The 72089-nt window shown below is 38.2% G+C and overlaps 1 protein-coding gene and 1 pseudogene across 6 annotated transcripts; both read left to right on the forward strand.

The window, feature by feature from the left end:
• Positions 1-569: 569 nt before the first annotated feature.
• On the forward strand, positions 570-56444 carry LOC149007269 (serine/threonine-protein kinase TIO-like). 6 transcript variants are annotated; one of them, XM_089164516.1, is made up of 24 exons: positions 570-741; positions 1958-2066; positions 4687-4795; positions 4893-4967; positions 8273-8365; positions 8459-8533; positions 8656-8748; positions 16597-16660; positions 25060-25144; positions 31273-31345; positions 31424-31492; positions 31630-31710; positions 31841-31943; positions 32013-32159; positions 38356-38494; positions 39174-39342; positions 39522-39620; positions 39711-40241; positions 52990-54141; positions 54255-54488; positions 54565-54708; positions 54830-54910; positions 55128-55316; positions 55693-56444. In XM_089164516.1, exons 3-24 carry the CDS (start codon positions 4706-4708, stop codon positions 55936-55938), a joined length of 4032 nt encoding a protein of 1343 aa, XP_089020642.1. In that variant the 5' UTR covers positions 570-741; positions 1958-2066; positions 4687-4705; the 3' UTR covers positions 55939-56444. The 6 variants fall into 6 exon arrangements, with proteins under 6 accessions (XP_089020642.1, XP_089020641.1, XP_089020647.1 ...); XM_089164515.1 differs by having other exon boundaries at positions 4697-4795; XM_089164521.1 differs by having other exon boundaries at positions 4697-4795; positions 31841-31898.
• Positions 56439-59374, forward strand: LOC149007270 (heat stress transcription factor C-1-like; annotated as a pseudogene).
• Positions 59375-72089: the final 12715 nt, after the last annotated feature.

A 72089-nucleotide genomic window follows, 5' to 3' on the forward strand; every position in this document is an offset into this window, starting at 1 on the left:
AATGAGAAAGGGATTTGAGAGTTGAGCATGAGGGACCTCATTTTGTAAATTAGTAAACTTTAAACCCTTAAAATGGTAAAATAAAAATTAGTATTTACAAGTAAACCCCCACCATTTGATTATCAACTGTTCGATCATATTTTGCTTACGTGGCATGATCATCAACTGTTCGATCATATTTTGCTTACGTGGCATGATCAACACCGTCGGCAGCAGCCAACAATGACTGTTGCAAATAAAAAAACCAGCACCTATACATAGTGTCATTGTGACAAGAATGTCCATTGAACACATTTATATGGGCAAAATTTCCAATGGTGAGATGGTCCTTTCACATGCCCGTCTCCTATTAAAGAAGAACAATTTAAAGCCTCTCCCCCCAAAAGGGAGATTCAAATTCCTCAAATTTTGATGCAAGATCATCTGATGCGTAGGGATCGTACACCAGCATAATGCGTGTAATATGCTAAATGAAAGGTTGAGATTAAAAGTCTTAGTTCAATTGAAAAAAAACTGATTGTGAAACCCATTTGGCCTATAGCCCCATTTCTAAAAACCCAATTCAAACACTCAACTCTCTCTACTTCCCTCTCACTCCCTTTCCTCCATTTCTCGCTTTCCTTTTCTTCTTCATTGCTGTTCGTCTCATTTGAGAACCGGGGAACCAGAAGAAGATACAGGTAAAGAAGGCGAGAAATTGAAATCTTGCCTCAGGTCTCGTCTCTAGGCAACGACTGCAACGTGAGTCTCCCTCTCACTCGCGCTCTTCCACTAATCATTCTCGATCTAAATTGATTTTTTGAACCCTCTGATTGCTGCTATTGATAAATGGGGGTCCCCTTCCGGGCAATGTGATTTCTGAAAACCCTTACAATTTTGTTACCTGGCATTTGGCTGGTAAGTATTGAATGTTGATGCGAATTTCTGGTAGAACCAAATAGGAAAACACGAAGTCTACTGTGATGGTTTTCGCCATAAATGGGCGGGTAAGTCTACTAGGCTGGTTGATTGAGTGGAGTTTCCTTCCAGCTTGATCGAAATTCGGAGTCCTGTTTTGCTTCTGTTTTCCCAGATTTTCATCATTTATAACGGACTGTAACGGCCTTACAAGCCCCATTGATTGATATGATTGAAGAAGAGCATATTTGTTGTTTCGATCTGTGAACTCAACTCTGGACTGTTGCTGATTCAACAGTTGTTCTCTAATGCAGATCCACTCAAGGTTCTGGTGGATTCAAAATATAAAACAGCTGGATTTCTGGACACTAATCTCTCTTACCTCTTGTCTTCGACCTTTCTTCTTGTTTCCATTTTCTAGTTCTTATCTGTTCTGCTGAGCATTATTCTGTTTGATAAGCATCAGAAGCTAGTATTTTCTACACCGTAAGTTTTAGCATTTTGAATTCAAGTTTCTAATTCGAGTAACGATTTCAAAACCTAGATCTTTTAAAATTCGTTTTCAGAATGCTATTGCTATCTACCTATTAAATTGCTGGGTTTCGAAGTCAATTTTTTTGTTTGTAATCGTGTGGTACAATTTCACTGAATCTGTCACTTCCCCCCCTCATATTCTCTTCCAGCAACAACATGGACTTTATACGCACTTGAATTCCCTACTATTTATTGCTTCTGGTTTTGAGAGGTTGTGAGTTTCCTTTGCCATTCTCCAGTATCTTTTCCGACCATTGGATTGCTATTAGAGGAGTGTTTGAACTGGGTTTCAGAAATGGGCATGTATAAGCTAAATGGGTTTCACAATTAGGATTTTTTTTCACTTAAAATCAGCCTTTTAATTTCATCCTTCTATTTGACATATTCCACGTGCTGTGTTGTGGTGTTGCACTACAGTACACAGCAGAGGATTTTTGGCCTCAAAACTTTTGCATTTTAGGACCTCCTGTCAGCACTTTCTAATGAAGAAATCTGTGGATCTTATCCTTTTCGGAAACAATTGCAGGCTTACAGCGGTGATTTGAGTCTCCGTCCCTCCATTTCAACTTCTCCTCAGTGGATTGCAGAGAAATTTCTCTTCGACTCTCCCGTGATTGTAAGGCCCCTTACTTTCTGTAAGTATTTCTCTTTGCTTTTACTACATTGACATTGCACCTTTCTGTTCTCCAAATTATTCTGAGCTTCGATCTACAGAAAACAAAGAAGCAGAGAAGAATCAAGTACTTAGAAAACTTTAGTACCCTTCAGCCTTAAAATTCACCAGCATGAACTAATGATACTATGATTGATTTGGCTTCAGTGCTGCGAATGGTCCAGATTTAAAGTGGTGGTTGAGATTGAATCTCGAACACCCATATTTTTTTTTTGGGTTTTCAGTGGGGTAGTTCAAAAAGTGAAAAAAAAACGAAAACCAAAATCTCGACCACCAGAATTCATCCACACCATTCGCAGCTCAGTGCTGCGCATTAAAGCAATTTCCTACTATGATAGTACATAAACCTGCTTCAGCTTTCCTTTCCACACCTCACTTTCTTTCTCAATTAGACTCTTCCTTATGAGATGTGGTTCTAGTTTAGAGTTTTACTTAACGAAAGAGCTGTGAAAAAACTTACTATCAAAGTTAAGTCCAGAGTTAACTCATTACCGAGACTATAAATGCGCTCTTTTGATATGCCCAAGCCTTGAATAGGGACCACTAGGCCACTGCCTGGGGTTGCCAAAACTAAGTAATGGGCTAGTTGTCATTATGAGGTGGTTGTTGCTGTTGTAATGTGTCTAGCAAACTCTTTTCCTCTCCCAAATTATAACATAACGCCATTACATAGAGAAGCTAGTAAAATTGTATCAGGTGGCTCAGTGGTGTTGAATCTTCTTTTAAGTTTGACTAATCGATGTCAATGTCACATTTAATGTCAAAATATTTTTTTGTTTCCTGTTAGTTTGCTGATGTCACAACAATGATTAGATTATGATTAATTGATTATACTATTGTTTTTGTTGTTGTTTTAGCTTTTATATCATATGATAATCTTATGGATGTAAGAGGGATCAAGTATTCTGCCACCATATTGTGTTTACTTCAGTTGTGAGGCTTGATTTTGATAAAATTAACATTTATGTTCTGTTGTTTTGTTTATTACGTGGTGTAAATGTTTGTTACATAGTGAATGGATGTCAATATATTTGATTACAAAGCTGGTTGATATAACCAGGGTCAGCAAGCCCAAAATAGGGCTGAAAATTGGGCCCAAACAACCCCCTTGAGCATGCGGCAGCAAAGGCTGGCTGAATGCCCCTAGGGGTATTTTGGTCATTTTCCATGCCCTTCCTTGGGGTGTCCTTAGTCTAGTCAGATTCCTTACCTCTTGAGGAGTCTAAAAATATTTTCTTTTCTTCAATTGGTTGAGTCAAAGTCATGTCAGAGTCCTAGTTCTGTGGGAGTCTTAGTTGCAATCTAGTTACAAGATTCCTTTTATATAATGTCTATTTTATTTTGATATTTTGGCGGTCCTAGTTAGTTGCCAAGTAGTTAGAGTTTTACTAGTAACTTGAATATTCCCTTTTTGTGGTTAAGTCCAATTAGGTTATTAAGTTCTAGTCCAAGTCAAGTTCTTTTTTTGTAAGGCTATATATAGTGCCTACACCTCATTCTACAAATCAGTTGAAGATCAATGAATTGAAGCTTGTCATGGATTTTCAGCATTTTCTCTCCTTCAACTCAAGTACAGTAGCATCTTCCCCTCTCTCCCAAGTAAGTACAACCTCTCCCCACCGCTCCCCAACCCAGCGATCTACCAAGAACCCCTCCCCATCCATTTGCTAGCCTCCCCATTCCCTCTCTTGCCATCGCAACCTTCCCCCACCCTGCGATAGCAAGAAACCCCTACCCCTCCCTCCTATACCCTACAGTGACATCCCCTCCCCTTTCTTGTGGCAGACCTTCCCCTCCCCGTTTTTTTACTTTTTTTCCCCTCTTCCCTGAGTCTTGCGGCAGATCTGAAACAGAAAAAAAGAAAAAAAACAGAAAGAAGAAAGAAGAAGAAAATAAAAAAGGTGGGGAAGGAAATAAAGATAAGAAAATTAAAAAGAAAGAAAGAAGAAGAAGAATCAAGAATCTTGAAGAATTCCAAGATCCAATCAAGAACCAAATCAATAGCATCTTTGACGTGCATGCAAATAAATTTGTATTTTGTGTTTTCCATGTTCCATTGCCCTTGCTGTAAATATTCATTTTATCTCATGGCTCAGATATTAATGATTATAGAGAACTCCATGTTGGATATGATTCTGTAGCCATTAGTGTTAATCTGGAAGCTGTTTTTCCAGAGGCAAATGGGTCATGGGTGTTGCCATGGGTTGTGTCTCAGGGCCAGGTACAATGCATATGCCTCGGTTTAACAGTGGTACAGGTTATCTCAATGGGGTGTAAGCCCAAGAAATCTAGTTCTTTATGAGGCGGCCCCCCAGTCTGCTAGATTCCAGGGTGTATGCATCATCGGTTGCCATCACCTTGAGCAAAATTTTGATCTTCAATGTTATCTATAATTTAAATCTTAAGATTTTTTCTTCATTATTTTTTTAAGTGTTAAGAAGAATGTGGTACAATCTAAAAGAGAAACATGGATATCTCCATTTCTTTCACAAACACACACAGAGCCCTAAGGTTTATGCCTCACCTTTGTTATCAATTGAGAGCTCCAGGTCATGATTAACTTCTAAATAGATTTAATAAAGTCATTTGCAGGTTTAGAATATGGGTGTTGAGAATTACCATGTCATAGAACTGGTAGGTGAAGGTTCTTTTGGCAAAGTATACAAGGGAAGAAGGAAATACACTGGGCAGGTATTGGCTGCAACTTGACCTATTCTTATCATAGGAAAAAATTATGTACGAGGATGATTAGATGATTTTAATGCCATCACGGTGTCTTATCTTGCAGACTGTGGCAATGAAATTCATTCTTAAGCATGGCAAAAGTGAGAAAGATATTCACAATCTAAGACAGGAAATTGAGGTATGTTTCAAACCTCCAAACAGGTCTACATTAGTATCTAACTGATGTTTCTGCTAGAAATCTGGTCATGTTTGGATGTTCAATTTTATTTTGTGTTTTATACTTTATCCAATTGTGTTGGCTGATTTCTGCTTGATCAGAGAGTTGGCACTTTTTCCTTCTCTCTAATCACTGCTTTCACTAGACTTGTTGAAACTGAGAAAGTGATAACAGCTGCCTATTGGCAATTTTGAGGTAAGTCAATTACCTAGTGGTAGTGGATTTCTGTTTTCACTTTAGTGGGTTATGCTAATATCACCAATGTGCATCACAATATGCCTAACTGCCTAAGAGGCATTAGAGATATACTTGGGAGTATTCTTCAGTTATAAAATGAAAACCAAAGTTGATAAATTTGGATCTCTATAACTTTCTTTCTCCATGTTGATATTTCAAATATACAAAAAGACAATGAGCATATGAAGGTCCCATACCCAACTTCTTGCCTAAGCCCCCTGTGGAGTACTTGTTTGGCCAACAAAAGAGAATCTGCTTAGCAGTTTTCAGGGCCCCAGACCTGATGTTTAATGGAGTCCAACTCGTCTGTTGACTCCTCGAGAGAGGATATGTTAACAGCCTTTATGGCATTCAGAACAATTTGATTTATCTAATTTAAAACAACTTTGTTCTTCCTACAATGGGGTATATATTTAAAGGCTAAACAGACATACATAGTGTCCAAAAAGGACTAGAAAACAGAAAGAAAGGAACCTGCATGGGCTGCATAGAGTCCCAAACAAAGTCTACCTACTCCATAACAACCTAGTTGACTCAAAATAGACTTGTACATTTTAAAGGGCTTTTAAACAATTAGGAATTAGCTAATTGAATATTAGCTCTCCAATGTGTGGATGCTATTCTATTGACTCAACCCTAGTTGTATGATCACTAGTAGGTCAAAAATAGTGCTTTGACAAGGATGGGCAGGGCTGGGTTTTCAAAACATGATCTAAGCCATGAATGCTCTTTACGAAGTCCATTTCCGCCTTGACCCTGACGTCGGGGTCTAAAATTCTTGTCCTTGATCCTTAATCTGAATGGACCAAGCTAATCCTTGGCCTGCGCTGATTGTCCTTGATTGGGCTGGGTTGGAATAGGTTGGCCTTGTTTATGTTCCTGTTCGTGTCCCTGAATGGCCCTATCTGCACCCATGATTGGCTTTATCCTGATCTTACCCATGGCCCTAACAAGTCTGATATTGACTAAGTTGAAAATGAGATGCACAATCATGGAACTTCCAAAATCCAAGCTGTTATTGAATTTGATGTAAAAATCAAAGGAAAATAAAACTCTTAAGCTATTATTATCGTTTTTCTGTAAAATTTGATATAGTAATATCTCAACTAGATGCACAACAAAAAAATAAAAGCTCTATAATCTAACCCATCATAAATAATTGGATATAGAAAATAAATAAATCAATATAGCTTCCAAGCTATGGTTAGTTGATTATCATCTAGGTCCTTCTTAAGTATGATATCAATAATATCTCAACTAGATGCACAAATCCGATATAAAAAATAAAAAAAATAGAAAAAAGAAGTGGAGTCTTGGGGTTGAAACAACGTAGGGTTAAAATCAGGGCCTCGATCAAGGTTGATATAAGGGTCAATATTAGGGTTCAATCTAGGGTTAAAGTCAAGGCAGGATTAAGGCCAAAATCAAGGGCGGAATTAGGGTTAAATTCAAGGCCACAATCAGGGCAAAAAAATTAGGGACGGGTCTGGCAGGACAAACACTAATTCCAGGTCCACCCTGGCTTGATTCAGGGCCAGAGTATTTTGGCTCCCACTTGCCCTCAAGGCAAAATCTTGAGCCACTGCCCTATTCTGGTCAGGGCGGTCTGAGCCACAAGAGTGAAGCTTGCAACCTTCATATGAATTGAGCCAACGGCTAGTCCAACTAAGTTAAAACAAAGGCCTAAGGTACGACTAAGCTGGTCCGATCAAATTAAGTCAAAAGAACTAAATAAGAGTTAAGTACAGAAGATTTCCTACTGAACCCATGTATCCCTGTTTTAGGTCTAAGAAATTGGCTGATTAGTGATTACAAGGTCACATAGCCAACAAAGGCCAAACCGTACACCTGTCAACCATAGGCTGTTTTCATAAAAAGGTCTTTGTTGGTGCCGGATCTGCATCATTAGGTTTTGTCGAGTTGATGTCAGGTAGAATATATGTTCGAAGGCACAACTAAATCAGATTGTTAAATATGGAGTTATGGAAGATTCGTAGTAGAAATAGGACTGATTTTGGTCAATGGACTAGATGAATCATATAAAATTTGTATATTAAAATTTAAGTACGTTTTGGTGGTTAGATGTGGCTGGGCAGAATTCATGTAAAAGCACCTTGTATATGACGTCCTAGAAGCGAAGGAGAATAGTTGCACTTCTCCAGGCTTTTCAAAGCAGCAACTTACTTGAATCTGAAACCGTGGGATGAATTTGGATGATTTCTAATGGTGAAATTTTAGAGGATAGGGTTTGTAGAAAACGAGAATTGAAAATACGGGGAGTTAGGGTCTGGGAAATAGAGGATTAGAAGTATGGGACTGGGGATGTGGGTTATGGAAATTAGAAACAGTAATTTAGAAGCAGCAATGCTTGAAACAGAACTTCTATCAATCCAATCGTGGGCTCAGCTGAGCAATCACATGTATATTTATAGCCACTGTAGCTGACATAACATTCAAACTTAAACTAGGACTTCAAAATAATTGTAAGACTCACAACATGACTAGGATTACCATTCAGGTGAAAACTAACTTTAGAATCACTACTTCGGTTAATGACTTAATTAAAGGACTGATTGAAAAACTCAAAACACCCTAACAATGCCATGATTTTGGTGCTGGTGTAAGCAGGTCCTGTATACCTGAAGCTGTTTTTAGGCAGCTGAGCCGTGTTGCCTTCCATAGATCCTCAGTCTCAATTTTTACATCTTGATTGAAGTGGTTCATCACTTACATAGAGAGTGTCTCCTTGAAACAATTCAGTGATCAACACTTCATGGTTCAGATTTTTTGCTTTTGGAAAGTGTCACATTGCAGAAGCTTCTTTACCTTTTCTTCAGCACTCCCCAATGGACTTCTTACTATCAGTAGTTTCTGACACATCTCATTATGTCTGAGAGGATGTTCTACTCCCTCGACCCACTCCTCCAAATAGTTCATTAGGTGCTATGTTTCATTTGAATGTTAAAGCTGTTATACAATGATTACGTTGTCTAGTAATTTACAGCTTGTGCTTTAATTGGAGCATGCAGATTCTAAGGAAGTTGAAGCATGAAAATATAATTGAGATGCTTGACTCCTTTGAAAGCCCACAAGAATTTTGTGTCGTCACTGAATTTGCACAAGTAAGAAACCTTTTCTTCTTTGACCTTATGGATTTTTAATTGTTTTAGATGCACTGTATGCTATTAGTAGTAATGGCCATTTGTGATGTTTAGGGTGAACTCTTTGAGATTCTGGAGGATGACAAGTGCTTACCAGAAGAGCAAGTTCAAGCAATTGCTAAGCAGTTGGTATATTTTTTTTCTTATTGAACTCTTCTCTATCTGAAATGCATATGTGATACTCAAGGTCTTATGATTATCCATTAATGATCTTTATCTTCTCTGTGAAATTCTTTCGTTGGAAAAATCAGGTAAGGGCATTGCATTACTTACACTCCAATCGCATTATACATCGGGATATGAAGCCACAGAACATACTCATTGGTGCTGGATGTGTTGTTAAGGTTGGTTACTTTGAAGAACAATGTGTTCTATTGTTTCCTAATTTACTTGGACACTTAACATAGTGGACACCTGTTTCTGACATTTTTGACTGACAGATATTGAAACTGATATGGCAACTAGTGTGGGCCATTGGACATGCCTTCTACTGTTAAAGTACTTTACCACTACTGATCATACTGCCAGTCTACTACTGCTATGACACAAACCTCTGTGTGTGTGTGTGTGTGTATATATATATATATATGTATGTATGTATATGCAAGTGTATAAAATAATTCCTACTCACCCAGTCACCCAAGCTCACATATTTAAATAATTGGGAAAATTTTAGGGACACCCCAAGATAATTGGTGAAAAGCATACACAACCCAAAAACTATGCCAAATTGGCAGTCGTCCCTTCTTTGTTAGAACCATTAATTAGTGAGGGGAAATGACGAATATACCCTTAGTTGTATTATTGTATATATAAAATGATGAATGGAGGAAGAAGAAGGAATCATGAAAGAAGGTGGAGAAGAAATTTAGGTTCTATTTTACTAGGGACAACATTGTAAAGTCACAAGAGATTAAGGGCAATATAGGAATTATGAAATTATTTAACCATAACTTCACAAAATTTGCTAATGGAGTGTACTATTGTGCAAGTTTAAGAGACATTTTGGGGTTCATTACCAATTTGGCATAGTTTTGAGGTATCCTTGCTTTTTGCCAATTATCTTGTGCTGTCCCTTGAATTTTCCTAAATAATTTGATCTCTAATTTTAGACCATGCTAAATTGGACATGATATGAGAGGCAATACAGAAAAGTTGGTTACCAACTACTGAAATAAATGTATATAAAAAATGGTGTCTTTGTATAAAACTAGTAACCTATTTTATCCATATAATATATAATGAAATCCAAATCTGCAACTATCTTCTTCTTTTTTTCATTTTTTTTTTACTTTTAATAACCAACTCCCTGAATCTTATTTTTGAAGTTCAGCCGATTTGGACACTTGTCATACACTGCCCAAATTGTCCGTTTAAGGCATGATTGGTATGTACAGCGGCACAAATGCACAATTGAAGACCACATAGTTGGAGGGCTAAATCTGACATCTACACTATTGGATCTCAGTACCAATGGCATAAAGAGATATAGGGCAGCAGAAATAAAGATAATAACTAATATTTGATATAAATGATTGAAGGATTCTCGAGCAAAGTAAACAACCATCAGGGTAGAGTCAAATTGACCTATATCTATTTTACTGTTACATCCTCGCTCATTACATGGTATCAAACTAGTAACTACTTCAAAATATGGGTAATTTAAGTTAGAGTACAAAAGTTCTTATTTAATTAGTTTATCTTTAAGTTGTTTTGTTTTACGTTAATTGAACTGGTTCCATGTGGTTCAACTTAAGCTAGCATGACTGGCATATTACTGATTAGTAGAATTTAATTTTGACTTTATGATGTAGTTGAGGGCTAATTACAGGATCAAATAATTGAATAAAAAGGACAAATTAGAGTTTCTAAAATTCTGTGATTGTGGGTTCAGGGGCTGTTTAGGTGTCAAGGGTTTGTTTGGGAGGTTAGGATAGGTGCGGCTAGGGTTTTCAGTTCTAGGGTCTAAGGAATACAAATCTGAACCTAGTTATTTTCAGATTTAGATTTAACTCCTAGGGTTTACAATTGTGGGACTCAGAGTTTCTGAATTTACGGTTTTAAAGGTTGGTTTGGGTGGTAATTTTGGCATCGAAGGCTAGGTTGAGTGAGGGGAGGCTGATTCCAAGAGGGGATGGGATTCTGTGGTGGGAATTGGAAGTTATGGGATTTAGGGCTTTGGATGTAAGAAGATGAATTTCAGGTTTCTAAAGGGTAGTGGAGGCTTAGGGTAGGGATTGAATGCTAAGTGGAGGGGATGGGATTCTATGGTGGGAATTGGAAGCTATGGGATTTAGTGCTTTGGCCATACGAAGATGAATTTCAGGTTTCTAGGGTTTCTAAAGGGGTAGTGGAGCGTTAGGGTATGGCTCAAATGCTAAGTGGAGGGGATGGGTGATGATTCTAGGAGAAGGGGATCTGTGGAAGGGATTAAGAAATATCGGTTTTAGGGAAGGAGACGAAATGCCACAGGGGTAGGGGGAATGATTTGGGTTAGGTCAATGGGGGTAAGAGAGGAAGGTTAGGGAATGGTTGCGTACCAGTTTGAGAGATTGGGGAAGAAGAATTGCATGAATGAGGGCCACAACACCAGACTGCATCAGCACTTGGAAACCCCTAGCTCCACTCGATTCCTCCTTCAATCAGTTTTATTTAACATAAACTGTCTTGGTTTCATGTATTAGGCTGTATTTTTAGCCTACTCTGAAGGACTCATAGTTGGACTTAACCTTGAAATCCAAACAACAAGGAATTCTGTTTTAAAGAGAACTCCTTAACTAGAGAACACTGCAAAAAAGGACTCTTATTTTATGAAGGAATCCTATTTTAGATAGGATTCCAACTTAACTACTCCGAGACTGCAGCAAAAAAAAGTAGGATTAGGTTCATACTAAAATTCTGATTCTAACTAGACCAAACTGGGACTGGACCAGAGCTGTCAGAAATGATCAAAATGCCCTTGTTGATAAAAAAACACTCCAGGCTGCTGGTCTGGGCTTAGGGTGCTGGCAGCAACCTTAGGTCCTATTTCGGCCCTTGAGGCCCTTTTGGGTGGTCATGGAAATTGATGTCACTTTGTTTTGAATCTACTTTAGTTTCCTTGTTCACTTAAATTACCTAGCAGTTTAAGGATTTTTGAAGGCTTTTCCTTTTTACAGGAGTCTATTTTTAAGTCTTTTATATAAGAATTTTACAGGTTCTATTAAGAATGCAAAGTTGACTATAGGAATTGCTGATTGCAAGCTTGGCTGCTAACATCCGTTTTTGTGAGAGAGTGTATTTACGTGTAAAAACTCCAGAGTACTAGTTATTGGTGTCTAAAGTCCAGGTAGCTGATTGTGCTTGGTCTTTAAAGTTCATTCTATAAGCGAAGCGATTTGTTGAGTCCCATTCAAGCAAGTTCGGTCCCCATGAACCGCTTTCTAGTATCCGTGTTTGCCTTCTTTCTTCCTTCCCTTCCACAGGGAAGGATCATGGGGTTCTCCTTAATGTCCAAGTATTAGTTTTTGATGTTTCAAGTCCAAGTTGCTACTGGTTCCTTGGTGTTTGAAGTCTGAGAGAACCATTGGTGTTTGAGTGTTTCAAGTACAAGCTCCTGTTTTGGTTGTATAATCAGCCTGTGTTTGAAGTTATTGCTAATCGGAACCCACTTCCATAAAAGCACTGCTACTACAGTGTGTTAAATTTAAATTTTGGTACTTACTCTCTCTTTATCTTCTTGAAGAACATACATCAGGTGTTTTTTTGCAGATTTCATCTAGCCCAATCCATCTATTGGATCTTCATCCCCTTTGGACCATATCATCCTTGTACACTCCTAACAAAACCATTTGAATCTGGTTGTGATCTGACCAGCTGATTTCTAAAATTACCTTCGACAACTTCAGATTTAATCACGTGATTTAGTTGTAACTTTCAGCACATATTGTCCTTACAGATTAACTTTACAGAACCCTGCCGCTCTAAACTTCAAGGGCCCCCACACTCAGTTTTGGCCTACTTTAATTGGCTGGTTCTGTAAGGACCTTGGTTAGTGGGCTGCTAATTGTTTGTTTTCACTACAGATCTATGTCATACCAACACAGGTCAGAACTCAGAAGTCAACTCCTGTTTTGACTTTCATATTGTAAAATCTGAAAGTGACATTGTGTTTTATTGGCCAAAATAGTCTATGCTTAGGTTTCATGATGAAACAAGTTAAAATCCCATGGAGACCCTCAAACGAGTTCAACAAAAAAAATCCCCAACATGGCAAGATCTGGGTTCCAACTCAATTTTTTGGCTGATGGAGTTGGGGTGCAAAACCAAATGATGGAACCTTGATCATAATGGATTAAAAGAGTAACAAAGGTGGAGTAAATTATAAGGGTATAGAATACATTAATACAAAGGAATCTATATGTTGAGATGGAAATATTGAACCCTGGTGGAATAGAAAGAATATACTTCAAACAAATCGATGTCTGAAAATGTGGCAAAATGTAAATACTTAATGTTGAAATAGTGCACTATTCGGAAGTTCTTTGTCATAAAGTAATCCCATGGTTAAAGTTTGAAGTTGTGATGGAGATGGTCCTACATCAGCTTGTCCTCTATGAGAAATGCAAGTTCACTATTGATATCCTGGGAATAAGTAAAGTCACACGTGCAATTGCATGTGCTTTTATCTACAGATTACATATTTATTTTAATTAAAGTTTGATTCAACTATTAAAAAAGTAAGGTGCTCCTATTTTCAGGGCTTTAGAAAGGGGATTCCATTAAATTAATCATTAATTTATAGATTGGTAGTTCTTAAAAAAACTGATAGTTCGAATTTTTTTTCCGGGTGTAGAAAATGATACATCTTGATTCCAAAAGATAGAACGATAGGAGAGGAAGAGAATGTTATAAATTAATTAGTTTCACTTTGAAATAATATAAATGGGATAAAATGAAATTTAGTGTTTATCCAAAATGAGATTCTATCAAATAATAAATATTATAATTGTATTGAAGAACAATAAAAAATTTGATGCATTTAATATTCGTTAATATTATAAGCATATAAGGTGTGATACAATAATTATATATATTTTTTACATTAATTAGTTATGACTTTGAATTAATGGGTTAGGGAAATGACATATTTCAAGGTTTTCAACTCCATATTATATGCATGTAATGCATAATACAATGATTATATCTTTTTTATATTAATTAATTTGATTTTGAATTAATGAATTAGGGAAATGAGATTTTTGAAGTTTTCAACTGCCTTTTAGAATTAAAAAAAATAAAGTTGTCATAAATCAAAACCTAAAATCAAGGGAGAGGGTTAGGATATGTTAGAATTTTATTTTTCGTGTGTAAAAAGTTATAATATGATTTGAAATGAAAAATTTAGGGAATGAGATTTTTTTTGGGTTGAAAGGGACTTATATTTTAAGGTTTTTTAACATGTATAGAAAATTGAACCTAAAAGTAAGGTGAAAGATTGAAATCTGAAATTAAGATGAGATTTTTGTTCTTTCAATAACCTTAAAATATGAGATTGTGAATTATCATAAAATCTAAATCCTAAAATCAAGGGATAGGATTAAGTAGATTAGAATTTGAAACTAAAATTTTTGGAGATGTGATCTTGATGTGAACCACCAGGGTATCCCCAATGGAGGCCACAAAGAAGACCTTGGGCAGCAGCCCTTCTTCCCACAACCCACTAAGGAGCTGCACCATCAAGGGCATTTTGGTCATTTTCCAGGTGCCCTACCCCATCTAGCTTAGTCTTAAAAGAATCTGAAGCTCACCAGGAGTGGAGATCTACTCTTACCTTGTTGATTGAATCACTCTTTGAAGAGATATGATAGAGTCCTAGTCCACGTAAGAGTCTTTGTTTGAAGAGGACTCTTGCAGTAGTAGTTAGCAATATTTTATCTCTCATTTTGTTTATTTGATTTCAGTTGTGGTAAGTAGTTGATAAGTCTTTTTTGAGTTGGAGTCCCATTCGAGGTGGCACGGTCACGTTCAATGGAGGCCTGTAAATATCCCCATACTGTGAAGCGATTTAGTCCGGATTGAAGGGATTAGAAGAACTAGGGGTAGATCTAATTCAACCTTAATAGAAGTGGTTGGAAAGGATATGCATAGTAAGCCTTGTATCGAGTATGGCATCAAAAGAGAGCTGATTGGAAGGCAAGAATCCATGTAGCCGACCCCATTTAGTTGGGACAAGGCTTGTTGTTGTTCCTATTTAAAGTAGGGATCTTTTAAGTTGTAGGTTTATTTCAAATAGGACTCCCTAGTTATCGAGTTCTACTAGGGGTTCTTTTGTTTTGGCTATAAATTCAAGGCTAGTGAATGTACACAATTTAGATTTGATTATTGAATAAAAAATGCAGAGAATTCATAGCCAAGGAGGATTAGAATGGGCTGAGTAGGGTTTCCAAGAGGAGAAAACCCTGCAGCACCCATAGAGTGACTCTTATACAGCATAATTCGAAGGATTCCAGCTGCAGCATCACTTGATCTCATTCATTGCATAAGCTACAGCAAGTAATACCAATCCCCACCCCAATTCACAACCATTGAGCCTCCACCAGCCCTCCCCATCTTTTCTCTTTCCTGTGGGATTCTTCTAGAAGTGAAAACCTTAAACCCCTTTAACCCCTCTCCCAAACCTTTAATTGCTTATGGAAGTAGCTTCAACCCTAGCCCAGCAACCTTCGACCATAGCAGCAGCCTAGATCCATCCCTCCTAAACCCTAGAAAAGTCTTCTCTTGTTCATACAAAGTCCCAAACCCTAGGTCTAAAACCGAATCTGCAGAAAACTAAAATTCGACCTAATTAGTAAACCCTAGACCCACTGAACCATACTGGCAAAATTAAGCATCATTCCCCTTCAACCCTAGTTGATTCTATACCCTTGAAACACTAGCCATAAGGTGTAAACCCGAGTTCCCTCCAGCTCCAGGCACTAAAAACCCTAATTGGGTCTGCTATTCATCAATAACCCCTGTAACAGTAGCCCCTCCCACCTTGGTTGACATTAGATCTTGTGGTTTCAATGCCTTATAATTTAAAGCTTAAATTCAGTGGAAAATTACTCGTTAAATGACAAATTATAGTCTTGGGCATCCTTATAAGGTCTAATAGTTTGAATGAGCAATAGTTTTTTAGGTAATTGAAATGTAGCCATGTTTTTAGAGTTCATGCTTTTATAATAGTGCAATATGATTTGTCTTGAAAACAATTTCTATAACTCTGATTGATATGTTGCACATTTCATGAATTCTGATCTTCGTTGAAAGTCATTCTAAGTTCTGAATGTTAAGGGGTTTGTGACTTGTTTTCGCTTTCTTTTCCTTCAAGTTGTAGACGGGCCTTGGTGCAATGGTAAGATTGCTCCATTGTGACCAAGTGGTCTTGGGTTCAAGTCTGGAAATGGCCTCTCTGCAAAAGCAGTGTTAAGGCTTCATTCTCTGTGACTCCCCCAGACCCCACAGTTGTGGGAGTCTCATGCACTGGGTATATCTTGTATAAATGCAGGAATCAGTGAGAGGTTTCTAAGCAATCTTAGATAATAGGATAAGAAATTTTGGATAAAGTACTCATCTGTACATAGGAATTGCTCCAATTAGAATAAGATGATGGAGCCACATCTCTTTCAAGTTCTAAATTCTTGGTTAGTCTTTTATTCAATTTACTACTTAAGCTGGATCTTTATCCGTCTTTCTAAAGTAAGGCTCAAGCAATATCTTTTTTCTTTTCCCCCCCTCTCTGTGCATGTTTCAAGAGGGGGGGGGGATGGATCTCAATCCTTGTATACTTCAATAATATTAGTCCGAGGCTATTGGGCTAATTGAGGGTGAAAAATGAAACACTCAAAGCAAATGACTGCTTTTTTCAAGCCAGAATTCAAAAAATGCTTGAAATTTCAAATGCTCTAAATAAAAGAAGAAAAAAAATCTAAATTAGATTTGTTTTGTACAATTAATGACTACAATGTAAGGAGAGAAGTTAATCAATGACCTTTGAGCCTTCCAAGTTCTTGGCCTGTGGGCTTTCAAGACCATGAATTCTTTGTTGTACTCGGAGCTCTTTAAGATTTTCTTATAATCATTCTTCAATATTCTCTGCAGTTTTTGATTATAACTGTTTATTACCACGTTGACAGGTCTAATTTTGTTTATTTGTCTGCCGTATGCCACAGCTTTGTGATTTTGGATTTGCACGAGCAATGTCAACAAATACTGTCGTTTTACGCTCTATAAAAGGTTCTGTACATTTCTCATGTGGGTTATAGTGTTCTCAACTATTTTAGAAGGCTTTATATTTATATTCTTAGCCCTATGGCTGGTACTATTTTCTAGTGGTTTTCCTTGATTATTTTGAAGGCATTTGGGTTACACCTTGTTCTTGTATCTTGACTAATATTAACTTGAATTAAAAGCATATTTCCAAATGTGCCAGTGAGTTTATGATCCTTGATGCTCTTCTAAACCTGGATATGCTTCATTTATTATCGTGAAATATAATTTATGTTCCTTGATCTCACAAAAAAATTGAGATTAGCATTATTATGATAATATCATATAGACTTTCTTACTGCAAACTACATCCATCAGTTGTGCAAACAAAACAAAATAAAACAGTACATTGATTAGTTCATGTTGGCATAGTTGTCAAGGCATTGCCTAAGCATCGCTTAGGCATTCTGGTCATTCTTTGGGTCAAGGTGTCTTTGTGTCGTCTTGGTTTTCGTTGCCTTGCCTCGCCTCGTTGCCTTGACAACTATGCATGTTGGTAATTCGTTAGCTCGTGATTATTCCTTGTAGAAATATGTGTTGGTTCTTTCTGAGTGACCCAGTGATCCTAGTTTCTTTGCAGTGCTGACTTCTATGATTTAACATCTAATTGTGCAACTATGTTCTTTTAATGTCTGAACATATTTCAGTCATGAAGCCTTTTGTTGTTTTATTTATAAATAACAACCTAATTGATAAGAAAAATATGAAGTACAAAATCCAATACATGTAGTCCAAAGGCTTCTGAAACCTTATGGAAACTTAGACAGTTACATATAAGATATGAGAATAAGCTTAGACATTGAAAGGAATGGAATGTCCTGAACTCTAACTTGGTCTATCAGGTTCCAACCCTAGGAAGATAGTTCACTTCCTCACTTGCTGCCTTTGTGATGCAGCCCTAGATTGAGTAGGATCAACTAGGGGCTATTCTTCCAACACTCACTTCAGAACAAGTGAGGTTTTAGGGTTTTAAGTGGGGTATTTTATTAGGATACATAAGAAAATAGGTTATCGTGGTTGGATAGTTTTGGAAAGATTTAGAGTATTGGGGGTTTATGGATGGATGTGGCAGGTTCTTGAGATAAGAGACAAAAAGTTACTGGAATGGGGTGATACTTGGAGAAAACTTAGGTAATGGTATATGTGGGTGATCCCTAAAGTTTGGAACTGTTCTAATTGTTAAATTGGTATAGATCTAAGTTGGAAATTTGGGTTTTTTGAGGAGTACGAAAATTCTACAAAAGGTTTATAACCTTTGATTTTAGATGGTATTTTGATGTATACTTTCATGTGGATGAGGGAGTGATGGATTCTAATGGTTCGTTTGGGCTGGAGATAGGTTTTAATGCCTAGGGTTTAAGAAAAGTGAAAACAGAAAGAAACGGTGATTGGGGATTGGAGTTTAGAGGAGTAGAATAAAAAGAACTCACGGTTATTGAAGAACAGTTTGTGTGATGCTTGAATTAAACTTTGAGAATTTTGTACAGTCTTGAAGCTTCTTCAATGGAAAACAAATGGGACTGTCTAGGGGAATCATAGGAGAGAGATAGGGAATTAGTAACACTAAATCACGAAGCTACAATGCTCAAAATAAACTTTATAAATAAAATTGTCGACTCAAGTGGGCTGTTATATCATATATATAGCCACATTGGCTGACAAAAGACTTAGGCTAAAAACTAGGGCTAAATATAAACTAGGACTTGAATAGGACTAAAGTTACTAATCACAGTTACTGTTCATGTGGTCCCTACTCTAGTTTTCCTAAGCTTTCCAATTGGAATTACAATGCCAAATAAGACCTAATGAAGCAGCTTATTGGCTAATTAAAAATTAAAATAACCTAATCCTGGATTCACAATTTAGCTGCTGGTGTAGGGGATCCCCTACACCTGACCTACCCCTAATGTTGCTGGTGTAGAGAGGAATCCCTACACATGAGGCTTTTTTAGACCAAAACAATTGCATCACTTTGACTTCTGGTGGAATCAAACTTCTTTCATGTGTCTAATAATTGTCACAAATATCCATGGACAATCCTTACTAGTAGACACTAGGTCTATGATAGTTGAAAAAATGACTTCTACAGTTCTACTTTAAGGTTAGTGAAAGTCTTCCTCAGCATGTTCCAAGCCACCTTGAAAATTGGAATCGTGATTCAACTCTAACCCAATGACCTATTTGCAGTTTCCACTGTGATATGGGGAGTCAAGGTGATGGTCAAGCACCTAGGTGCACGATACGTACTATATGGATTTTAATACTTTCAGGGCAATCTAGGTTAAGGTAGGTTAGGTTCAGCTAGGGTTCTTAGGGAGGTTTTTATGGTATAGGTTCAAATGGGCCGTGGTTTAAGGCTGCTATGGCTAGTGATAGAGATTATAATAATGTATGGTTTCAAATAGATTCAAATGGGGTGGTTTAGATTAGGTTTTCTTGATAGGGGTTGAAAATGGAGTGATATGGGTAACTTTAGAGTTGTGTTTGGGTGACCTAGAGGTGCCAAAATCTAATGAATTTTGGATCCGGTGGTAGCTGTAATCATAGTTGAGGTTTTGGAGATCTCGCCAATATCCCGACCATTTTTTTTCTTTCTTTTTCAAGATGATCCTAGAAAATAAAAGATCTTGGCTGAGATCCTCGGTCGACTTGAGATCTCATATCGCATAAGATCTCGATTCAACCCAATCTCTAAAAATACCATATCTTGTTTGAGACGAGTAAAAAATCTCAAATCTCGACTAGTTCTCCACCTATCTCGACACTTCTTCTGTCCTTTGTCGATTTGGTTGATTTGGCCAGATTTTTTGCTGGAAAGTTGGTCGAATCTCTACCTAGGGTGCATCAACAAGTTATTTAGCTCATCTAAAACAAAGATATACAGATTTTGAAACCAGTGTTGAAGCAAGGTTGTCCTTCCTGAATGTCATTTTTTTCAAAAACTATGTTCTATATCGATGGAGGTGGTGCTGGTGCTGGGGGATCAGAAGTTGGAGGAGGTGCTTAGTCGTTGATTTTACTCATGCACTCTTGTGGTGTAACTTATAAGTACACTGATGTTGTAATGGGAAATTTTGAACAACGGAGCATGTTTTGATGTACTTTTTGACTTTAAACCTTTATGTTTTCGATTATATTAAGTAATGTAAGGGTGTCAATTCGGTACGACATGGTACCGTAATGAATTTGAAAACCTCATACCAAAATTGTACTGTACCAAATTTATACGGTCAGTATGAAAATGTTATTCTAACAGGGCGGTATTGTTTCGGTATAAAATCGGTATGAAGTAACGGCACGGTTTGGTATATGGTGCGATATAATTTCTGTATGAGAAAACCTATTCTTCTAATCATAATGCTGGGTTTCACTCCCACAAACCCCACATATAGATTACCTTGAACTTGCTTTTGTTTCATCATAAAATACTATAGGAGATCTATTGAAATCAGTATAAAATAAATTGATTGTCTTACTGCAATGCAATACAAAAGGATTGGTATCTTCAACATTCCTATTTTTGGATTCTCCACTTCTATCGATTGTACATTTAAGGCTGCAACAAAACTGGGTTGGGCTAGCTCAACTTTTGCCTTAACCTCGAATCAACTTTGTTAAGTGAGGCCTTGCCCATGAGCCTAAAATCCATGAAATTAACTGCCTAAGAAAGCTCTGCCGAATAACCATTAATAGAAAATTAGAGATACAAAAGTACTAGTCTACCACCAAGCTTGTGACAATTGGAACCCAATAACCAAAATGAAACTCTAACAATAACCAATTGAAGTTTAAACTGATTGTCAGGTTGCATATTGAAAATAAAAGACGTCCTTCCTCTTAGGGAAACTCATTCCTATTAGTCCAGATAGAGAAATATAAAATGTTAGCTTTTGTAACACCATTAAATCTTGTTTGCAAGCCTTCAAAATAGCATCAATCACACTATTTGATTCCACGCCCAATTCGATATTTTGTTGCTATGCATTGTCCCTTCCATGCTACGCAGAATGCCCAGCCTTGCCTTTTCCTTGACGTTCATCGATCAGTCCCTGCAATTTGGAATTTGATTTTATTATAAAAAATAAAGTTGACCTCTATCAGTGTTCGTCAATCAAATCATTCCATAAACAAAGTTAAAGAGAAAGGCTAAAAGAAGATAAAGAAATCAACAATGGGCATTATTGAAAAATGAAAAACTAAAGTAAGGGACTAGAAGAATCATGGGAAGTTAGAGATTATCTTCCCCTCAAGCCAAAGCAACAGGTAAAGAAACTAGAGCTGTAATATTTTTGGACTACTCTAATCTGCATTGCTGTGAATACAATCAAAATCTAAGTATTTTTTGTGGCAACAAATTCATGTTATTAGAGATATAATTGAACTGTGGTGTCTTCCCTTCCTATTCTTACTTGAACTGTTTTGGTTGGTAATAGATATGAAACTTTCAAATTCTGATTTTATTCACAGCAGTGCAGATTGCAATAGTACATGTAAAAACTTATAAAATTCTTCACCACAGACCAATTTATTAATAAAGTGAAGGATCTCTAAAAAATCATTACTATTAAATTCCTACCCAAAACAAGGAAAACAATTAAAGAGTAATATTTAGTCTTGGGTTCTACTTTCTTCTCATCATAGAGTCCTTCAGGAACATAAAACAACCTTAAAATACATGAAAAGAGTACTTGAATACCTTCTTTATGATCTAATGAACGAATCTTCAAAAACCCTGATCACAACATAATTATATACCAACAACAATCAAATTAAAGAATTTTCTTCTAATCCATTATACACGAGTCATATATAATCATTGAATTTGAACCCCAAAGGAAAATCCAAAAACCTATGCATAATAACTAAAGCAACCTGATCATATGATTCATATCCAATCTTTTAGACTTACCTTATGTTGCTAGGAGTTGTGATGCTTTAGCAGAAACTGGATACATTGTAAAACCATCTTGCAATGCTTGAGATAATTCTTCAGTATCTTGATTTGGTTCTGGTTTAGCTACACAAAATGATAAAAAGCAACAGGAAAAATAATTAATTAGAGTTAAAAAATAATATTTTAGGAAATATGCATAGTAATAACAAGAAAAAATTATTACCTTCAAAGTTCACATCATATGTCCAGTCTCGAAGGCATACTAGGGCCTCAATATTGTTAAGGAGTAACTTACTTCGATATTTATCAATTACCCTACCCTCAACACTAAATGCCGACTCAGATGCAACTATTGAAACATGAATTGCTAATACATCACGGGCTACCTGTGCCAAATCAGGGTATTGGCCTTAAACTACCTTCCAATATGCAAGAATTTCAAAATCCTTAAATCCTTAGGCCCTTGCTTGGATGGCTTTTCAAGATACAACTCCAGTTCAATCTTATTTGTCCAAACTCTTTCCACAATATATTTTTTAATGTAATTCTATAAAATAGATGTAGAAGGTATTATATAACATTTTTACTAATAAATATCAATCACAAGATAACAAAAAATCAAAGACATATAATAATATACCTTGAGAAAATCAGAAGAATCCTCGTAGGTCACAATATTCCTATAGAGTTTTTCCAAAGCTCCCTTCACAAGATTATCCACTAAGAAAGAGTTTCCATGATGGATTGATTCAAATGTAGCTTGAACAATACTCATTTTGTATCAAGGTTCCAAAATAATGGTAACTGACAAAATCAAAGAGTATTTATCCCAATATTTGTTGAACTTTTGTCTCATGGCAAGTAACATATCTCCCATAAACTCATTTAACAGTGATCTATTATTCAAAGCTGTATAAATTTTCACCACACAAATAAAGTATAGATTTGAAGTAGGATACTTTGAACTGGATAAAACCTTTGTGACCTCCTTGAATGGCTTCAATTTTAATTTTTTTTCAATCCTCTCCCATTCATTTGAGTTAGGGTTCAATGCATAACTTTGATATAAAATCCTAAAGTCTCAAATACTAGCCTATAAAATAGAGCATTACTAAGCATTTGGAATGTTGAATTCCATCGTGTAGCTACATCTCCATGCAAGCCCCTATTAAAAGGCATTCCTAAGCTATCACAACATTCTTGAAATTTTATTTTCCTACCTTGTGAGCTCTTAACATACTTGATACTATTTCGAACCTTTTGAATAGATGCATCTATGAATTTGATGCCATCTTGAACTATAAGGTTCAAAATATAGGCACAACATTGGATATTCAAAAAACTCCTTTACAAATCAATGCATTCTTTGAATTCAAAGTGGACTTCAAATGATTAATTCCTCAAGCATTGGAACTTGCATTATCAACTGTTACTGAAAATAATTTTTATTCAATCCCCCACTCAATCAAAATCTTGCGAACAACCTCATATATTTTTGCACCCGAATGTGGAGATGTTAATATAGAAAACTTGATCAATTTCTTCTGCAAAACCCATGACTTATCAATATAATGAGCAGTGAGTGTCATATACCCATCATTAACTATTGAAGTCCACAAATTTGTTGTGATTGACACTCTTCCAGATGACTTCTTCATTGCCTCTCTAATAGCAACTTTCTCCCTTTTAAAGATGCTATGAATATCACTCAAAAGAGTATTCCTACTAATAGGAGAATACTCAGGATAGAGATATAACATTAGTTTCCTAAACTTTGGATGCTCTACAAATCTTAGAGGGAGTTCGTTCTTAGCAATCAACTCCAAGACCATGTCAAGCACTACATTCGGGTCAATTTTCAAGCTTCTCATCCCCAAATTCCCATCACTTTGTTGCAACATCATTTGATTTATGTCAATTATCTTCCTTAGGACACTTTCATGTGATTAATGGTCCCATTTTTTTGGGGGTCAGCTAAAAATATCTTCCCACATTTTGTGCATTTTGCTATAGGAATTCCATCTTGAGTTGCAACTCATATATATGCTTGTTTTCTCACAAATCTAAAGCCACCATTGTGTTTTAGAGGGCCTAAAATAGACTAAATACCAATTCTTGCGAAAATTGAGACTTAATACCTACTGAGGTGAACCCTCGAGTTGGGTCGAGTGGATCGAGGAATTTTACATATCTTGGCTGAGGAGATCCTTATTGATATTGAGATCTTAAACCATGGCTGTAATTTGTTTCCTTGGGGCCTGGAGGGTAATGGGGGACAGAATAAAGGAGAAAGAAGGATAAAGAAGATAGGGGGTAGAAGGGGGAATCTGAGAAAAATCAGTCTTGAAGAAGGGGAAGAGGGAGAAGAATACTCATAACCATAAGAAGAGAAGAGGAAAGGGTGAGAGAAGGGAGGGCTGCAAACATACAAAGCCTAAGCTTCACTTCATCTCTCTTAAATAGGCAGATTACAAGCATTGAAATAATAAAAGAACATACTCCAATAACTAAAACTAATCCTCAGTATCCTATTTGAATTAAAATACTGCTTATGTAATAATCCTAAAATCTAAGAAAAATCCCTTAAAACACTGTTCACCTCACTGTAGCATTGAAGAAACCGAGAGTCCTTTTATGAAACAACTTCAGTCTTGATCACAAATAGCTGGATGTGGGCCCTTATGATCAGCAAACATTTAGTGAATGATTCTGGGAAATATTTTCCCTTCAAATCAGTTATCTTCTTGGCAATTAAATTCCTCCATCTCAAATCATGCTGCATTTGGGGGGGGGGGTTGAGATGCTCTCAGCATTTAATTTTGAGTAGTTGGTTTTCAAGGTAGGGTTTCTTGATTTTCAGGTCAAGATCTTGGATTTCAATCAAGAATAGGTGAAAACTAGGGCTAGAAAGGTCCAGCTAGGGTTTGGATTGAGAGCTATTGGTCTATTGGGGCTGTATTGAATGAGCTATGAAGTTTTAAATGATTCTAATGGAGGGTTAGGAAAATATATGGTTTCTTGGTTTTGGGGGGAAGAAGGGACTGAACAAGAACAGGGGCGCACCTTACCTTTGATAAAGTGTTTTGATGCCTATGTGATACCTTTACAACTATGGTCCTACTCCATTTGTTCCCAAGTATGTCCCAGGACCTTTCTTTGCTCCTAACAACACTGTACTGGCCTCCTTTGTAAAAGCCATGGCATTACCAAAAGAAGAACCATCCAAATTCAGTTTCAACATTCCAACTAAGGAGGTGTGGAGTAGGTCTAAATCCTATGATTGCATGGGATGTTGAAATTAGTCATGGTTCCCTCGGTGAAGCCTTTTGTAGTTGCACATCTATGTTATCCTATCTCTTGTGGTGATGTTACCATATTTCACCAAAGTATCATCCGTAAACAGTTTGTTGCTTCAAGGGTTTTCTAGTTTTAGTATTCAAGCTCATTTTTTACCAGATGCTTTTTTTTTCAGGAACTCCATTGTACATGGCTCCGGAGTTGGTCCGTGAACAGCCATACAACCACACTGCTGATTTATGGTCTCTTGGAGTTATTTTGTATGTTTCAATTTCACTTGCTCTTTCATATTATCAATGATATTGTAGGTTTTTAGTATCTTCTGATTGTAGTCTTTGTTTGATGTGCTAAAATAGGCTAAAAAAACATTTGTCTTATTTTCTTGATATGGTTAGGCATGTGTTTCTTTTTATTTTTTATGTTTTTAATTGGGTTTACTTTTCTATTTCTTTCACATTGTTGTAGTTCTTTCTTGTGGAAAAGAGTAGTTGGTGGTATTTTGGTGCTTTGCCACAGGGACACCACCTGATACCATCATATGGCACCAAGGATGTTGTATCCTCACATTTACCTGGGATTGAACACCTGACTTTGCTAGCTCTGATACCATGTTACAACTGCATACCTTAGGAGGTCAAGCTTTTAAGTGAGGTCAACAACAATCTATGTCAAATTATCAACAATTACACAATCTGGAAATAGGTCTAGTCCACCGAATGATTAAATGCACAAACAAACATATTCCCAGACTACCCGTGTTGGAACTTATCTCAATAATACCAATTTTTAGACCATACATGTTATGCATTGTGCTGTAAAACCATGCAAATTGGTTGAAAAACTTCTGAAACTTTGGTTTAAATGTTGAGGTACCAGTACAAAATGTGTTGAGTGGTGGAAGACCTGAAACTTGAGATGTGTAATCCAAAGGTGCACTTGATCAAACATCAAGTGACTGGGAAGTTGTTTCATGTCAAGTCCTGATTCCTTCGACAAACCTGTGTAAATAGTGCTGCCCCTTTCCTTAATATATTCTTCGTTCAAGATTTCGGTTTCAACTAGTCAAAATCTAAATATACCATCAAAATTGCTAAAATGACCAAAATATACTGAAGATCCATCATTTTGCATACCATTTCAATTTGTGAAGTGTAAAAAGCTGAAATATTTCTTCAAAAGTTTGGTATTTCAACTAAAATTTCGGACTATGAGTATATGTGAAAATATTATATCTGTGTATATATAATTAAAACTGTTTGACCTCTCAGAATGATCCACTATCAAGCCTTTGACTTTGATCTGGTCTTCCTCCTGTAGAGATTGGGTTTGAAATCATTATTTGCAATATTTGTGTGAGCAGAGCAATCTCTAGCTCTCTTCCATATCTTCTTTTTTATACATGCATTCTTCTTCTGGTTTTGTTTTGTTTTTCTCCGGATCACTTGGGCAGCTTGCAACCTCCTTTTTCATTTGAGTGGTACACCTTTTCCTGTTATTTAAATCTTGAACACCAGAATGAAGGCAGCGTGTGAGACGAAACTTATGTACATTGAGGATAATCTGTTAAATGACTATTGGGAAGAATAGAATCAGTTAAGAATCGACAGCTTTTCGAAATATGGTTGTCGTCTTCTAGGTACTGCTCATTGGAAAATGCTTATTTTTGATAAGCAAAGTTCATTTTTCACTCTAGTGTTACATTGTTGTATTGCTTAATTTTGTTTCCTTGATTAGTGAGTTTGTATATTATACTTTAAATGAGGGGGCTGTTGTGTTTTCCTGCAGGTTGTATTTGTCTGTTTTACATACATATTTGCTTAGGTTACATGAGTAACTATACATCTTCCATATATAGAACTGTTTCTAGGGATGATAATGAGAGACAAAATAAAGAAGAAGAAAGAGGGATAAAGAAGACGGGGAAGAAGGGGAAAGCTGAGAAGGATCAATCTTGAAGGACGGGGAAGAGGGAGAAGAACCCTCATGAGAATAAGAGGAGGAGAGGAGAGAGGGAGAACTGGGGCTCCAAACGTATAAAGCAAAAGCTCCACTTCATCTTTTTATTTATTTATTTATTTTTTATGTAGACTGATTAAGCATTTAAATAATAAAGGAACATACTCGACAACTATACTAGGACTCTTAGCAATTTAAAACTAATCCTAGGTATCCTACCTAAATTAAAAAACTTCTTAGATAATTATCCCATAAAAATAACCAAGAAAAATCCTTTAAAACTCTGTTCCCATCACTGTAGCGTAAATGGTAACTGAGTGTCAGCTTTTTGGGAAACAACTTCAGTCTTGAGCACAAATAGCTGGCTGTGGAGACACATGGTCAGCAAACAATTAGCAGATAATTCTGGGAATATTTTCTCCTTTCCAAGTCCTTGAGCTTCTTGTAATTAAATTCCTCAAAGATAGACAAAAGATTCATGGTGGAACTCCATTTTAAATTGTGCTGCATCAATCTTTGTGCTTTTAAAAAAACTTGTCCTCGAGTTTTAGTAAAATAATAACTGACATTGTACTGAAAGTGCTTGTCTCAAGATGGAAGTATCCTCCTTCCCCCACCCCCCTCTTCTTTGAAGGTGTGCGGATGAAAGAGAGAGAAGGTTTGCTAATAGTATCAATCACAGTGGTAGTGAATAGGTGAAGAATAGAATGGGTGGACAAAATGGGGAAGAGGATCATAGAAGGAAGAAGAAACATTTGAGAAGAAAAGCGGAGAGAAGAAAATTGGTAGGAAGATTGATCTTAAGAAAAAAAATTCGCATGGAAGACAAATTGAGAGCAGGACGGAGTGAGCGAAGAATTCCATAGATAGAGAGAGTTACCTAGGTTTGGACTTAGATACCAATTAATGGGGGATAAAATAAAAAAGGAGAAAGAAGGATGAAGAAGATAGGGTGAGGAAAGGGAAATCTGAGGAGAATTAGTCTTGAAGAAGGGGAAGAGGGAGAAGAACACTTGATGAGAAAATTTATGTATCAAATCTTAGGGCATAAAGCATGCATTTTACACACCAAGAATAGAGCTACCTCGTGTTTTTTTGTTGTTTGCAAAGTTTATGATATTTTGGGAGCTTAGTGATTATTGGGATTTTTGGGTGCGATACTTGTAATTTAACACGTAAAGTGGTCCAATTTATTTTCATTGCTGTGAAGAGGGCCCAATTCTAAGCATGATGGGCCAAAGTGGATAAAAAAAAATGCAAGTTTGGGTCAGATAAATCATTCCAAAGAAATTATTTATGATCAAGGGCTTAGGTTTATTTTTATTTTATTTTTGGAGAAGAAAAAGATTCCAAGTGTACGCATGAGGCCTATGAAGCAGTCGAAGAGTAGGATCTTCTTCCCTAATATGAGTTGACCTCCTTCCAATTTTTCCTTACTGTCCAAGATTTTAGAGTTTTTCCCCCTTCATGTTGCCCACTTAAGTTGGGCCCAAACTCTAGGTTCCCACTTAAGTGGCCAATATTACATGTTGTCCAATCTAGTGAACTTGGAATATTAAAAAAAACCCAATGTTTGTTTTTGACACCTTGACTGTTAAGTTTTCAAAATTTGAAATGTGTTGAGACCTAAATGCCCCTCACCCGTCTCACTCACTGTGTACCCAACCCCTAGGTGGGTGAATGGATTCTCCCTTCACCCATCTTCTTCCTACACCTCGCCGGAAATCCCACCACCGCCGACGACCACCACCCCTTCCCCTGCTGGTGACCACTGCCCCACCTCCCCCTCACCCTCCCTTAACCCTCCCAAATGCCTTATCCACCATTTTTACTCCCCTGCTATAAAGAGAATTAAATTCTTGTTGTGAGGAACTGGGCTCATCATCAATATCTGTTTCTGGAAAAGTTGTTAGAAGCCATGGAAGAAGAGGAAAAAATGGTATTTGACGGGAAAATTTCAACGAAACTTGTTGCTCTTCGATCTCAGAATCTTGAAATTGATACCAGAGGAAAGCGATTAAGAAGAGCATAAAAAATCTGAAGCCCAAATGGTTGGGAATGATTGTTATCGACAGTTGCAAAGACTCTTTCTAATTCATCAACCTCCTTCGGTCTCTCCTATGTATAGATTTGAAGACTGATCATGTGTAAGCTGTGCTTCTTTTTTATTTTTCATTCTAGCATCAAACCCTAACTTTAGTAAATCTGGTTCAGATTGTTTTCAAACCCTTAAACAATTACCTTCAAGAACAGATTGATTCCTTAGTTGCTGCTGATTCGTTAAAGAGCCAATACTGGTTAGGACTTAGGTTTGGGTCTCCAAACCCTAAATTAGTTCTCTTCTTGGGTTCCCAAACCATAATCTGGTTGCTATTGTTGCTGGTTTGGGTCTTCAAACCATAAAGTGGTCTCTCATCGAAGGATCTCCTGGTGGTTTCTAAAGGGCTTGATGAGATTCGCACTGTCAACGCCATTTGCGGTGTGGCATGTTCTAGTAATGCAAGGGTGTTGTTGATCACAACGCAGCCCAAGCGTGTGTCAGCCACTAAATACGCCCCTGTGATTGCTCACATTCTGATGCAGTTGATGGCGGATGATCATCAAGCTTGTGCAGCGAAACAGTTGCAGCTGCTTCTGATGGGAAGCGTAATGGAAGGTGCCATGTTTGTGTTGTTTGAGATGGTGATTTACAGATTGGCAAATGTTCTTGGTCAAACCCTTGAGAAAATCCCTTTTAGATTTAGGGTTTGGAACTGGTGGAGGTGAGGAAGGTGGTTGCTGGTAGGGGGAGGGGTGGTGGCATTTCCGATGAGTTGTTGGAAGAAGATGGGTGAAGGGAGAATCCATTCACCCACCTAAGGGTTGGGTACACAATGAGTGAGAGGGGTGAGGGGCATTTAGGTCTAAACACATTTCAGATTTTGAACACTTAACAGTCAAGTTGTCAAAAACTAACGTTGGGTTTTTTGTAATATTTCAACTTCACCAGATTGGGCAACATGCAATATTGGCAGCTTAAGTGGGCAACCTAGAGTTTGGGCCCAACTTAAGTGGGCAACATGAAAAAGAGTCCTATTTTATAAATCATCTACTTTATTCTATCTAGCTAATAGGCTTATAATTTCTAAGATACTTTTCTTTTCACTTCCGCTTGCCACAATTTTTTGTATTGTTCTTTCCTTTCTCACTCTCACTCCCATTCCCATTCCCATTCTTGTCTCTATTTTTTTCTTTTTCTTTCTTTCTTCTCTTTCCCTTCCATTCTTTTCTTTTCCCCATGTTTTTCTAACTCCATATTTTTCCTTTTGTTTCTCTCTTTGTTCTCTTTCCATCTTCACTCTCTTTCTATTTTGTGCTCTCTCATTCATTTCCTCGTGAATTTAATTTCACTAAAATATATTCTTTTTACTTTTTCCTATTTTATTTCCTTTCTTTTCTCTCTCCTTCACTTCCACTTCTCCTTCATCATGTATAGTTTGTCTTGTTTCTTTCTTTGATTTAGTCGTATTATTATACTTCTCTCCATATTTTCACCCCCTCTACCAACTTTTTGTAAGTACCCCTCTCAAACTGATACTTAGGTTACAATCTCTTCTCCTTAGTTTTTAGGTCTTCTATTTCTCTGCTGCTTTGTGGTTTCAATTATTAGACTCTATGTTTAGGTTTCAAATTTACATGTAATCTCTTTAATGTAATGTGTTTTGTTATAGTTGTTTACTTCTTTTTATTTATGCAAAATGAACATACTCCAATAAGAAAACAACTATACTAGTATGCTTAGCAATTCAAAACAAACCAAAACTAATCTCCAATATCCTACCTGAGTTAAGAAATTGCATTCAAATTATCCCTTAGAAATAACCAAGAAAAATCCCTTAAAATACTGTTCACATCACTGTAGGGTGAACTGTAACCAAGAGTCCTTTGTTCATGTAACAACTTCAGTCTTGATCACAAATAGCTGGTGTGGGGTCACATGATCAGTTGACAATTAGCAGATAATTCTGGGAAATATTTTCCCTTCAAATCAGTTATCTTCTTGGCAACTAAGCTCCTCAACACTAGATCAAAATTCGTACGATTGGAACTCCATTTCAAATTGTGCTGCATCAGATGAACTAATGAAGAGTTTACTCTTCACCCCCCAATATCAGTTTCCCAGGTGTGATCTTTATGGGTCCGAGTTCTAACATCTGTTTACCATTATGGTTTTTGGTGAAGTGACAGAAATTACTTTTAATGTATGGGAAGTTTGTAAGAACTGCATTGCTACTTATCTTATATTCATTTTGATTTCACTAAGTTCTGGTTCCGACAAGGCATGAAACTATCTTCTTTTTGGTGTTTCCATTTCTATCTTCATTGGTCACTTACTTTCCAATTCCTTATCATTAATGCATAAACTCAATGACTGTTAACTACGTGTTGATAGGTATGAACTGTTTGTTGGTCAACCACCATTTTATACAAATTCAGTATATGCACTGATCCGGCATATCATCAAGGTACATGTTCAACCTCTCATGTATTTTTGAAAGCAATAATATAATGGGCTAGAAGAATTTATTATCAGGTTTTTGCAGGATCCAGTTACGTATCCTGATACCATGAGCCCAAACTTTAAAAGTTTTCTAAAAGGCTTGCTCAATAAGGTAGTAACCAGCTGAAGTTAGAATTATGCTTCATCTAGTTTTTTGATAGATTTGTGCTTGATCTGTTGAATATTAAACCGTTTATTGCTTTAAGGTCTTTCATCTGGTAAGCTGATTTACATAATCATGGAAAACAGGTACCTCAAAATAGGCTTACTTGGCCTGCACTTCTTGAGCATCCATTTGTCAAAGAAACATCTGATGAGATTGAGGTAGAGGTAAGAAGATCTAAAATGACATAGGTGTTTGTGTCAGTATACATGTTAGATATTAGTCTCGTATACATATTTTCGTTGCCTATTGTTTCTTAGATTTGTTAGTCATATGTTTCTCCTGAACAACTTCTAGGATCTTCATGCTGCAACTGCTGCAGCAGAAATTGGTGATGCAGCTTGGAGAGGTGAAGGTACACATACCTCAGCAAATGAGTCAACCACTGCTAGTCCTGAGTGTAAGACATCTGATTGGGGATTTCCAGCTTCAGTTCCTTGTCTTCACATCTTATTAATCTTCAATGCAGGTAAAAATCAATCTTCTGCTGTCCTCGAGAATGGCAAGGCTCAGAGTCCTCCCAGAGATGGTCAATTATATTCTCCTAGCTCTCATATGGAAAATTCTTCGTCACTTGTAGAACCTTCTGGAATAAGTCCCTCTGGTGTTCAATCAGGTATAGTAGATCAGATAATTAAGGAAAAGTCTTGTTTCTGCTTCTTTTCTGTTTGGTATGTTGTGCTGAAGGAGTGTTTTCAGAAGCATAAAAGCATAAGCCTTCAGGCACATCAATGATGTGTGTTTTTCCTTGGGGCATAGCCTTGGGCGCCAAAGTATTTGTGAGAGTTAAACCTCACATGTGGTGTGGCCTTTATTTGCACCAGATTCTTGAGGTATGAGCCTCATGAAAGCCAATCATTTTAGGTTTTATTTCAATGCAGGTATAACGTTGTTGAGAATCGGCCCAACTTACTAGTTACGGTGATTTTGAAAATTTTCTCAAATACTATATGTCATTAATAATTTTTTCCAGTTAAGCTTATATGCATTTTCAGTACATATTGTGCATTGGTTGCAAACTGAAAGACAATGGAATATGGATACAAATGACACCAAATACATCAGCTTAATGGGGTCAGCTGCAGGGGATCCCAAAAAGAATGAAGGGTAACTAGGTCTAAAGACTCTAAACAGAAGAAGTGGAAACAAGGAGATGGAGAAAAGAGGGAGAGGAACTGAGATGAGAAATGGATAACTGAGTTTGACAAATGAAGGATGAAAACAGTAGGAGAACGAGACACAATCCAAGAAACCAGGAAAAATCTCAGCTAAATGGGGTAATACTACATGAATCCTTGCCCCCCAGGAGTCTAAAAAAGGTGATACTTAGGCTGCGTTTGTTTGCTGGAAAAAAAGGGGTGGGAAAGTTGTACTTGTGGGTCCCATATGTTAGTGGGGTGGGAAACAGGATAGTAAAGTGTGGAAAAGTAATGGGTAAATACACTTTTTCAGTTTCAATACTTGTTTGGTTGGATGGGGTGCGGTTGTAAAAGTATTTTAAATTAAAAATATATTATCATTATTATTATTTTTTATATAAACATGTTCTTCTCTCTCCCTGTGCGGGTGGTGGTATATGTATATCAGATTATCAGTGTAAAGGTAAAGTGCTCTGCTCTCTCTCTCTCTTTGTGGACTGCGCATCTCTCTCTCTCTGATCTGCGCTCTCTCTCTCTCTTGCTCTGTGCTCTGCGATCTGCTCTCTCTCTGCTCTGCGCTCTCTCTCTCTCTCTGCTTTGCGTTGTCTCTCTCTGTGCTCTGCCTCTGCCTTTGCCGCCGGCCACTTCCTCTGTCATCTTCTATCTCCACCGAAGCTCCCGCCAAAGTTGCAGATCTCCTGCCAGTCTTCTCAACTCTCCCTCATTTTCCCCTCAAAATCCCATCAAAATCTTGGGGTTTTGAGAGGGCCTGGGGTGGGAAAAATGAGTCTCGACAGGGATTCCACGGTGGCCAAAGTTGTCGGCTGAGTTTCCCACCCTAGGCAACCAAACAGGTAAATATTCGGAATTTTGTGGTAATCAAGTACAACTTTCCCACCCCTTTTTACCCACCCCACTTTAACCCTGCAAACAAACGCAGCCTTAGTAGAAGGGCAGGACTGCGCATGCCATTGCTCACAATTTCTTCAATGGTAATTTTAGGCTCATTTGGACCCCCAAAAAAATAAATTTTAGGTCCATTGCTTTGTTTTAGCTCCTTCAATCTGAACTGTGTTGCTTGTTAGAACCAGTGGCTCAATCTAATTTATTTTGGTATATTCTCCTCTGTCCAGGTAATATTTCTCTTTTCAGTTGTAATCAACTCTTTTTTAGTCCATTTCGTTTTCCTAGTCAGTTAAGTTACTTAGTAGGGTTAGGATCATGTTAGCCCTTTCCTTTTTAGTGGAGTCCTTTGTGTCATCTATATAATGTTGTAAGAGGGGTCAGTATTGAAACTGATTTTTTTGGGGTCAGAGGAAACTGATTTGATGAGTGGGAGTTATAATTTGAGTATTGGTCAGCCTATTGAGAGCTGCGTTGTTTCTCCATCCCCTCCATCGAGTTCTTCTATCTCCCCCTAGGTAGTTTGATCTCCATTGATGACTCTGCATAGGTCCTGCAATTTCCCTAAAATTTATAGATATTCAAGCATTCAACTTGCTGCTCTTTATACATGAGTGAGTTGTTTCAATCCCCAGCCCCTGTATATGCTTATAACTTCCTAAATCATAATCACCAATTTTCCTTTTTTGATTTTTGTCTTCTCATACCATCACTTATTCCCAGTTCAAATTAGCCATAAGAAAAATTCTTCATATCATGTTTAAACTTTAAATATCCGACTCCATCCCCTTGACATTCAACCCAAAGTTGGTTTATTTTTTTCCAGAAAAACCTTAAAACTTCCTATTCCATCGCTAACCTTTTAATTATCCTACTTCAAAATTACTCTTAATCCAGCAGTCAAATCTTTCCAAACTTTGACCTCGTCATTCCCTAGCCATAACCAACACTTGATCCCTGTTGCTTCCCAATTATGAATTAACCCAGAACCGTAACTTCCTGCATCTGAATTCTTGCTGACAAACTCTAAAATTTACCCAGCCAAAACCAGCAGTCAAAAATAACTCCAATCCAAGCGGTTTCTTCATACCATCCTAAAAAAACCATTTGAGTTTGGTTGCAATTTGATAGTTAGAACTAAGAACACAATCCTTATTCATGTTTCTTTAATTTCAGGAACATTCCATCATCCACGAAACCCCAAACCTTTTTCGATGCCCTTCCCTACCATCAAACTTGATTTCTTACCAACCTTAAACCTATTTGAGCCTAAAACCCTAATTTGACCTACACGAGCTTACCAGTTCAATGCAAGTACTGGATAATTGCTCCTATAGTTGTTTTCAGTGTAGGACAGCTGGAGTACATCATCTTGTTTTTCTGCACATCCATTTTAACATCCTTGTATCCTCATGGCACTTAACTACCCAGCTGTTAGCTCCACACATTATAACTGGTCGTACACAACACCTCTATATAACTTCACTTGAAGCTTTAAAGGGACACATAGGTCACACAGAATTCTGGATGCACCTCTCCACTTAAACCATCCCACTTTATTTCTTTGTGAGTCATTATCCTTTATGTCGCCTTAACTTATGACTACCACAAATATAAAAAGTATTTGTGCAGTATGTCCTACCAAAAAGAAAAAAAAAATTAAGTGTGGTATCTCTGTTTCCTCATTTATGACTCCCACTTTATTTCTTTGTGAGTCATCATCCTATATGTCAACTTAACTTATGACTACCAAGGAAGAAAATTCGACCGAAACAGGAATTTTGACCTTGCAAAAGGCCAAAATTTCGATGTTTCAGTCGAAACTGGACACTTTTTTTTTTTGGAAATTGGAACTTCAATTTCGGGCTTCATATGGACTCAAAATGATTTGGATTCTTGCATTCTACTTATTTCAAGCATAATAAACACACTGGAACTAGTATTTTGCCAAAAAAAAAAACCATTGAAAATTTATCATTCAAGTATACTAACAAATGACTGGTTCTGACAAGTGCAAACTGTATCGCATACATGAATTGTTTGGTAGAATGGTTACATATACAACAAGTCAACAAAATAAAATGACTGACTAGATCAAGTGATTGTGTCTCACATATATTAAGTTGAAGCCTATATATCATATATATATATATATAAAATAAAAATACATAATTTTAGAAAATAATTATTAAAATCAGAAAATGAAAAAATGGTAGAAAATAATAAAAAGATAAGTTTAACAAAACACAATCATAGATCATAGTCCTAGGCTAAACATGTATTAATTCCAAAGCAATACAAGATCATTTAAGGGATGAACAAAACAAAAATAAAAAAGGGTAAGTTTGGAACTGTTGGGTATGTCTTATGTTTCACATTCTATTGTTGTCGGAGTTTCCTTTGTAGCTGTTGTGGCTTAAGAGGTGTTTGGAGGCAAAAATGAGCAAACGAGGTGTTTGAAGACAAAGGAGTCGTGGAAATTAGTTGAAAATGGGATAGAAATCAACAAAAACTAAGGGAAAACAAGTTGGAATGTTGAAATGGTCGAAATTTCGGTCGAAACATCCGAAATGGTCGAAATCTTCGAAATTTCGGTTGAAATTTGACACTTTTCCAAAATAACACTTTTTCGAGCGAAATGGTCGAAATGCTGGGTTCTCTTTTTGTGGTTTATAACTGATGGTATTCTGGCCTATTTAGTAGTTGTGTGATAAAGACATGATTTGGGGAGTGACTTGGCTTTTCATTTTCTTTAAGGGCTTTGTTAATTGCTGGTCTTCTTTTCGGCATCTTTTCTGTGCTAGTTTGCTGAGGTTGTTTGGGTTGAGATTACTTTCCCCATTAAAGCGTGACTGCTGACCTCATCTTATTGCCTTTTTTACACTACAATGGAGCTTTAGCAAATTTGACAGCAACTTATGGAGGATTAATTAGGAGAGGTTGGAGATCCTATTCTGGCTTATACAGGAAAGTGAGAAGGGCTCTCAGTGCTAGCAATGGAAATAGAAGCTATTCATAAAGGCTTTCAGATCTTTATCAAGAGGAAGGTGCACAGGCCTTGGAAAATACATACTTTAAAAGAAAAAATCCAGCAGCTGGTAGGTCTTCCCATGATAGGGAGTTTACACATGTTTTGGGGGGAACAAAACCAGGTGGCAGACTATACGGCAGGTGTATAACTGGGGAATGCCCAGGTGGTGGGGGAGCCTCCGGACTTCCCAAGAGAGCTAGTGGAGATGGTTTGCAAGGATGCTGGTGCTCATGTTTATTATAGATTGTAGTTGGATTAAATTCTAGTTCAGGACCCTGGTTGGGAGGGAAGGACCTTTTGTTGGAACCCGCTTCCCTTCTTGGTGTTCTAGGGGATTTCCTTTCTTGTATGTTCCCCCATTTTCTAATAAAAAAAGACTACTTATCAAAAAAAAAAAAAAAAAAAAAAAAAAAAATTATGCACACTCCACTTCTTTACTATGATCTCTTGAATATCAAAGTTTTTAATCATCCAACATCTTAGCTTTTTTACCCCTAAGTTATCTCTTCAAGCGATTTTTACCCTTCATCTCCTTATAACATCTACCTACTCCAGCTTGTTACCTGTTAGGGATCCAGTGTTCCTGGAAGCTAATCTAATCCTTGTTTCTGGGCTACAAAATTTTCCTCTCACTTGACCTTTTCTTATTATTGCCTTCAGCCATTAGCAGGTCTTGTCACTTATGGAGACACTAAAACAAGACATATAGATGATTCTGACCAAAGAGAACAGCGCATTGAAAATCACATATTCTCTTCTCTTCTCTCTCTCTCTCTCTCCCCTCCCCACTCCCCCTTCATGTGTGTTGCACTCCTGTGCAAGGAGGCTTATGTGTTAACTTTGGGCAATTGAACACTAAACACTTTTAACATTTTGACTGTTGGAACACCTCGTATGCGTTTGCAATTCAAATCATGCTGAACTGTTGATGTTTTAGGAATCATCTTGACCTATTAAGCCTCTGCCGTGTATTGGTACAAATTACTGTCCATATCAAAGTCATAATATATAAATTCAATGGGCTACCATAAGAGTTATGAATTGTCTGCCCAAACTTATAACTCTCTCCCTATGTGTGGCCTTTCATCTAGTCAATTGCTTCTTAAATGTATTCAAACTAAGATAACAGGGATTCAAATGCGGGGATCAAAGTGAAGATACCTCAATTTTCAAGAGTTGAGACTTTGACTAGGCGAGTGGCAAAACAAATTCTTTAGAACAGATTTTAATAATTTCCTTATGAGAAAATATAAAGTCTGGTTGAAAATGTTGGGTTGCAAGAACTGGAGAAATTTGAAGAGCTGCCTGGTTTGGTTTCTTTGCACCATAATTCTGCTAGCAGACTGGTCCATCAGAGGTGATGCTTTCACTTTTCACTTTGTACATTCTAGTTTGAAGTTCGTGGTCTCAAGCATATCACCTGTTACTTTTCTTTTGGCCTCATTAGTTGTGCATAATATAGAATTGCTACTTTCAGATTTGTTCATTATCTTTTCGATAATGGAATCGCAGAGTCTGGATTCCTTTGTTATCTTTGTTCAATAAGTGCACAAATTATCATGCATATAAGAGTAGTCATAGAACTAAGTATTGGAGAATATCAAACTTGAAGCTTCTTTGACTGTTTATCTATAATATTCTGAATGATAAATAACCTCCAATTTTTTTTTCCAACTGTGTTTGAATTGCTTTGTTTGTCATGGTACTAGTACGCTAATTTGGATCTTATCCCTTTGCAGGTTGCCTTATACTGGATAGGTTGGAAAATAACTCTCGTACAGTTAAAGGAGCAAATACTATTGGTCAAGATGCAAAAGGATTAGAAAACGTCTTGCTGCCTTTGAAAACTTGGACCAATGGGACACCAAGCTCTTGCAAGTAGGCAAATAAATCCTTTTTTCCCTGCCTAAAAGTTCCTTGTAAAATACTGGAATACATGGTGCAAGCTTCTAGAAGTTATGCGTCGTATTTTTTTACAAATTCACCTTGGATGCTTGTTCTTATGCTTCTCAGCACATCTTCTTTACAGCATGATGTTTCAATTAAAGTTCATAGAATACAATTATTTTTTGAAGTTTTTTTGTAGAATAATTTCCACTAATTCAAGAAGATACAGATTTTCAAGACAATATCGGAGATCATGAGGAGAAGTAGAACATGCTTGAGGGGGGGGGGGGATCAATGTTGATCTCTTACATTTACCAACTTGAGAAAAAGCAAATGCTAGATTACATAAATGCCTGTATACTAACTCAGGATATCCAAGAGGTCAGATACATGCTTATTCTCTACCAAAAAATTGTTGAAAGAACCAATAATTTCCAATAGATAGCCAAAGTTAGGCACCCAGTCTCCAAAATGAAACTATTAACAACGCCAAAGAAGTTGGTGGACTCATGGTTTTTTTGAAAACCATGATTGTCAGATCTAGTTTTGAACCTTATCACGTTATGATTCTTCACAATCTTTTAGAAAGCAATTACTTTTCAAAGCTTTTCTATGATGTTATTTAGAAGCATAACTTTCAATTTCATGATATTATGTTGAACTTGTGCAGGGATCATGATGCTATTTGTATCAAGCAATCATTGAGAATTCTTTCAAACTTAATTGCTGCTGGTGCTCTTCATTCTAGTGTGGTAGTTGATGAAATAATATCTGAACTTTTTGGATTTACTGCCGTGATAGTTGGCCTGAAATCATCTGATAATGAACTAATAGCAGAGGTATACCATTGTTTGGTCTCCGGAGTTTCTACCATTTTGTCCCACTATTTACTCCTATAAGTGTACTTATGATTCCTTCTAAAGATCCCAGGCCTACTTGCCATATGCATTCATCTGACATTTGAAGTTTATGTACTAATTTTTAGCTAATATAGTGGTGACGTTGGTGACAAATGCAGGCTCTATCAATTTCGAAGAAATTACTGAATCATAAGGGAATTAGCATTGGGAAATCATATTACAAGCATTGGGTTTCTTTAGTAGAACTGTACTCCCAGGTTTGGCTTTCTATTGCACTTGAGATGGTTTAAAAAAATGATATTATTCCATCAGTTATCTCTCACTACTATCTTCTCATGTAATTGTAGATTGTTGGCTACAACGAAGATGCTTCTGGAAGAATTTTGTATGAGTCAACTGCATGCATAGTGGTGATGTTATCACGAGTTGCTGAGGGACTTAGAATGTCAGGGAAAGTTTCTCCTCCTCCATTGGTCAATGAAGCCATAAAACAAGTTCTACAACATGCAAAAACATTTGGTTTGGTAGACCTATTATTTCTGTGTTTAGCAGCTTCAGGCTCAAGTCTTATGTCAGGTGCTACAAATATGCTGTGCTCTGCTTGTGAAGCTTGTAGGGCTATCTGGTCACTTATAGCCGCACTGGAGATTCAGTCGCTGAAAGGACATGCTTATATGTTCCCACTATACACTTTGCACAGTAATTCATTACATAGGCTTGATATCAAGGAGAATGACCCAGGTTCACTTAAGGGTATAGACTCCGCAAAAATCACTGATGCTGTGGTGAGAGCATTTATTAAATCAAAACCCATGCAGGTTGCTATCTATTACTGCCTTCATCAACGTACGGAACTTGCCTTGTCTGCTGCAATTCAGGTGTGGTATTCCACAAAGTTTTTTTCTTTTCACTTGATGCTTGGTACTTTCTTGATTAAAGTTATGTTTAATCAAGGGATCTTCTGTGATGTGAGTCACTTCTTTTTGGGAATGAATTATGTGAAATTCCTGCTCCCGTGTATCAGCTGTGTATAAAATCAAATAGGGTGCTAATTTTGTGGACTGGTAGGTTCTATGTCTACCGTTCACGTTTCAAGTTTCATCTTAAGATGTTGCAAAAGTATAGAATTAAAAATCCACAAAGAAAATAAAAATTATGAAAGATGCTCAGAGACAATCGGGTGTCTGAAAATTCAAGTGAAATGGCTATATAAATGTATGGCTGATGTTTTGCCAAATTTGACACGTTGACAATCCCAATTTCAGACCAAGCCTAGTATATCCATTGATTGGAATTACCATGAACTTTCCAAGTTTCCGTGTGACAGAATTGTGTAGACGGGAAATAGACTTTTGCTTCTGTTTTCCTGTTTTGTGCATGACGAGTTCCGAAGTGATTCATGTTTGTTTTACAAAGCATCAATGGTTTAACTTTTTGCTTACTAGCATTTCATTCTCTGTGTATGATCCCTACTTTAACTCATTATAGTGCTTTTGAGCAACTTCTGATATTGGGTCTTAACACCTAAAGAATACCAGACTATTAATTCCAATAAATGATGCCAATTAGGTTTCTGAAACCAAAATCAAACTTCAAAAAGTGTAGCAGCAGGTGTTCCATCTCCAAAAGCATGGCCTCCACAACCCTGACATAAATTGCTGCCAGAAGATAGTAGGAATTAGAAATCATTGCTGATGGAGTTGGAATAACAAACTAGGATTCCAGTATAACGTCTTTGAATTTTCCGTCTGTATGTAAATACTGCTCGATCACATAAATATCTGACTTGGATATTTTGATGCCCCTAGTTTAGTCCCAAAAGAACTTCATAACTGATTTATAATCTGGTTATTTCTTTCCATCAATGTGAAGTATATTGGTTGAAATATTTTTCATTCTTCATACATGGCCTAGTCGGGCTCAACTGAGATCCCTATAGGGTGAGGAAAACCTCAGGAGGCTGTGGAGTTTTTTTGGTCAATCAATCTATTTAATGGGATTATGACAAAGAAAATGATGTTGGATGAATGGACAAGAAGCATGGTAGTTCCAAGCTGTGGAAATAAAAGTGATACTGCAATAACTATAGAAATCTAAAGCTAACAAATTGCATAATGAATCCTTGAGAGTGAGTCATAGATGCCTGTTTGCAAAGAGGGACTCATATCTCAGCGAATTAGGTAGGCTTCAAGCCAAATAATCCATGGCAGAAGCTATCTACTTATTGGGAAGGCTTATGGAGAGATAGAGGGCAAAAAGATTATTGTATGGTCTTTATTGATCTTAAAAAGCATACAATCAATGCGCTCGAGAGTTAATCCAGAATGACCTACTAAAGAGAGGGGTGTTGAGTAGATATGTAGACTTTGTTTAAAGAAATGTGATAGGTCCCTTATTACTCAAGGCTACTCCAGGAAGAGGAACCGAAACAAGGGAGGCAATAGTAACATGTGTTGTTTGTGGTTATGTTGGACTTAGTTAGGAATTAGTTACTTCACTATGTGTTTTGTGGGGGAGTGAGTGATGTATGGGGGTATCAGCGTATTGTGTTGGGTTTGGGCAAGGTGTCTTGCAGGAGAGTACTGGCCTCTCATAGCTAGAGTGTTTGTTTATGCTCTGTTACTGTTGTTTGCTGTATTTGGCGTGCGGTACTATGGGATTTTTATTCGCTTCAGTACTGACGTCCAGTATCCTGCAGTTGATCGTTGAATTTTCGACACATGGCTTATTCCAATCCAATGAACAAAATTTCATCAGAAAAAAACCCTTTCTAAGTGTCGGCGATTCCCTCTCCTCACCCGGCTCTCCCCGCATCCACCTTCTCCACCTTCGGCTCCGGCCGCACTGATGTCTCCACCACTTCCACCACTGCCTTTTTCTTCTTTAACCCCAGCAGCATTTCAAAGAAAAAATCAAAAGAAGAAAAATCACAGAAGCAATCGTTTGAAGATTCTTGGGGATTGCGGACTATTTGCTCAAGTCTAAACCTTTCTCTTCTCCCTTTGGCTTGCTTTGATTTTCTAGCATTCCTGCAAGACCCTGATTTATCTCAACATACACCAACAAAGTAAGCACCACAATTCTTCCTTTTCAAGCACTCCTCTCCCATTTTCCTGTGATTCAACATTCCTTTTGTAGGTCTTTCATAAACTTTATTATATTTTTCTTATGGAAAGTGAAAATCGATGAAAAATTTCAAATGCATCATTGGTATTCATTGATGCATATGGGTTAGATCTTGTGATGGTGTGGGATACAATTAAGTTTTCCAAGCTGCAAAGAGTCTATTCTTCCCCGCGACAAGGCGCCAAGCCATTGCCCTATCTGTTTTTGCTCCCTTTCGAGGGGATCGTTAAATTGTTACATCGTTGCTGTCGGAGTTGAAGAGGAAGAGGCGGTGATGATGGCAAGGTCGGCGTTGCCACTGAAGATGGAGAAGGTGAGAGGAAAGCCAAGTGAGGAGAGAGAACCATTGAACCCTACAAGTGTTTTTCTTTAGATGAAATATTGTTCGTTGGATTATAATAAGCCACGTGTCAAAAATCTAACGATCAATTGCAGGAAACTGGACGTTGTCAGTATTGGAGCGGATAAAAATCCCAGTACTATGTCGACTACTCCATCTAATCTTAAGACCTATTGTGTGTGAATTCAAGAGGTAGTTTCACTGCTGAATTTGGGTTCCTAACAATCTGGTCAGAGCCGGTTGGACTGGAAGATGGTGAATTCTAGGATGGAAGGAAGTTTGAAGAGATCGAGAAGAAGACGACGGAAATCACCAGTCAAGTCGCAGGGCTGGATTACAAGATTGACTCCCTGACTGAAGAAAATGAGTCGATGCTGAGGGGGATTGTGAGTGAAGTTAGGGCCCCAATATAAGAGAGGGACGTGGGGATGTACTCGTTGATGGGGAATCATCACCGGCGGAAACCTCTCCGCTACTTGTGACTGAGGGGATTCAACCCACCATGGGTGACTCCTTGCAAGGAACAACTCTGCGAGAGGCTTTGTGATCGGAGATTGAGGGAACCAGGAGAGACATCACTCTGAGATGTTTAGAACATCCCATCTTTTCCAGCGATGACCAGATGGATTGGGTGGCTAGGGCTGAACATTACTTCCTAGTTAATGGAATCACGTTGGTAAACGAGTGACTGCTGCAATGGTGTGATTCGAAGGAGCAGCGCTAGGCTGGCTGCAATTTCGTGAGATGGGAGAGCCTTTTGATTGTTGGGAAGACTTGAAAGAAGCATTGCTGCAACAATTTGAGACATGGTAGTTGAAGACTCCCCAAGAAGAGTTAGTGACCCTAAAACAAGTACGAACAGTGGCTGAATACCTAGAATGGTTTGAGAGGTTGTCGGCGGTGGCATAGGCGAAAGAGCCCGTCTGGCAGAAGAGCTTGTCCACAGCAGGGTTGAAGGAGATTCAAGTTGAGGTGCATATGTTTGCACCGACGACATTGGACCAAGTTATGTACTTGGCCCAACCTTAAAAGGGGCTGTTAGACCCAACTCAACTAATGGGCGTGCTCAACCCAAGCAGGGCCCCATAGAAATCAAATACCCATTGGCCCAACCTGTAGAACTAATGAGCAGGAGTTGTTTTGGAAACCCACTGTACCTCTTTCTACCACAACCCAATATCCAAACTTTCACAAAACACCCAAAGGCCAGCAGCTGTGGTGGAAACCCAGCCTCTGACAACAACGGAAGGTGCTATACTATCACGGTGGAGCTCCTGGCTCAGGCGGTGGACTCTGCCGGAACTCCAGAACAAGCTCGACTGCAGATTATGCTTCCGGTGTGATGAGTGTTACTCCCCAAACCACCGATTTGCCATGAAACAGATGCAGTCCCTTCTAGGGCATGTAGGAAGTAGAAGGTGAAATGACTCACGTGAAGGAAGATATAATGGCTCTTGTTGCTAACCACTTACTTGAGGGACTGGATTCACTGAGAACCCTGCAAGTCAGAGGGAAAATCAGAGGACAGGAGGTGATTGTATTCATGAGTAGTGGCACCATATAAAAAAGCCCCCGCACCTTGTAAACGATTTGGACTGGATTAATAAGCATTGAAGAGTGAATAAAGGGTATTTGGAGTCATGGGTTCCAAAGAGTGACTCCATGATTTGAGTGCTTGAAGTTTCTGCAATTAGTTTCATTTTTCTTCTTCTTCTTCTAACAAAGCCGTGGCAGCCTTGTGACCTCCCCTACAGAAGCCTAGAGTGAATCAGCCCACTCTCTACCAAGTACAATTCCCCACCCCATTTTTCAACCCAATTCCACTCCCTACATAAAACCCAAGAAAACCCCATCTCCTTCCCCCTTTAAGACCTCCTTTTGGATTGCACCTCTCTCTTCTCTCTTCTCCTATTTCTAAAACTCTATTCTGCCTATCCCTTGAAATTGGAGAATTTTCCTGCACCCTCATAAAACCCTAAACCCTAACTTCCATTAAAAACCTTGTATCTCCAACCCTTAACCCAAGGCCTAAACCCTTCTGGGATTAGTACCCCTCTCACCCCTCTACCTTCGACTCCCACCCATACCCAAAGTTTAATCCTAGAAACCCTAGAATCTCAAAACCCATAAAAATACAAAACCTAGTTTCTAGAATTTCTGCAACTACAGTACTATTGAAAATGAAAACTTTCCACCTACATAAAGCCTTCCCCTTAATCTTCCCCTTTGGATTGCACCTGTCTGTTCTCTCTTCTTCTATTTCTAAAACCCTATTCAGCCCATCCCTCGAAGTTGCGGAATTTTCCTATCTTCTTCATAGAAAACCTTATATATCTTCAATTGTTTAACCATTGACCCAAGGCCTAAACCCTCATAGGATTCGGACCCCTCACACCCCCTCTGCCTTTGACTCCCACCCGTACCCTAACCCTAGAAATCCTAGAATCTCAAAACCCGTAAGAATACAAAACCCAGTTTCTAGAAATTCTGTAGTTACAGTACTATTGAAAACAGAAATTTTCCTTTAGTGTCCAGACCAGTTCTCAATCTGGCCAAACCCTGATTCTTATTCCAATTGACTTTAGACCTACCCTATACCTTGACTTAAGAGTTGGGATTCAATTCAGCCTTGCCACACAGTTCCTATTGAGTTTTGAATGAAGTTCTAGCTGCTTTTCATTAAAACACAGACCTGGAGAGTAAAGACTCTAACCCTAATTGACTTGTTGTGAGGATACTTAAAGAGAACAGCTGCTGCTGCACTAATTCCAAACCTGGACAGTAGGGTTATAAGCCTAAAATCCCTGCTGTCTTTTGAGATTGGGGGCCAAACAGTAAGGTATTGAAGCCTAGATTGCCTGCTGCTTTCTTAGAAAGGATCCTACTCCTGGCCTTCACTTTTGACCTCATTCTTGGGCCTTATATTGCCGATTACAACAATAGATACTGTTGGTTGAGTTCTACTAGGAGTTCAACTCTATTTGAGTTTTTGTTCATGTAAATGTCTATTTCTTGTTACCCAAGTAAGGGTATTTATGTAATAGTGTTCTTTACACTTTATTATAAATAGAGGGCTTGAGATCACACTGATCTATGAAGCCATTCTACCAAAATTGTGTTTCTTAACATGGGATCAATGCCTAAGTTCGATTTGGGAAGAGAAAGAAAGAAAAAAAAAACTCTCTCTTGCTGATGAAGACCTACCTCCACCGCTGCTGCTACTGTTCCCTCACCGAAACCATGCGTTGCAACCTCATCGTCTTCTTCTGTTTTTTTCTTTTCTTTTCTTATCTTCTTCTTCTGAAACGCGTTGCAGAAGCCCTCGCCATTTACAAACACAAAGATCTCAACTGCTTCTTCGACTCTAGCACTGTTCTTGGAGATTCATTTATAGATCAGGGAGATTCTGTGGTGATTCTCCACTTATTTTCTAGGTAGCCTTCAATATTCTTGGCTTCTTGCTTAATTTCCACTCTGTGATGCTCCTGATTTTTTTTTCTTCTTCCGAAATGAGTCCTCTTAATACCTATTCAACCCATAAATTAAGATGACCATAGCAGCCCAACTTTAGCTGAACCATATTTTGGTTTTTTCCCTTATAACTGATGGTTTTATTAGCCCAAAAAAAAGAAAGGAAAAATACTGATGTTTCAAGGGCCTCGTTTGTGAATTTGCATAGTTTTAGGGACCATTGGTGAATTAGATATTTTTAGGGATCTATTTGCAAATTCACATTTTTAGGGGCTTATTTGTAATTTCCCATAATTCTAAAAAAGAAAAGAAAATTGTGTTCCTTATATGCACCTTTTGAATCCTGTTATTAGTTTGGGTAGTTTGGCTATTGCATTCTGCGACGTTTCTGTTATTTTGAAAGGTGAAGATTGAAGAACTGTAGACAATTTTTAAAACATGGCAACTACCGATGGTACTACTGCTCCCATTGGTTCCGAACATTACCCCACTCTTCATCCTCTTTCGGTAAGATTTGATGGAACAAATTATTTGATCTGATTATTACGACTATTGCAGGCAGAGGACTTGTTGGACACATTACATGCACCACTATCAAACCTACCACCATAGGTGTTTCACATGATAAATGGATCTTGAATGACTCTTATTATGTCATTCCTTTTGAATTCCATGAATCCAAATATTGCCCATGGATACCTATTACTTGATACTGTAGCCCAAATCTGGAAGGCTTCTACTAAAATATATGGATAGTTGGGGAATGATGCACATGCTTATGAGCTACGGAAGAAGCTTTATAAGACTACCCAAAAGGAACTGTCTGTGGCCCAATATTATGCTGAGTTGTGATCTCTTTGGCAAGGGTTGGATCATTATGGGGATTATCACCCCACTAATCCAGATGATGTAGCTGCTTATAGGAAGCACATTGATAAGATTCATGTATATGACTTCTTGGCAGGTTTGAATGTGGAGTACGATTACATCAGAGTGCAAGTATTAAATCGTTCTCCCTTTCCTACACTAGAACAGTCTTATGCCCTTGTTCAGTGTAAGGAAAGCCGTCGATTAGCCACGCTTTATGCTCTTATTGTGGAGAAATTAGCCTTACAGTTAATTAGCACTAAATCTGATTCGACTAGGGAGATTGTTAAGTGTGATCACTGTCACAAACCATATCATACTAAGACCACTTGTTGGAAGCTCCATGGGAAACCTGTTGATTTTGAACAAAGAAAGGGCACAAAGAAGGGGAACATCGAAGGGTAATCTTTCTGAGACGGTTTCCAAAACACCCGTTACATACATTGGTTTTTCACAGGAGGAGTTAGCTACTCTGCGACGTATTCCGCAGTCTTTTACTACCGGTACAACCTCTACTATTGCTTACTCCACTACCCATACCAACCCCTACCTTGCTACTTCAGGTAAACCTGTTACAGGCTTCCATGTTTCTTCAGTTTTTGCTCCCTGGATCATTGATACAGGAGCCACAGATCATATAATAGGTTCATCCTCTTTTTTCTTGCATTATGCTCCAACTTCTAGAAAAGATAAAATTTGAATTGTTGATGGCTCCTATTATTCCATTGCTGGAAAAGGGCCCATTCGGCATTCTCCATCTCTTTCTTTGTCTAAAATTTTACACGTTCCCTCTTTCTCTACTAACATTGCTCTCTATCAGTAGTCTTACACATGACTTGAATTATAAAGTGACATTTTTCCCATCTTACTGTGTCTTCCAGGATCCAATAATGGGGAAGGAGATTGAATGTGGTAAATTAGACAATGTACTTCATCTGTTGGAGCCAATTGAAGGATCTACTTCTGCCTCGACTATATCTTCCAATCAGGTCCATTCGGTAATATCAGCCCTTCATCAGTGGCACCGTAAGCTATGTCAACCCCTCTAGGAACTCTTAAGAAAGTATTTTTTGATTTAGTTTCTTCATGTAAAAAGGATGATTTTTTTTGTGAAGCCTGCATTTTTGCGAAGCAAACTTGTTCTACTTATTTACCTTCTCTTCATAATAGAAAAATCTATTCCTTTTGGGGGCCCTTGCCGACGTGTGTTTATTACTGGCCATAAGTACTTTGTTACTTTGATTGTTTGGCATTCTTGTTCTACATGGATTTATCTTTTACAACAAAAAAATGAGGTTTTTCGATGTTTTCGTGATTTTCATAATATGATTGAAACTTAGTTCAATGCCATTGTGAAGATCCTTCGCAGTGACAATGGCACAAAGTATATTGATGGTGAATTTCAAAGATATCTCTCTAACTCTGGTATTATAGACCATACCAGTTGTGTTGATACAGCTACCCAAAGTGGGGTTGCCGAAAGGAAGAATCGGCATCTTTTAGAGATAGCCCGTTCACTTATGATTGTTATGAATGTCCTTGATCAATATTGGAGTGATGCTATACTCACGGCCTCTTACCTTATGAATAGGATGCCTAATAGAATAATTGGTTTTAAATGTCCTAATGAGCTTTTTGAGGGAGTCTTTCTTTTGTTATTCCCCCAAAAGGTTTTTGGATGTGTATATTATGCTAGAATCATAGCCCATCAATGTAAGCTAGCTCCCCGTGGTCTACGCTGCATTTTTTTGGAGTATTCTGCTACTCAGAAAGGGTACAAATGTTATCATCCTCCTTCCAGGAAAACCATTGTCTCCATGGATGTAATTTTTAATAAGTCTTGCCCTTAGTATACACCTCTCCAGTGGGAGAGTCCTGGAGGAGAGGTGCTCTTTCCAACTCTAGACCTTTCTATCACACCACTACAAAACAACTTAGGAGTTCAAGAAGTGTTTCCTGACTAGGGGGAGACTTTGGCCTATATACCTGAGGATTCTAATTCTCCCCCTCCGTTTTCTGAACCATGTGAAGAACCTAGTTAGGGGAAGACCACTCTTGTAAGGCACACTATTGAGGTCTTTCAAAATAGAATTGACCAGAATAAGGAGGTGCAGACTTATCAGAGGAAGAATTACAACTGGCCAAAGTAGGTGGAGAAAGGTGATACGTTACTACTTCAGTCCCCTGGTCTAGAATCAGATTCTACTGTTCCCCTTGAGGTATCTTCTTTTGATCTTCCTGTTGCTGTTAGAAAATGAGTCAGATCTTGTACTCAGTATCCCATAGCTAAATATGTTTCTTATGATTATTTGTCTGACTTTTACCTTGCTTTTATATCTTCTCTATCATTTATATATGTTCCTAAAAGTTGGCAGGAAGCCTATGCTAATAAGAGATGGAAGGTAGCTATAGTAGAGGAAATATAGACAATGAAGAAAAATGATACTTGGGAGCTGGTTACACTTCCTCTAGGAAAAAAGCTCGTGGGCTGCAAATGAGTGTTTGTGGTTAAACAAAATATGGATGGATTAGCCAACAGGTTGAAGGCTAGACTGGTTGCAAAAGGGTTTACCCAGACCTATGTGATTGATTATCAGAAGATTTTTGCCCCTGTTGCGAAACTGAATACTGTTAGAGTTTTGTTGTCTGTAGCTATGAACAAAGACTGGAACTTGCACCAACTAGATGTAAAGAATGTCTTTTTACATGGGGAGTTAGAGGAAGAAGTCTAACCCACATGGTTCTCCGATGACAATACTGCATGAAAAGTTTGCCGGTTGAAGATGTCATTTATGGGTTAAAACAATGCTGGTTTGGATGCCTCCTGAAGGCAATGACTTCTATTGGGTACAAGCAAAGTAATGCTAATTATACACTATTTGTCTAGAAGTCAGGTACTAACATCACACTTCTCATTGTTTATGTGGACGACATTGTCATCATTGGAAATGATTGTGAAGAAATTCAAAGATTGAAGGACTTTCTTGGCACATAGTTTGAGATTAATGATCTAGGAAAGTCACAGTACTTCTTAGGGATTGAGGTGGCTCGATCAAAGAAGGGTATATTTCTATCCCAAAGAAAGTATGTCTTAGATTTATTACCAGAAGTGAGAATGTTGGGGTGTAAAGCAGTTGATACTCTTATTAAAGTTGGAGCTAAACTTAAGGAAAAAGAGGGAGAACCAGTGGACAAAGGAAGATACCAAAGGCTGGTAGGGAAGCTTATTTACTTGTCCCAGACTAGACCAGACATCGCTTATGCCGTGGGGATAGTGAGCCAATTCATGCATAATCCATATTTAGCTTATATGAATGCTGCTACCAGAATACTACAATATTTGAAGGGAACTCTTGGAAAATGAATACTTTTGTCACCCATTGATAATCTAAGAGTATAAGCATACACTAATGTAGACTGGGTTGGATCTCCTGACAGGAAGTCAATTTCAGGTTACTGTACCTTTGTTGGAGGTAATCTAGTTACTTGGAGAAGTAAGAAACATAATGTAGTAGCTTTATCCACTACCGAAGTTGAATATAGAGGCATGGTTTGTGGAGTTTGTGAGCTACTATGGTTGAAAGGCTTGCTAGAAGATATTGGAGTCCAAGTTCCAAACCCTATGATGCTATATTGTGACAACAAGGCTGCTATTAGTATTGCTAATAATCCAGTGCAATATGATCAAACTAAACACATTAAAATTGACAGTTTTTTGTCCAAGGAAACTGGAACAAGGGCTCATCTACATGCCTTTTGTGAGGTCTGGAGACCAAGTGGCAGATGTTTTCACTAAGGGTTTAAAGGAAGGAGATTTCCTTCATATTGTAGGCAAGTTGGGCATGATTAATATCTATGCCTCAACTTGAGGGCGAGTGTTGGTTGAGTTCTACTAGGAGTTCAACTCTATTAGAGTTTTTGTTCATGTAAACTTCTATTTTTTGTTACCCAAGTAAGGGTATTTATGTAATAGTGTTCTTTCCACTTTATTGTAAATAGAGGCTTGAGATCACATTGATCTATTAAGCCATTTTACCAAAATTATGTTTTTTAACAGACTAAAAACAGAAGCCCAATTTAAACCTGGACCAAAATCTGTCTAAATTTAAACCAAGCATTAAATTGGCACTGGATTAGTGTTCCAACAACAGAATGTCCAAAAATACATTTTCAAATGATTTATATCATTTATAGTTCCTTATTCCAACAAGTGAAGATGATCTAAAACATGTATATGCATTTCTAACCATAGAGAGTATTTACTTATGAATAATTTATTCAAGTGATATTTTTTTGTCAGTTTAATTCTTTTAACCATTGAGCTACGCAACAAGTCATCATTATTTAAGTGATATTAGGAATGAAGAAGTGTCTCAATGGTCATAACTAAGTTTTTATCTTGTTTTCTGGCATACATAAGGGTGTTTGTATGCATGGTTTCTCACCAAGGTGACCAAAATCTCAATCTAGATCACTAAGATCTCAACCTCAATTTGGGATCACTGAGATCTTATGATGTTGCTGGTAGTGCGGTTGATTTTCCAAAATGTCAAGATACTTTTGAGTTCTCGCTGAGATCTCATTTTTGTAAGGGTTTGGGACTTGTATTTAAAATTTCATATATTCTACCATGTCAAGTTGGGGCTTCACCAGATTGGTTTTGGCCCTTGTTTGAGTTGTAGGTCACATTGAACCATGTGTTTTACCTTTTGGATTGTAAGGGCAGTTAATCAACACCATGTAAGGTTGTTGAATCCAATTGTAAGGGCAGTTAATCACTAGGCAATATATAATATTGTAGGTAGGGTATTGCTCTGTGAATGTTTGCAACTTGCTGAACCATGTATATTGTGTGGATGCACATGTATTTGTTAATACTTAATTGTAGTGGATGCATTGTCTGTAAATCTGGCCACTTTATGGTACCGAGGTTGACATGCACACGACTGTGTATGTAATACTGATAAACATGGGAATGCTTTAGCCAGTTAAAGTGTGACAGTTGGGAGTGCCAACTGCCAAGTTGGTGATGGTTGAAATTTGGTACTTTCATATCATACCAGGACTGTATCATATTGGTAGCTTAAATAAATGATGCATAAGTACATAAGGAAGGATAATTGAAACCTTGGTGGTGGCAGTTGCTGCAACTTCCACTATGGATGGTGGTGGAAGTTGCTGCCACTGAAACTTTTCTGGTGGTAGTGGCTGCTGCTACTTATTTTCCATTCCATCTGCTTTTTCTCCCTGTTTCAAGTCTTTGCCTCTTCTTTTCCTCATTTCCCCTTTTTTCCTTTTGGGGTTCTTGAACAGTATACTGACTGGTCACCTAGCAATTTAAGAACTGCCTTGGTGCTGCTATGTGTCGCGTTGTGAACTATAATTTCCTAAATACAAGTGAAATAGCAAATCAATTGACCCCCAAGTTGTAGTAGCAGGATTTTATTAAGGTTGCCTTTTTTCCATTCAAGAGTTTTGGAGTTTAGTGAGGAATTTTCCTTTTCATTTTATGTTTAGGCTTAATTTGTACAAAATTGTATATTGAATGGTAAAACATGTTTCATGTAGCTGGCACGACTTTTGGGAACAGGATTTGGTTAAGTGGATATGATTCTACTGATTCTACATAAAAACTTCTCACAGTACAAATTTACTTGGTTTTTACTTGAAACACCCAAAGCTTGTTTCAATTGTAGAAATAATTTGTTATCAAAGAAGCCAGTTTGTCTGGTTAGTTTTCAAATTATTTATTCTTGATTGTACAAATCTTGCTCTTTTTTTAACTTTGTTGGAATCTGATTTATTCTCCTTCAATATTGTAGCTCATGTTGAGGTGCTGCATTCATAGTGGATATTTCTGCAACATGCTCTGTGGCCTACCAAATTCTCTGCCTGTCACTACTGTCATCAGTGGGGGAGGGGATGGTACGCTTGTTTCAGAGATATTCACTATATTGTCTTTATGTGCCTCATCTTCAAACAAAGAGTTGCTGGGAGAGTCAAGTAACCAAAAATGCAAACTATCTAGTCCGTATACCATGATTCAGCATTCATGCCTCACCATTGCCACAATTGCACAATATCTGAAATCAGCTGGAAGAATGTCTGCATCCTTCATGCTTACCACTTCTCCAAAAAAGCAGCTTTCTCGGCTTTCAGTTCTTGCTCATTTTTGTTCTGATGAGAGGATGACTACATCCTTCCAGTCACATAATGCATCTGCCATGCTGGCTTTTGCATCTCTTCTGTCCCTTGAAAGTGGAGGCCATGTGGAGTCTTCCATCTCTGAAACTGCAATTCCTTTGATCCCTCGAATCACCACAATTTATGACAACCTGAAGATCTCTGCATGTGACAAAAATGAAGTGATCACCAACCAGAATGGGATGCTCTCATATTGGCATGGTCTTAGGGATGGATGTGTTGGGTTGCTGGAAACAAGACTCAGGTGGGGTGGACCCTTAGCTGTTCAGCAGGCTTGTGCAACTGGAGTTCCCCAACTTCTTATGGATTTGTTAGCTAATGGCCTTCAAAATTCTTCTTCTGAAGTAACAGATGGAATCACAGATCACTTTGGGCTATCTCCTGTTGGTGTTGTATGGACAGTTTCTTCAATATGTCATTGCCTTTCTGGTGGAGCTTTACCTTTTCGTCAGATCTTGGTTGGGATTGAACAAGTGAAAATCATTGCTTACTTGATATCTGATGTACATCTGAAACTCCTAAAATGTTGGGTTGGACCTGGTGGCGGGAAGGATAGTGTCAGAGATCTGATCAATGCTGTAATTGATCTCTTGGCATTTCCTTTTGTTGCATTACAGAATATTCCAGGCTTGCCATCAGCCACTGCATCAGTCAGCAGTGGTTTTCTTCTCAACATGGGCTCGCCAGGTGGAAAAATGTCTTTTGAAGACAACGGCACGTTAAAAGCAATTGAAGTGCACATGCCCAAGTATATTAAAATTCTTTTGGAGGTCAGATATTCCAAACTTAGTAGTGAGGCTTTTCTTCTTCTTCTTCTTCTTCTTCTTCTTCTTCTTCTTCTTCTTCTTCTTTTTTCTTTTTTTCTCACACCTGAAAATTTCAGGTTGGTATCCCTTGGTTTATTCTGAGGTGCTTAGAATTTATAGAGTTAAAAGATACAGGAAAGCCTGTAGCTTTTCTTGCGAAGATGACATGTCATAGACCCCTTGCGGATCAGCTTCTGAGCAAAGGTTTGTTGGACCCGAGCAGAGTGAGAAAGCTTCTAGATGGATCTAGCCCAAGGGAGGTTGTGCTGGACATTTTAATGATAGTTTCTGATCTTGCTCGGATGGATCAGGTGAGAGTCTAGGATGCTCTTTATGGATATTGCATTAAACAAGGTGTTGTATCTAAACTGTGGAATATATTTGCAGGTTTATTATGAGCAAATTAACAGGGCAGATTTGTTCGAATTTTTAAAGTACTTCCTTAGCCAGGAAGATCCCAATGTTCGTGCAAAGGCTTGCAGTGCTATAGGCAACATGTGTCGACATAGCCCCTATTTCTACAAGTCTTTGGTAAGTGAATGAGTTCTAGGTTGCTGCATGTCGTCCACAGTATGAAGGTGGTTTCATCAGCTTGCTTTGCTGGAAAGTTGGATATGTTGTGTCCGCTCTAAGAACTAGGTTGTTTTTTCAGGAAGAGTACCAGATTGTTGGTCTCCTCATTGATCGATGTGCCGACCCAGACAAACGTACCCGTAAATTTGCCTGTTTTGCTGTGAGTTCTTTGTCCAGTTTATGTTAATGGTTGCTTCTCCATTGGGATACTCGTATATGATTACTTTGTTTTTCTTTTTTCTTTTTCTTGTTAAGAGGTTGAATAAGCTTCATCGCTATATTCTCCAATGTTTTGGGAATCCTGAGAAAAACTGGATTTTCTTTGGAAGCATACAATTTTTGCCTGTGCAGTTGATCTACATTCTTTTCTCTTCTAGATTGGTAATGCTGCCTACTACAACGATTTCTTGTATGAAGAACTCAGAAGGTCCATACCTCATCTTGCAAATATTCTGCTTTCAATCGAGGAAGACAAGACCAAAGCCAATGCAGCTGGTGCACTTAGTAATCTTGTCCGGAATTCTAATAAGCTATGTGAAGACATTATTTCTAAAGGAGCCATGCAGGTTTGCAAAGACATTACTGTTTGTCGCATCCCTGTTTCTGCCTTTTTTCTTCCTTCACACCCCACTGCTCACAAGCATTTACCATTGCAAAATCAATGCTGTTATCTCTCTCAGCTGAAAATATAGTACAGTATTCTTATCAGAGGATCATGGATTGTAGGAGGTATAAGAATTGGTCCATCAATAAAAGGCAATAAGGAAAATGGTTACATTCTTGTTAAATCAAAGTTTTGCCATTATAAATTCTTCCATTGAACAAGAACAGGAATAAATAACCACAATAAGTTTGCTGATGGTAATCTTTATTAGTGCTCAATTCACAATGACTTCAATTTTTTTATGTGCAGCTTGATTCCATTTAGCTTTTTCTTTGCAGGCTTTGCTAAAGCTGGTAGCCGATTGCTCGGTTGTAGCTTTGAGCCCCAGTAGAAAAAATGCAGTAAATGAGTCACCATTGAAGATTGCTCTCTTCTCATTAGCTAAAATGTGTGCCCATCCTCCTTGCAGACAGTTTCTCCGCTCATCAGAGCTTTTCCCTGTTATTGGTCGTCTTCGTCAGTCCCCTGAATCAACAATTGCGAACTATGCCTCAGTCATTGTTAAAAAAGTTGCTGAAGCTTAAGCATGTCCACTGTGGCGTCAATAATTTCCTGAAGTTGGATATGTAGGGAACATTAATTCCCATTTTCATTCAGCATGAGGATAACAAAGCAGATCTTCGTATGGTGCTGCATTCTTACGGATGTCTTGTATAGGAAGCCCTCAGTAGCTGATGCTGTAGACCAGGAAAAATTATGCAGTATTGAATAGTACAATGTTAATGTATCATATATTGTATAGTACAATGTGAATGTATGTGAACCCAGAGTAGTGCAGAAATAATTGAAAGGTGTTCCACTAAATTTTTCATTTTTCTTCAGAAAAGCTGTGGTGAGTCGGTATGTTTTCAAAAAACTCATGCTCTATTACTCGAGGGAACAAATTCTTTGGCTGGGAAATTAAAACCATGAGATTGTTGGTAGCCAAAACAAACCTATTTGCACCTCTGACTAGTACCTGGCAAGCCCAAAATCACAAACATCAGAGGACGAGACCATCCATGCGTTCATGTAGGATGAGTAGATGGACATGAATGTGCATCTTTGCAATGTAGTCATTGATATGTCAGCAAAGTGTGGGTCTATTGACAAAACATGTGATATGGTTGATGCAATACATTGTGCTAGGAGTCTTGTGTTATGGAATACAATAATTATAGCACTTACAATAAAATTGGTTGATTTATAAACTTTAAAAATTTTTATACTTATTTGACATCAGTTTTACAGCCAACCAAATTACTTGGTAAAATTAATTTCACTTTACTCCATTTGCAACCAAATTCTTAAAAGGGAAAAAAAAAATTCCTTTCACTTCACTTTCCTTCACTTCCCTTTCCCATTCCCCTACGAACCAAATGTCATCTATCCAACTAAATATGCAATTCAATGTTTAACTAAGCCTTTTCTTAGGTTTGAAAGAAAGGAATCAAAATTGCAATCCTCCTACATCTACGGGTGTGGCATTTTTGCCCTCCTTGAAACCATTATCTCCACCATTGAATATCTTTTCTTCTACTTCCTTTGAAAAGGTAAGGATTCCACATGATTTCTTGACCCTATTAGGTTAGAAGAAGGCTTTGGCATTTGGAGGATTAGAGATTATAAAGTTGCTGGCCTCCGCGAACTCATTTAGAAAATTTCAACAAGAGAAAACTCCATTTGGCTAACTATGTCCACTCCCACATCCTTAGGCGAGATTCCTTCTAGTCAACTCCTGCCTCCCCCAACCCTTCTTGGATTTGGGGGAATCTTCTCAACTTTAGTTGCCTTGCCATGACAACTATCTCCCTCCTCATGGCTGATGGTTCCATCATTTCCTTTTGGCTTGATCCTTGGCACCCCATTGGAATCCTTTCCCTAGTCTTAGGTGCTCAAAGTCGCTACTCAGTTGGCTTTCCAAAAGAAGCCCCCTCCTCTCCCTGCCCAATCCTAACAAAACAATTTGGCTCCCTTCCAAAATTGGCCTCTTTTCCACCTTGTTTGTCTGGAACCACATCTACACCCCCTTCCCTCCGGCTCCTTGGTCTAAGATGGGTTAGTTTAAAGGACACATCACTAGACAAACCTTCGCCACTTGGTGAGCCCTATAACTGCCTACCCACTATTCCCTGCTCATCCACCATCATATTCCCATCTCCCTTGGGTGTGTCTTCTGTGCTTCAGTTCTAAAAAAGCCCGGCTCCATCTTGTCTTTGCCTACCCATTTTTCAAGCCCACCTAGTGGCTAGCTCTTGCTTCCATCTTACATCATTATAGATGCTCAAGACCTCTATATCTTGAGATCCGCTGGCTTTCCTCCACTTTCTAGGGCACTTCTTTCAGAGAATCAATAGGAAAATTGGTTTGTAACGTTTGCATCTTTCATATTTGGTTTCAGTTGAACATTAGCAAATGAGCTACTAACTCTAGATCCCCTTACTAAAATTGAAAGGCCATCTATAAGGATGTCTACTCTAAGTACTTTTTGCTTCTTTATAAACCCCTTCTAGTTTCCCTAAGGAGCTGACGTATTTTTGTTACCTAAGGTTGCCCCTACTCTCCCAGAGATGATGTAGTTCTCCTTCCTCATTCCCTTTGTATATTGCCCCTTCTTTTTGGCTAATATATTATTTATTCATTCAAAAAAATTGCAAAAGGTAAAAGGTCGGATCCATATGCACATCCAATTAAACCGTCTACCGTGATAATTAATAATCGATGATTTATAAAAGTCATAATTAACTAGCGGCCAACATAACGTTCGGGGTGTTTAAATAAGCTCTCTAAAGCCCAAGCACCACTTCAAATCCCATGAAAGTTGCTTGAGGTTACAAAGGATAGCCAGAATCTGCTAGCATCCCTCTAATCTTTACTCCTTTCATGTGCCAAACACAAAGCACAAGCAAAGGAAAAGCCAAATCAAATTGCGTCGGATTCTAAACAACCCAACCCAAACCAGAAAAGACTACTCCACCTTCGATGATTATGACTTATGGATATACTATGATTTGTAAAAATCCTTTTACTCTATCAACAAAAAAGTAAAAACCCTTCTACTCAGTATGTAAAAAAATAACATTAGTCATTGAATTGAATCTTGAATAAATCAGTCATAACCCATTCCGCCATTATTGGAGCAGTTCTATTCTCGTGGTTGAGCTTCTTTTCTACATTACTAATTTTATCAAAGAGAAGGAGAGTGGAAGCTAAAAACATGGAAAGGCTGCACCATTCGTATTGAAAACTTGTTAGATGGTGAACAATCCTTCCATGGATTCATTAATTGCTTGGGATAGAGCCAACAATAGCTTCATTGTGATAGACCCGAATATTTTTTCTCATAAGATCCTTCTAGCTTATTTCAAGCATGACAATTTCTCAAGCTTTGTTCGTCATTTCAACATCTACATGAGTATATTATTTAAAAAAAAAAACATCTACATGAGTATCGCTTAACTGGTTTCTTGCTATACCTATTACCTATGATCAATTCCTATATCAATTAATATGTTTGTTTAATTGCTCGCATTAGCATTTCAAGAGGGAAACCCAAATAGATGGGAATTCATGAATAAACGTTCTTGTGAGGTTTGAAGCAATTGCTGAAGAACATAACAAGAAGGAAGACCAATCATAGTAGTTCTTTCACCATGTAGAAGTAAGAAGATGGGGTATTAGAGGAGGAGGAGGAGGAGTACGAGGATATGTTGTTAGAACTCTCAAGGTTGAAGCTGGAGTTGAAGGCTATAGAGGATGAGCTTTTAAGGGATGAATGGGAGGTTATAGGTTACAGAACTGTGGCAACAACAAATGCTAACTTTCCAAAGCAGTGTGGCATTGAACTTTGATCTAATCCCTAGAATCATTCTTGAGAAAGGTTTCAGCAGAAGGTGCACGTTTGAATCAACATTTTCTTCCTCTGAAGTAGTGTTGGTCACCACAAGCAGCATAGTAGAGGAAGAGATTTTGTTACAGTAGATGGATTCTAAACTAAGGAGCTTTTACGATTTGCCACTATTGAACAATTCACCATGCTTAACAAGTGAAGTAACTTATGAGATGCCTTTGATTTCACCATAGCCACCTTCAGCCACAACTGCCACCTGGTCTCATCCCATTGACTTGGTCAACTCCAAGGCCAACTCGGTGGTATGGAGAGTTTATGATCAGACCGGGTTCATACTTCGTCCGATCCTCGACCCCGGTCGAGACGGAGAAAACCGAATCGCTCCCGAGCGAACCGGATCCGGAAGATGGCTTGCTTAAGAAGAAAGCTTATTCGGCTGCAAGCGTGCCCTAATCTTACTTATGGATTAGGGTAATCACCCTGATGACAGCAGACTCAAACTGACGGCTGCGGATAATCATCATCAAAGGGATAACTATCGCATAACCTAACGGTTATCTCAGGAGTCCTCTACTAGTCCAAACTAGTAGAAGTCTATCGCTCAACGGATCTCATTGATAAGATCCAACGATTACCCGAAGAAGGCTCGAGTGCATCCAATGAAGGAGATTCGAAGGTACACTCTATATAAACCTCACTACCATACAAGGTGAGGGACGGATCAATCGATCAAAAAGAATACTATCTGAGACTCAGGTTCGGATACATCGATAGATCCAAACTATCAGCGTCCTGCTATCTAGATCACCTTTCCCGTTTCTTCATTCATTAGCTCTGTGCTTCTAGCAGAGCCGTTTGTGATTAAGTTCATCAACTGACTTAGCCTTCGGAGGTGGACTCCCGACCCCAGCGGTCGGGCCACATCTGACGCTTTCGTTTTGCAGGACATCACGTGGAGATCCAAGGGCTGAGCAGATTTTGGACGCATCACTCGGTCATGCTCATCTCTCAGTTAGACGTTGGTGGTGCTGCTAACGTGAATGGTGATAGCACAGTGCCTTACCCCTTCAGTTTCTTGGGTAGTGGGTGCCAGTGCCTTTTAACCTTTCTCTCGAAGCTTAAAATTTCAGGAAGTTGGGGGTGTGTTTGGTGTTTTGTAAGTTTCTCTACAACTAATGCAACATGAACTTTAATAGGTAAATCTTTCTTATCCAATAATTGGATAGCTAGCTAGCTAAATCTTGGATATCCTTATAGCCGAAAAGCATGTAGAAAGCTAGATATAATAAGAATTAATGGCTTCTCTAATCAGAGATGATTCACATTAAATCTTGCTTGAGAAAGCTACAAGGATCGAACTGCCCTTTGTCATCTTTGAATCAAATTCCCATTCAACTTTTTTTCGTCTTTTTCTTGGTCCACACTGTATCACTATTCCCTTTGATTCCATGAACAAATGTGAAGGAGGGGGGATCTAATTGGATAAATCTTTAGCTGTAGGACAAACTGATCTAATTCCTAGTTAGTTCCAAACACTATAAAGGAGAGAACTTTAAAAACACAGGGAATCTTTTGCCCCCCCAAAAGACCATTGTCTCCACAATTGAATCTCTCTTTTTCTACTTCCTCTAGAAAGGTAAGATTCCTCATGATTCCTTCACCTTATTAATTGGAATGCTATTTGTTTGTAAGCCTAAAGTAGAAGGGAGCTTTTGGCACTTGGAGGATTAGAGGTTATAATGTTTCCAGCTTCCTCAAACTCGTTTGGAAAGTTTTCACAGGATAAAACTCCATTTGGGTTAACTATGTCTACTCCCACTTCCTTAGGCGAGACTCCTTAGGGTCAACTCCAGTCTCCCCCAACCCTTCTTGGATTTGGAGGAATCTTGTTAGCCGTAGTCCCCTTGCCATGTCAGCAATCTCCCTCCATATGGCTGATAGTTCCACCATCTCCTCCTGCTCGATCCTTGGCACCCCACTAGAATCCTTTCCCAAGTGTTAGGTGTTCAAGGTCTCTAGTCCTTTAGGATTCCTAAAGAAGCCCCCCTCTCCTCTCCCCACATAATCCACCATAAAATAATTTGGCTCCCCTAAAAAATTGGCCTCTTTCCACCTTATTTGTTTGGAATTACATCCACATCTCTTCTCCTCTGATTCCTTCGTCCAAGCTGGTCTAGTTCAAAGGACACTTCCCTAGACTAACCTTTACCACTTTGCAAGCCCTCTGTAATGGCATCTCCACCCAATCTTTGCTTATCCTCCATCATTTCTCTATCTCCCTTAAGTGCGTCTTCTATGCTTTGGGTTTAGAAGACCCCTCTAATCTTTTCTTTGCCTACCTCTTTTTCGAGCCCATGTAGTAGCTAGCTTTTGCTTCCATTTGGCACATTACAGACGCGCAACACCCTTATAACTTGAGATCCGCTGGCTTTCTTCCACTTTCTAGGGCACCTCTATGAGAGACTTAGTAGGGAAGTTAGCTTTTAGTGCTTGCATCTCTCCTATTTGGTTTGAGGATGAACTACCAAGTCTAGATCCCCAAACTAAATTTGAAAGGCCATCTATAAAGATATCTGCTCTAAGCTTTTTTTGCTCCCTTATGGACCCCTCCTAGATTCTCTAAGGAACAAACATATTATTGTTACCTAAGGTTTAGATTTGTCCCAGCTCTCTCTAATCCGATGTAGTCCCCCCCTCTTCCTTCCCTTTGTACATTCCTAGCGGCCTTGACTCGCTACCCTGAGCCTAAATAGGGCTTGGGCTCAAGATTTTGGCCTTGAGGGCGGGTCAGGGCCAAGTGTGAAACCCAGCCCTAACCTAACCCTGACCTTGACCCGGTAACCCGGTTGTTTGTAGGTCCGAAGACCCGGAGTAAAGGAAGAAGCCAACTATGGGCCATCTCAGTAGAAGACATGGTGTTTGACTCTAAACCCATGGATGTTGATGATGGAGTTCCATACTTGGATGTCTGTGCAGATTTGGAAAGGAAGCTGCACCCTGTCGAAGATGAGATTAGTTGAAGGACTTGGAGTATTATTTGACTTGGTTTGAAGGTATTTCTATACACTAGATATGTCACTTGATGTGTGTGCAAAAGCCCATAAGGTTTAGAGCCCATTTGATCCTTCAATTCCCTGTTTGAACTTACTGTCTGCCTTGGTCGACTGGACCACTCGACCATGCACTCGACCAAAGGATTGCCAAATCCGAGAAAATGTAATTTTAGGGTTTTTCACTTATATTTAAACCCTACTTCGTGTTTCTTTGTTACGGCTGCCTCCTAAACACTTTTTGAACGTGAGAAGACCTCTCTGAAACTCTCTCTGGTGATTTTGAAGACTCCTCTGTAGATCTGAAGCCTCTCATCTCTGATCTGACAATTCCAGCTTAGTAATCACTTTGACATTGCGAATTTCTTCTCTTCGATCTTGTTCTTGATTGAGATCAGGAAGAATATGCTGCATCCTTGCAACCATCTATTCCATGATCTCATTCTATTCTTTGAGATCTATGATCATCGTCATGATCTTAACCCTAGCCAAATAAATTTCTTGAAACCCTAACCCTTGTTTGATTTTTTGAAAAACTTTGGTGACCTCCCATGCAAGGGAAACCTCATGGGCAATGTTTCTGTTAATCTAAACTTGATTTCTATGATTTTCTTGTTATTTTCTTGATTGCAATCATTCCCTTTCATCCTGTGATCATAACCTTTTCATGAGAGCCATAAAGGTTGAAACCCTAATATCTTGGATCAAATCAAGAACCCATATCTTGACCATGACTTGATGTTTTTATCTTCTCATATGATTCTAATACATCCTAGGAGGTTCCCCTTCGAATTTCGGATCAATCCGACTTCAAACGAAGAAGTTTTGACCAAAACAGTTTCAGCAATTTCATCTTGACTCGCTTGGTCGACTGAGCCAGTCTACCAAGCACTCGACCAATGAAGTCAGTAGCTTCGTTTTTCGCCCGATTTGATTCGTTTGCTCTCTGATCTTTTAGGCATCTTTCCTAATGTTGTATCTATGATTGTTAGGAGTTTATTTGCTAAGTTTGGAGTTGCTCTCTTTGATCTTTGGATTATCTTCGGCGATAATCAAGGTAAGGACAGTTATTTCATAATAAGATAGATCGCATACTCTCTGGTTTCTACTTTATGAAACTATGAGTTTATTTACTGTTCTTATATTTTATACTACTGATGTACTAATGTAAGTACAGTAGCACTTCACTTATGTTTCTTTTTATTATTCAAGCTTATATGCATTGTTTATTACTATATTGCTTAACGATTAGCTTATGCTTTTACATTCTCTTTTATAGGATGAATTGTTGGTTGTGTATGTCATGACTGATCTGAGAATGTGTTTGATTAAGTATGGTTTGGGATTGGGAAGTGTCATTTTGACACTTTGTCCTTGGACATCGGAAGGAATAGTATGGGATGTTCTCCGAAGATGCCCATCGACGCTTTCCCGAATCATTGGTTTTCATACCTAGGGCTGTCTAGCAGTGTTTGGCTAGGATGTCCCCGTTATGTCTGACCCAAATTGGAAGGGTATTGAGACCGAACGACCTGTGGTAGCAGTGTGATTCACGGGTGCTCAAGACCGGTAACCAACCCGTGAGAGGACGGGAATCATATTGTGGGGGCCATTTATTGGAGGGTTGCATATGGCTAGACTTGGGCTCATGGGCGCTTAAGACTGGTAACCAACCCGTGAGAGGACATGAGAGCTTCCCGTTTACTATATGTGGATAACCAATAGGGTTGATGAGTCCGTAGTCCGGGACTATTAGGACTCTAGTGGAAAGGATACTGGAAAGGATCGCCCGGGGCGAGGAATGGAAGTATCTGGACCTGAGTTGATGTAACTGAGTAGATGACTTGCATTGGGCTAGGTTTTACCCTGACATGCGCCAGTACTTAGACCAATGGTGATGTGAGAGAGCGGTGACTTAACCCCCAACCATGGATTGTCCGGAGGGATGAAGGACCCACTGCCAACCAGAGCTGAGTGACTGACCTACCCACAGAAGTATGGTGTTATGACTTAAAGCATGTTTGCCAATAGAGACCAGCATACATAGAGTTTAGATGCATACATACATTATTTGTTTCATACTGCATTGCATCTTGTTATGATTTGCTGCATGTTATTTATGTTGTTATGAGTTAACTTGCCTTACTGAGTTTCTTTTGAAACTCATTCCTTTTTGTACAATCTGTTATTAGACTATTCTACAGGTTCTGACTACTATGACGGACAGTACAATGAAGCGCAAGCCGATGAAGCGTACTACACGCAAGGTGTTGGCGACAATCAAGATTACACTGATGATCCCTTAAGTGATCAAGTTGTGTACTACGATTAGACGTAATGTGGAGTTGTAGCATCTCTGTTGGATTGATGAGGTCCACTATTTTGAAGATGTCATCTATAGGATAAAAGACCCTTAAGTTTAGTTGTCTTTCTTATTTTCTTTTGTTTTAGTTGTAATTCCTTTTAGACTTACATACTACGTTCCGCTGTATCTGTGGAGTGAGTTTCCGCCTCTCTCTACTTCTTTTGATATCTTCGGATATCTGGTATCATTTCCACACTCTGATTATATTGATTATTCATTCCTTGACTTTAATCTTTTGTTTATAATATTTAAACCATGATTATCTCCTGTTTATGATTATGTTATTGTATATGTGAGAAGATGATTTCCTCGATACTTGATCTTCGGGGCTTTGGATCACATTCCTGGGTATGCCAGTTAGGGTACCGGCTGGGGGGATGTGACACCAAGGGTAGGCCTAAGATTACTCTTTGGCCTACCTAGCCTGTCCCAAATTTTGCCTTAGCCCTAGCCCTAATTTTGGCTCTAATTCTTGCCTTGATTTTGGTCTTGATCCTAACCTTGATTTTGGTCCTGATCCTGACCCTAATTTTGTCCTTAATCTTGACCTTGATCATGCACTTGTTTTTACCCTCATTTTCATATTAACCTTGATATAAGCCTTGATTTTGACCTTACAGTCATTTTGATCATATTAGACTATGAGTTCCCTTTTTATATATTTTTCTATGATAATTTTTATTTGAACCCCTTGAGGTTTGACCTAAGTCATTTTTAGTTCCAAAAAATATTGACATATTTCATTTGCCTCCAATGTGGTATCTCAAAAAACTTATCAAGGATAGATAGTTATGTTTGTAACTAAAATACCGTTTTTTTTACTCTTACCATTGATTTACTTGTTAACAAGGTTTTGAATAGGGATTTTTTTTTTTTGTTGAATAGGGATATTAATTGATCAAACAATTGTGAATGACAACAAACTTCGTCAATGATAGGGCCAATTAGGGCCAGGGCCAGGGCCAATCAAGGCTAGGGATAGACCCAGAGCCAATTAGGGCTAGGGCTAGGGCCAGGGCCAACTCGTCCCGACTAGGCCAATCAAGGACAATCAGGGCGGGAATAGGCTTGGCCTGGCCCTATAGGGCTTAGGGTTAGGGACAATAATCCTTGGCCCTGAATTAGGGTCAAGGTGGGAATGGGCTTAGATTACAATATATAGGGATGGGCTTGGGATTGCAAAAGCCCGGCCCACCCCGACCTTGTTGCAGCCCTAACATTGCCCCTCCTTTTGATTATAAATTATTTATTCATCCCAAAAAAAAAAAAAATTGCAAAAATAAAAAGGTTGGATCCATATGCATTGCAGAAGTTTAGATAATTAATAATCTATGACTTATAAGAGACAAGATTAACTATTAACTAGGGGCAAACATAGGTTTGGGGAGTTCAAGTTGGCTCCTTCAAGCCCAAGCATACCTTAAAACCTATGAAAGTTGCTAGAGGTTACAAGGGGGAAAGGAAGCATTTGCTAGCTTCCCTCTAATATTTATTCCTTTAATGTGCCAAACAATAGTAAAAAATTCAAGGGAAACTCAAGTTTCGATCGGGTGAAAATGAGAAACTTAGGTGGAAACAGGAAATTTCGAGGAAACAGAGGACTTTTTTGTACAAGTCTCGACAGGTTTTAAAGAGTATTTTGGGGTGAGATTATGCATTTAAGCTAATTAGAGTATAAAGAACACATTGGCACATGCATTTGCTAAAAAAAAAAAATCAATGTAAATATGTCATTCAAAGTACATAACATTAATGTAGAGTTGATTGAGAAGTACACAACAAACTTAACTATACTTAAGTACATAACATTCAACATATGACTTCTAACTTCTAATTTCAGTTCAAAACATCAAATAAACTAAAAACATCGAAATTCAAATACAATGTAACTAGCAATAAAAGTAAAATGGGAAGTACAAATCACTAAGACAGTGCCAATAGGAGTGCCATGGTGGATCCATCCTGTAACTTGAGTAGTACTGTGCCTGTGACATCCTCTCCTCTGACCAACAGACATAGACATCCCATGACATGTGATGCATCCAGTTTCAGTGAGGATAATATTGTGTGGTCAAATGATGATGATGATCTTTGCTTGACTGGTGAGTGGCTGAGTAACATCATCATCATCATTTGACCACACAATATTATCCTCACTGAAACTGGATGCACGGGGTGTGGTACAAAGGGATGGTTAGGCTCCATGTGCACTTTCCCATCTGTGGCCAAGAACTCATCCACATTAGCTCCCATCTCTCGTGCAATTTGACTACTGGGTTGACCTCCCGCCTCATCTAACAATGGCTCTCTGATCCATTCAAATAGGGGTCCTCCTCCTCCTCATCCATGGAAAAGATGTCAGCCAACTCAATCTTGTCCCCATTACCTCGCTCTTGACCTAACTTAATGTGCTCCTCTCTCAACCTCATATTATAGTGAATATATACAAGATCCTCTAGCCGCTTCACCCCCAAACGGTTCTGCCTCTTAGAATATATTAGATTGAATGTGCTCCAATTATGCTCGCAACCAGTGGCAAAAGATGTCTAGTAGAGCACTCTAACTGCAATGTTAATCAAGTACTCTGAGTCTAACCCATATTGCAGCCACCACTCAACTACAAGAAACATAACCAACCAAATTAATAACAGTAAAACAAAATTGTGTCAAAAACTCAAATTGAGTATCTAAGACTTAGACTAAGTGACAAACCAGGAGTGGTGTTCTCCCTAGCTTGAATAGCCATTGAGCGATTGTAGCTACTAGTAACATCTCTAAAAGCCTTTAATTGCAATAAATGATTACAAAGTTAGCATGAAAACAAGTATTTATCTTAATTCTTAAGTACTAGACTACTAGTCATCTCACAAGTCACAAGTCACAATTCACAATCTTACCTCTTTATTAATTAATGCTTGTTTTGCCGGATCCGGTCCCAACCTTTCCACTACTTGATGGACTGCCCGGATCAAATCTGCCCTCATCCCAAATTCTCTACTGTAGTGGTACATGGGATTCAAATAATAGGCTATCAAACAAGCCAACAACTGAGATGGTAAGAAACTATAGAACTACATAATACGTATTAAGTTATTAACAATTAAGTATTTAAGTAATGACTAGAAAATTTTAATAACTTTCAACTCACCAACCAAATGCAATGGATGTTTCAATTGCCTTTCCCACCTTTGCTAGATGATATCAAGGAATTTCTGGTTGCCCTTAGGATATACTTTCCTAACCATCTCCTTCATCATCTCCTTCATCATCTCCACTACAAACCATATATGTGGTAAAGTTGGTTTCCTTTGTTGATCTACCAACTTCAAGACTGTCACCACAGGGTCTAGAAGCTTCACAACAACTTTTAGATTTCCCCAAAAGGTATCACTGGATATGGTAGCTCGTTGTGCTCTCCCTGCCAGTGAATATGATTGGGGCCAAGCAAATCACTCTTCAGCTGCAAACATCGCACGTAGTTGGGTTTTCTTCTTCTTAAAACTTTTCAAGGCAATCCAATTTGTAGCAAATCTTGCGACCCCAGGCCTCACCAAGTCACCACCACATATCCTCCTCAGCATATCCAAAGCATATCCATGGTTATATATGAATGTTGTCACATTTCAAGCCCGCTGAATATCGTTCTTCACAAATTTGACTTGCCCCAAGTCTTTCAACATCAAATCAATATAATGTGCCGCACTTGGGATTCTCCATCAACTTCATTCCAGCCTTCTTGAAATTGGAGCCATTATCAATCACAATCGGCACCATGTGCTCGACTCCAACTTCTTTCACCACACTCTTCAGCAACCCATATATATAATTTGCATCCTTCTTGTAATTGGATACATCAACAGACTTGAGGAACACCGTCCTCCCATCACAATTCAACATAAAATTGATGATAGACTGTCTAGTGGGACTAGTCAAACCATCACACTTCACTGTCACCCAATAGTGCCTCCACTTCGGCTTAAGACCATCAATGTAGGCTTTAAAGTCTTCCTTATGCTGTGGGAGATATACATTATGTATCTCATATGGGGTTGGCCCAACCACCCCATGTCCAACACCATTGAACTCAGCCACCATCGCCTTATAATAAGGCCCCTGTGCAACATTTACAAGAACACTATGATATAATGCCCACTTAGAAAAGGCTATCCCCACCTTCTCCTTCACATTACCCCACATATGCTTTAATTTCTTCTGTTTTGTCTGTGGCCTCACAAACAAGTCAGGATCAATATGTAGTATCTACACATTAGGATCTATCGCAATGGGTCTAGAAGTAGCAGACGTGGCACTAGGTCATGCTCGTGGGGCCCATGGTAATGGAAATGACTTTGACACTTTGGCTCCTCATACTGGAGTTGCCTCCGCTTGCCCTCTCAACATCCGGATCTCTAGATGATCCTGCACCCACGACCCTCTGTGTCCTCCTGATCTCATCGAGTCTATGAGACTCCCGACTCATCTTGAGTACTCTCTCCATCTCTACCTCTAGGGATGTTGCATCACCTGAATCTGGATCCACATTTTGCTCTCCCACCTCCTCTAGGCATGCTACCTGGAACTGATCCCTCTTTGGTCTCTTCTGTGCCGTCTTCTCTTGCCCTCCTGTCACATATTTAGCCATTGGCACTTTAACTTCATAAGGGACATTGAGGCATCCAACCACATTGCGGTCGCCTCCCGCTAGATGGATCTTTAGTCGAGTGGCCCCACCTGATCCAATATTTTTCAAACAATATTTACACTCTGACTTCTTCCTATTGCCTACCATGCTACCAAGCTATGTCTGACATTGTGCTTTTGAGTCTCTAACTCAAAAGTTTGTGCATGAATCCTGAATTCCTGATACAAACATACATAATAATCATCGTTAAAATAGAAACCCAACACTTTAATTTTAGCCTAAGGCCCTAAAAACACTAAAGTCTAAACACACTCACACATTACTTGTAAAGTGTAAACTAAGGTATTCATAAACATTTTGAGGTTTTGCTTCTAATTAAATTTTTTTTTATAATTAAAATATGTTTCATAATAACTATTAAATACAAGAAAAATTAGAAAACATAGTAAAACACTTTAAAAATCAGATTCAATCAATTACATATGTAAAGTAAGGTATTCATAAACATTTTGAAATTTTGTTCCTAATTAATTTTTTTTTTTATAATGAAAATATTTTTTATAATAATAATTAAATACAAGAAAATCAGAAAACATAGTAAACACTTCAAAAATCATATTCAATGAATTAAATATGTAAATATACTTATTAGAGACAACACATAACAATATCAACTCAATCCAATATGCCTTGAGCATGAAGCCAATAAAAAATGTAATTTTTTTAGGTATTTTTTAAAATCAGAAAAGTAAAAAAATAGTAGAACACTACAACGATCAAATTCAAAAACAACCACTTGTTAATCTACCTACTAGAGACCATCATAGTAAATTTCAAAAAATTCCAACACCATTTGACCATGAAGGAAAGGAAAAAAATATAAAAAATTGGGGAAACTTAGGTTACCTTGCAACAAAGCTTGAAAACTGTGAAATAATCCACCAAGAAGGGCCAAAATCAAAGAAGGAGTGCTTAAAACTGGTCGAAATGATGCAAAATCATGAAAAATAGCTCGAAAAATGATGGGACAAAACTCCTTTCTACAGCCGTGTTTGCACAATCAAAACTTTGGTTCGAAAAAGATGACTTATTTAACCCAGTTTCGAGTTTCGATTGAAACTTCGACAGTTTTGATCAAAACAGTCAAAGTTTCCCATGTTTCCCCAGTTGGTCCAGTCTGGTTGAACTAGGTTTCGACCCAAGGTCGAAATTTTGACAGTTTCAATCGAAACTTGGGACTTTTTTTGGGTCCCCTTGAGTTTAACTTTGACATTCCAAAAATGCAAAAATTTCGACCGAAATTTGTACTATTGCCAAACACAAAGCACAAAGAAAGAAAAAGCCAGTTAAAATTGTATTGGATTCTACACCACTTTAGATGATTATGTACTAATGGATATAATATGATTTGTAAGAATCCTTCTACTCATTATGTCATAAAATAACATTAGTGTGTGCACTGAATTTGTAATACACTAATGGATGTACTATGATTTGTAAGAATCCTTCTACTCATTATGTCATAAAATAACATTAGCGCATTGAATTTGGAATAAGTTAACGATCGCCATTTAACCCATTCCACCATTATTGAAGCATCTTTCTTCTCATAGTTGTGAAATCCCCTAAAATCCTAATTCGACAACCCATCGTTTCAGGTCCACGAACCTCAAGTACTAGTAAAAGACGGCACCATTTGAGTTGAGCTTGGGACTTTGGAAAGTGAACCTATGGACTTGGACAAACTAGGAGATGACTTGACCACCTTAAAGGATTCTAAGAGGAGAGACACAGTCACCCCAGAAGGCTTAAAAAGGGCGATTTTGGCACACATGAAAACCAATGCAGGAAGACCCCAATGCTTAGGTCAAGTATACCATTGAGTCAAGCATGTTTAGAGGAGTCTACCATCTGAAGCCTGTCGAAAAATGAATTCGTATGAAGAAGTTATGGGGATGGTTGATCAAATTGACTGCCTACCTCATAACCAAAAAAGGGCGATTTCATGTTTTTAAGTTTAGAAACCCTATTTTATTGTTCTCTAGCCTCATAAATGAATTGTTTATGTTCTTTGGAGGCTGAGAGCTTGGAGAAGGGAAAAGCTTGGTGTTGTGTCAAATCATTGAGGATTGATGTGTGCCGAAGCGCAGAAAGCGGAGATAATTGTGTGTTGAGGTAAGAAGATCAACTTCTAAAACCCCTTTTTGGAACTACTCTTCCTAGTATCTAAGTTGATTAATTGTGATAATGGTGGTGGTTGTGGTAGTTGGTTTGAAATGAATGGTTGTTTATATTCCCATTGTGTCTCCTAAACCCAATGGGTGATAGATTGTGTTATTTATTCTATTTGAGACCTATTCATCATCTCAGAGATGGCCTCGGGCAAGACTCTGTTAACCAAATTAGTACTTTTAAGTTGGAGACTTGTTTGGGTGTTTGGAAGGTGTTTTTGGGACATTTTTACTGTTCCATTGAAGTCCCAAAAGTTTCCAAAAGATTGAATTCTGAATTGAGGTTGAGATTGACCATTTTGGTTTGCAGCCCAAGGAGCGGTCGATTGGTCCTAGTGAGCCTGGACCAAAGCTTCTATACAAGTGGTGTGAATTTGGTCCGTTTGATGTTTAGTATCATCCCAAACTTAAACCTAATTTAATCTACGTGTTTTTCAAGGTTCTTATAACTTGTTAGCACTTTGAATTGTGGATTTCCTTGGTGTGAAATCCCCCAGATTTTGAATATTTTTAACCCATGGTTTCAGACGACGAACCCGGACCTCGAGTCGGCGACAA

Source organism: Hakea prostrata, chromosome 8 (assembly GCF_041222555.1).
Source record: "Hakea prostrata isolate BN-2017 chromosome 8, UWA_Hpros_2, whole genome shotgun sequence".
NCBI lineage: Eukaryota > Viridiplantae > Streptophyta > Magnoliopsida > Proteales > Proteaceae > Hakea > Hakea prostrata.

Bases quoted from the DNA above. Each gene is read 5' to 3' on its own strand.
- LOC149007269 (XM_089164516.1), top strand. From the start codon at position 4,706: ATGGGTGTTGAGAATTACCATGTCATAGAACTGGTAGGTGAAGGTTCT. The intron at 4,968-8,272 runs GTATGTTTCAAA...TGGAGCATGCAG, and splicing joins ATCTAAGACAGGAAATTGAG to ATTCTAAGGAAGTTGAAGCA. The intron at 31,346-31,423 runs GTACATGTTCAA...AGGTTTTTGCAG, and splicing joins TGATCCGGCATATCATCAAG to GATCCAGTTACGTATCCTGA.